The sequence below is a fragment of the Salmo trutta genome, chromosome 6 (assembly GCF_901001165.1).
Source record: "Salmo trutta chromosome 6, fSalTru1.1, whole genome shotgun sequence".
In the NCBI taxonomy this organism is placed as follows: Eukaryota; Metazoa; Chordata; class Actinopteri; order Salmoniformes; family Salmonidae; genus Salmo; species Salmo trutta.
In genome coordinates, this window is record NC_042962.1 from 52765052 (window position 1) to 52837140 (window position 72089).

Genomic DNA, 72089 nt, shown 5'->3' on the forward strand with positions numbered 1-72089 from the left:
AGGCATGATGTTTATAACTAGTTAGGTATAACAGGCATGCTGTTTATAAGTAGCTAGGTATAACAGGCATAATGTATATAACTAGTTAGGTATAAGAGGCATTATGTTTATAAGTAGCTAGGTATAACAGGCATGATGTATATAACTAGTTAGGTATAACAGGCATGATGTTTATAACTAGTTAGGTATAACAGGCATGATGTTTATAACTAGTTAGGTATAACAGGCAAGATGTATATAACTAGCTAGGTATAACAGGCATGATGTATATAACTAGCTAGGTATAACAGGCATGATGTATATAACTAGCTAGGTATAACAGGCATGATGTTTATAACTAGTTAGGTATAACAGGCATGATGTTTATAACTAGCTAGGTATAACAGGCATGATGTTTATAACTAGTTAGGTTTAACAGGCATGATGTTTATAACTAGTTAGGTATAACAGGCATGATGTTTATAACTAGCTAGGTATAACAGGCATGATGTTTATAACTAGCTAGGTATAACAGGCATGATGTATATAACTAGCTAGGTATAACTGGCATGATGTTTATAACTAGCTAGGTATAACTGGCATGATGTTTATAACTAGTTAGGTATAACAGGCATGCTGTTTATAACTAGTTAGGTATAAGAGGCATTATGTTTATAAGTAGCTAGGTATAACAGGCATTATGTATATAACTAGTTAGGTATAACAGGCATGATGTTTATAACAAATTAGGTATAACAGGCATGCTGTTTATAACTAGTTAGGTATAACAGGCATGCTGTTTATAACTAGTTAGGTATAACAGGCATGCTGTTTATAACTAGTTAGGTATAACAGGCATGCTGTTTATAACTAGTTAGGTATAACAGGCATGCTGTTTATAACTAGTTAGGTATAACAGGCATGCTGTTTATAAGTAGCTAGGTATAACAGGCATGCTGTTTATAAGTAGCTACGTATAACAGGCATGATGTTTATAACTAGTTAGGTATAACAGGCATGATGTTTATAACTAGTTAGGTATAACAGGCATGATGTACATAACTAGTTAGGTATAACAGGCATGATGTATATAACTAGCTAGGTATAACAGGCATGATGTATATAACTAGTTAGGTAGAACAGGCATGATGTATATAACTAGTTAGGTATAACAGGCATGCTGTTTATAACTAGTTAGGTAGAACAGGCATGATGTATATAACTAGTTAGGTATAACAGGCATGCTGATTATAACTAGTTAGGTATAACAGGCATGATGTATATAACTAGTTAGGTAGAACAGGCATGATGTATATAACTAGTTAGGTATAACAGGCATGCTGTTTATAACTAGTTAGGTATAACAGGCATGATGTATATAACTAGTTAGGTATAACAGGCATGCTGTTTATAACTAGTTAGGTATAACTGGCATGATGTTTATGACTAGTTAGGTTTAACAGGCATGATGTTTATAACTAGTTAGGTATAACAGGCATGCTGTTTATAAGTAGCTAGGTATAACAGGCATGCTGTTTATAAGTAGCTAGGTATAACAGGCATGATGTTTATAACTAGTTAGGTATAACAGGCATGCTGTTTATAACTAGTTAGGTATAACAGGCATGCTGTTTATAACTAGTTAGGTATAACAGGCATGCTGTTTATAACTAGTTAGGTATAACAGGCATGCTGTTTATAAGTAGCTAGGTATAACAGGCATGCTGTTTATAAGTTGCTAGGTATAACAGGCATGCTGTTTATAACTAGCTAGGTATAACAGGCATGCTGTTTATAAGTAGCTAGGTATAACAGGCATGCTGTTTATAAGTTGCTAGGTATAACAGGCATGCTGTTTATAACTAGCTAGGTATAACAGGCGTGATGTTTATAACTAGTTAGGTATAACAGACATGCTGTTTATAACTAGTTAGGTATAACAGGCATGATGTATATAACTAGTTAGGTATAACAGGCATGCTGTTTATAACTAGTTAGGTATAACTGGCATGATGTTTATAACTAGTTAGGTTTAACAGGCATGATGTTTATAACTAGTTAGGTATAACAGGCATGCTGTTTATAAGTAGCTAGGTATAACAGGCATGCTGTTTATAAGTAGCTAGGTATAACAGGCATGCTGTTTATAAGTAGCTAGGTATAACAGGCATGATGTTTATAACTAGTTAGGTATAACAGGCATGATGTTTATAACTAGCTAGGTATAACAGGCATGATGTTTATAAGTAGCTAGGTATAACATGCATGATGTATATAAGTAGCTAGGTATAACAGGCATGCTGTTTATAAGTAGCTAAGTATTGCAGACGGGTTAAGCACAAAGTGTATGAGCTGTCATTGTCATGGAGGTCTGGCCGGCCATCGCCCCTTCACTCCTCCCCACCACGCTGTGTTTGTCCCTTGTCCCTTTGTGTCCCTGTCAAAGGCCTGATCCCCTCGTCATTATTTGCTCCTTTATCTTCCTCTCTGCCCGTTCTGATTAGGGTCAGTGGAGTCTGACCAGCAGTGTACTGGGGGATGCTATCCATTACCGTGTCACTGTGGATAGGCCCAGCATGGGTGAGGTGTGGTGTCAACACAAGCCTCCCCGACAAAATCACCAACCCGTCTCCAGCTAATTATCCCAGTTCAAGATAATTAAATAGGGGTCGGAGGAAGGCAGTGCGTGCGTGTGGCTTATTAAGTAGGTCTCATAATTATTTACATTTTAATCATTTAGCAGATGTTCTTATCTAGAGTGACTTCCAGTTAGTGCATTCATCTTAAGATAGCTAGCTGGGTCAACCACACATCACAGTCATAGTAAGTACATTTTTCCAAGTCTGGGCAAAACAGTCAAGTGCGAGTGTTGGTCAATGAAAGGCATTTATCTATTATTTTCAAGAGACCAGAGATGGCAGAACGGAGTGCTCCGGTTGGGGTGTAGGGTTTGAGCATAGCCAGAAGTTAGGGAGGGGCAGTTCCTCTCCGTAAGCAAGTACCATGGTCGTGTAGTGGATGCGAGCTTCAATTGGAAGCCAGTGGAGTTTGCGGAGGAGTGGGGTGACATAGCACAACTTGGGAAGGTTGAACACCAGGTGGCTGCATCATTGTTGATAGGTTGCAGGGGTTTGATGGCACAAGCAGGAAGCCCAGCCAACAGTTAGTTGCAGTTGTCCAGACAGGAGATGATGAGTTCCTGGATTAGGACCTGTACGGTTCCTGTGTGAGGTACGGCCGTACTCTGCAGATGTTGTAGAGCATGAACCTGCAGGAGCAAGTCAATGCTTTGATGTTTGCAGAGAACGACAGGGTGTTGTCCAGGGAGGAGGGGGACACCGTGGAGTTGTCAACTGTGATGGAGAAGTCTTGGAGCAGACAAGGGAGGAAGAGCACCCCGGGAGGAAGAGCAGCTCCCTCTGGTTGAGGTTGAGCTTGAGGTGTTGGGCCGACATCCAAGCTGAGATATCCACCACCTGGGTGTCAGAAGAATTTATATTGAATTTATTATCACTTCAACTCTGTATGTATTTCTTACTTTTCTTCTGAGTGGCAGCCTACGGGTACATGTTTTATAAACTTATAATTAGTAACACCCCCCCCCCCCCACCCCCCCAACGAAAAATAACAACAACAAAATATGATCGGTCAACTAAATAAACCCCCCCCCCCCCAAAAAAAAATGAAGAAGGGGTAAGGAGAGATGTAGCTGAGTGTCATCTGCATAGCAATGACAGGACAGACCATGTGAGGATATGAGAGAGAGAGTAACTATGGGATCAAACTGTATTTCCATGCTCTAAATATGTTAAGGTAGTTCCACTGGTCACACCACGTTATTTCAACGTGGAGAATTGGGTAATAATTGGTAGATATGTTGCTCAATGAGATTCCAACCTATTTTCCCCCACTCAAAAAGACAGCCAAAAGTTTGTTCAATTTCCAACGTGTTACCACAATGCTTTCAAACATCTAAAAGCGCAACCAAATTCCAATGGAAAATCTATTTCTAATGTTAGGTTTAGTTGACACATAAATGTGGTAACACTGTGCATTCAACCATTTAAAAGCATACCCAAGTTCAAATGGAATACAATGTCAGATATTTGGTGTTAAACAATTGAATGTGTTATCACTGTGCTTGGTGTAGTAACACAACCAAATAACCTGGATTACAGTAAATTGAGATTACATTAAAGTACATGTTACAAGTGATCAATGACGTTTGAGATTCTGTGCAGATTAAATACAGAAATTGTGAATATTTCCATAGACCTGGGAACTTGAACACACACGCTTTCTATGATTACATAAGAAGACATTGTTAAAGTAACCTCAATGTGGCCATGGATGTGTTACTCATTTTAAAGTTGAATAAATACTTTGACATTCATTTGTAAGATATCTTTAACTAAAGCCCAGTAAGTGGAACTCAGTGTCCCTGGACCATGGAGCTGTAGGGACATTTACAACATGAAGCACTGCACATTTAATGATAGGAGTTAAACAAGAATGATCCTTGATGGAAAATGAAGAGTGAGGGCGAGAGAGAAATGGCGTGACAGCGGGAGAGAAAGAAATGGAGAGAGAGAAGGAGGAAATAAGTAAGAGTGATAGACAGCATGAGAGAGAGAGAGAGAGAGATGCATATCAAGAGACCAAGTCAGTACGGTTCAAAGAGAGAGTCCTGAAAAGTGAATGATCGAGAAAACCGATAGAATGAATGAGAGAGAACGAGGGTGGAGAGAGATTTTGCAGTCATACATATTCCAACTTCGGTATGCTTCTGTGCTGACCTGTTGCTGTGTGTGTGAATGCAGTGTGACTGAGCTCAGGCTATTGCTGCGGCAGCACTGACACCAGGCCTTTCTCTCTGCCTCGCTGCACTACCCATTGTCCCACCGGCTTTGGGAGAAAGAAAAAAATGCTAGCCAGAGGAAACCAATAGAGAATCGCTTGTGTTGTCGATTCTGGAAAAGAAACAGCATCCTGGTCCTCGTCTGTGGGCATTATTTGTCACCAAGTTTGACCCCCCTTTAACTCCATACTGTGTTAAGCTCTTAACCTCTGGCCCTGGCCATGAAAGAGTTAAGTAATATTTAATGTGGGGTGGCATTGTATCTAACTCAGTTAGAAAATGGTAATTGGTAATTAATGGTAATTCAATCGATTGTGAAGAGAAGTTAGCCAAGAGCAAAATATAGGGATTAAAAGATATATTTAAAGTGAATATGTTACCCTTAGATATCTATAACTTCAAAGGTCAAAATGATAGACTACAATAATTACAGAAATAGCAATAGGGATCTACATGGACTATGCAGTGTACCTGATTCAAAATCCACATTTAGATCATTGTTTAAACTTCACACAGCATGTTGACCCAATGTCTTGTAGACACCAGAACAATAAGAAGTACCTTGCATTATGTCAAGTATACTGTACATTCACTATGTCTACGCATCGTATTGCAGGAGGAACATGGATGCTCAATAACATGTTCCACAGTGTTTCATATGAAAATAACATTACATTATTCCTGGCATGATGATCTGTTCCTGAATGGAAGAGTAGGGCCTGAGCGCTCTCAGAGGACTGTGGAGAGTGGACCTGTGCCATTGTACTCTGGTAATGACCTGCTTTTCTCTGGCCGCCATGGGCTTATTTGTTTAGCCCCCCGTTCTCAAGGCTGCTGCCACAGCGGTGTGAGGATAATGGAGGAGTGTTTTTGTTCCGTCCCTGCGTTGGGGGAATATAATCTAGTGTAAACAGTAGCATGTCTCCCAGGTTGGGAGAGGATGAATGGAGCGGTGTGGTTGATAGTGACAGTGGAGAGAGGAGCGGTGTGCGGCTAGAAAGAGAGAGAAAGGCGGGGGGAGGAGAGGATGAAAGTGGAGAGAGAGAGATGCAAATAGAGAGGGAGAAGGAGAGAGAGAGAGAGAGAGAGAGGAAAAGCAGGGAGGAAAAGTGAACAAGGGGCAGGTCGTAGGTTACACCCCAAATTAAACCAGGCCAACCCTATCATTTGGAGTGGCTCTTCCCTTGTGTGTCCATGCGCTCTCAATGAAACATGATGCACATCCTCAGAGCAATGAAATCACATATTGTCCCAGTCAGCTATTACACAATGCATTATGTCACCAAAACAAATCGTTTATCTTAGCCAAAGTAGAAAACACTTTACAGATGAATTTATACTTATGTCACCCCATAGTGCGTAATAAGGCATGCTATAAGCATTCAAAACAGCCCATGACTTCTAATTACACCATACTAAATGGAAGTATTTCTACTCATTATGCAGTACCCCCAAGTGGTTGAGAGAAAATATTTCCCACCCAAAAAGAATATTGCATGCTGCTTTTCTTAAAATGAAAATTACAGAAGAATACTTTGTCGATTTATGGCGTAACATTTTTTATTAGAATTTGTAAAAAAAAAAATATGACAATGATTTTTCCCCCACCTCCCTCCTGCTTGCTGCTCTGTGTCTGGCGTGCAGCAATGCACCCTGGGAGAACAAAAAACAACAAAAGAAACAGACCCAGAGCCCCAGTGATAATGGTTCAACTGGGAGAATAAAGCTCCTCTCTGTTTCCCACATGCCATCCAGCTCCCAGCGTCCACTCTGTTGACACTGGCAGCACAATGAGCACTATAGTCCCCTCCAATACATCTTTTATAGGAGCATTCTGGCCCCTGAATGTACAACCGGGGCTGCCCTGTCTGTATAAGCCATGTGAATATTGGCCAAGACTGCCTCTGCTTTGTTCAGCATTATTCCCCATTATTCCCCACAATAGATATCAACACTTTGGAAGTCATTTTAAAAAGGGGGCGAATCAAAATAGTGGCACTTTAAGGCTTTTTGTTTCTCTTCTACACACACGCCCTTGCACTGCATTCTCTCCCCCCACCCACCCATGGATCATTCAGCTCCAGACACCTCTATTATTCAGACAAATTAAATAAACCACTCTATCAGGCTAGGAGGATCCACCGGTGGCCAGGGGCAGGCTAGTGTGGAGGAGCAGAGAGCCAGGGGCAGGCTAGTGTGGAGGAGCAGAGCAGAGAGCCAGGGGCAGACTAGTGTGGAGGAACAGAGCAGAGAGCCAGGGGCAGGCTAGTGTGGAGGAGCAGAGCAGAGAGCCAGGGGCAGGCTAGTGTGGAGGAGCAGAGAGCCAGGGGCAGGCTAGTGTGGAGGAGCAGAGAACCAGGGGCAGGCTAGTGTGGAGGAGTAGAGAGCCAGGCAGGATAGGGAGGCAGGGAAGGAGATTCAGGCAGGCAGGGAGAGGAGGCAAGCAGGCATGGAAGGCTGGGGAGGAGAGCCAGCGAGGCAGGCAAGCAGGCATGGAAAGCTGGGGAGGAGAGCCAGCGAGGCAGGCAGGCAGGCATGGAAAGCTGGGGAGGAGAGTCAGCGAGGCAGGCAGGCAGGCATGGAAGGCTGGGGAGGAGAGTCAGCGAGGCAGGCAGGCATGGAAGGCTGGGGACAAGAGCCAGCGAGGCAGGCAGGCTGAGACGGGAGAGCAGGTATGCAGGGACGAGAACCAGGGTAGCAGGGTTGGGCAGGCAAGCAAGCATGCAAAGCAGGCACTCTGAGGAGAGGGAGGCAGGTAAGGACGCAGGTAGGCAGATGGGAGAAATAAGGAAAGGCAGGCTGGCTCCCATTCCATAGCCCCCTGGCCAGCTGTCTCCAGGGTTACTGGGAAGAAGTGATGGACGACCAGAAAGTACCTGGAAGTACCTGGATGAAGACAAGGAGCGGATGTCACACTCCTCCTCTTCTCCCTCCTCTTCATCCCTCATTTCCTGGGCACCATGGAAAGGACCCCCCTCCGCCTAAAGAGCAGCAGGTATATGTTTTTTCTTTCCTCTTGGGGGGGGGGGGGGTAATTGACAGTCTTGGGGGTGAAGAGAGGGGGAGTGGTAATTTGGAGTGTGTCGGACGAGCAGGGAGAGTGTGACAAGGTCTTGGCATGTCTTGACAGGTTTGGTTAAGAGAGACTGTGTCTTCAAAGTTAATCAAGTTCTCTCTGACATTGGATTAGGTGCTGCTGTAGACCTTCTGGATTAGGAAAAGTGCATGCTTTTAACAAGGAAGAATGACTCCTTTCTATCGGTCTATGTGTCTGTGATTGTTAACGAGATTTGATTAATATCTCTGTAAATATTCCTTCTCTGTAATATTTCTATGGGTAAATCACAAACCCATAACGTACTTCATTCTTATAGCCGCTCTGTGTTAGTGCAGTCTTCATGTTCGCAGTATTTATTGTCATTTGATTTGTAATGATTCAAAGAAAGAGAACTGTTTCAATTCTGAGTGATTTATTGCATGAAGTGGCTGCTAGGAGCCAACTAGGATTTGATTGAAAATAAAACAAATTATAAAAAATGTATACAATGATTTAATCTATCTTGTATTTAATGAAAATAGGTATTGGTTAACTGAAACTAACTATATTATTATAAACATATCTAAAAGTCTCTTGTTCTTCCGTTTTGCTTCAATAATAAATAATCTACTTACTGTTACTTCAGTCTATTCTTTTCAAAAGATGCATTTTGATCATGTGGATAAAAAAAAGAACCGAAAGATGAATCAGTGCATATCTTGATTTCCAAATGAGTTTAAAGGTCACATTATGAGAATGGCAACCAGAGGGCATGCTTTCATCCTCCCCGGCTTCTGAAGGCATCTTAGAGGCAGTGAGGGCCGCTCATGAAAAAGGAAAGGAGGGCAGAGAGAAAGAAAGGGGCTGTGAGGATGGGAAGGAAAGGGCAGGTGTAAAAGAAGGAGCTTTGAAACCAGCAGGTCTTGGCTGGAAGGATGACCTCATTTAGAATGAGAGGGAGTCTGGAGTGGCGATAGCAAGAGAGCCACCCAGCTGGGCCTGCTCAGCGAGCTCCGCTCTGAGGCCCACCACAGGGAACACCATGAAAATACACACACACACACGCAAGCACACATACACCAGTCCCCTGCAGCCTCACTCCCCAGCCTCCCAGGCCCTTTATTTACCCAAAGGAAAGGGCCCACAGCGGCCGCCACACAGACGGGGGGCTGGGACTTCAGATCCACTCCAACACGAAGAGAAGAGGAATGGAGGAGGGCAAAAAGAAAGAAATAAAGAAAGATGAGTTTGGGTCCCTAATTTGGCCCAGGGGATATAGGGAGAGAGGGAGAGACACCCAGGTCCAATATTTAGGCTGGGGGACAGGGTTAGACACAGAGCTCCAGCAGCCCCCCAGGCCCCAGCCCCCCAAGCCCCAGCCCCCCAGGCACCAGGGGAAGCGGAGTAGGCTGAGTGGGCTGACGGAGGAGGAAGCGGAGGTCAGGGGGAAACGCAGCTTTTTATTTGTGTTGTTACCGTGTCAGATCCAATTTGCAGCGCTGTCAGGAGGGGGTTAAATGAGATTACCAGCTTTGGACACTGTTACCAGACTCTGCTGTCACTGCTGTTGCTAGCTGCTGGGCATGCTAAATGACTATTTAATAGTCAGCTGTTTTAGCCCTTTTGGGATAGCTAGGCTGGCAGAAGGGCTGGAAAAAGCACTATTCAGCAACAGTTTGGAACTGGTGGATTTTGTTTGTTTGAATTCTGCTACTTTTCACTTTTTTGTAACCTGTTTTATGTCTCAAATGAATAAGGACAGTTCAAATGGACAATCATTGGCCTTGGTTGAATAAACAGACATTTTCTCAATTATGTTTAATGTGTGGGTTTAAATGGCAGCAGTGTTGATACCCCTGATGTATTTACCCTTGTGGGTAGTGAGTACTATGTTCACTTTCTCCCTGTGTCCATTAAGATTCTAAATCTCATACCAATTTTGCTGTATTCTTTGACTCTGTAGTTACTGTAGGTTTGAGGTACATAGGTGGGATTGTGAAAGCATGGTTTGGGGAGGAAGTGGCTGTGGTTGGGGAGACATGGGTAGAGGGGGAAAGGGGGCAGTGGGATTGACATAAATCCTGTCGGTGGTGTATCATCGCTCATAATCCTTTCATGCTCCATTAATCCCTCTTCGCCAGGGTCGCCTTCGCCACGGCCCTCCTCCTAATAACCATCATCTCATTACACAACAAATCAAAACTTTCCTATTTATCTGCAGATTTCAAATGAAACTAATAAGGCTTTACCCATACAGTCCCCCTGTCCCCCTGTAACCCCCACCACCCCGCCACCCTCCCAAAACCCTAATCATATTTCTGCCTATCTAAAAGCAATCAGTGATTGTGTTAGCTACGGAGTACGGAGCGCTACTGACAATACCAGGGGAAAGGAAAGAGCCCAGCTGGACTAATTAAATTAAATGCTAGGCTGCCAGAGCTTCGTCGCTCCTATCGCTAGCTCTCCCTCTGTCTCTCTCTCTCTCTCTAGCTTGTAGCTCGTACCGTGCGGGCCTGGTGAGAAGGGGTGCAGAATTAATAAGCATTACGGTGCGAGGCGGGAGATGATATCATAATGGAAGCAGAGCTTTGATGTGAAGAGTCCCTCATTGAAATTCAATGTACCATAATGTACCATAGTGACAGATGCCGTGGAGATGTGTGGTAGCCGCTGGGCCAACCAGAGAGAGGCATTTTGGAGTATCTGTCTCTGGTTGGGGGTTTTGGTTTTAATGTGTGCGTGAACGGGCACAGGTGTGGTGGCACACGCAGTGTTGAGTTGTTGGTTTGGGTTTGTGTGTCTGGACATAGGTCTGGTTGGTAAGACAGGCAGTGTTGAGTTGTTGGTTTGGATTTGTGTGTCTGGACACAGGTCTGGTTGGTAAGACAGGTAGTGTTGAGTTGTTGGTTTGGGTTTGTGTGTCTGGACACAGGTCTGGTTGGTAAGACAGGTAGTGTTGACTGGCGATGAGAGCGATTCACACTCAACTTTGAGATGTGGTGTTTCTTAAGATAACTTTTTCGATTTTCAACTGAGAATGGCACAGCAGTCAGGGAGTAAACGCCACTTTCCTATAGCAGTTACAGTTGCGTTTCTCATGACAGACATATGCATACTGTGTTTTCCAAGACATATATCCATATATAATGACATAAATATATTTTCTCCGAAACTGGGACTTCTTGCAATTTATCCTGAGATGACTCTGAGAAATCTGACCGTACATTTTTCCCATTTTTCCTCTCATACTCCCGTTGAGAGCGAAACGAACCGCCGAGCAGTGGTCGGACTAATAGATGCCGCAAAAGTGCATTAGCTAATAAGCATGTAAGCAGCAAAGTGGTTAACAGGGATACTTTCTCTCTCTCCCCTCCAGACTGGCACATAGCAACCATTATGCCTTCTCTCTCTGAGTGCAAAGAGCTTTTAATATAGCCTCTGACCCAGGGTGACGAGACGTCGACAGAAAGACTCTCGGTCCTAGTTTGGGGCTTCGTTCTCTGCCCATTATGGTCGCGGCCTATTACTTGAGTAATGAGTGACATGAGGTCTAATTATAAATGTGCTTGGAGATGCTGGGTTATTAAATGTAAAGAGCTAGCTGGCAGTGCCAATAACAGGGCTCCGCTAAGTGATGTCTGTGAACTGCTAAAAAGCCCTCACATTCATTACATATCAATCAAAGAAGGTGTAGTGATTAATTGATGAATGACTGAGACAATACTTAACAGCCCCTCAAAAAGCACTTCTCTAACAACATTAGAAAATTAGTAAAAATTGGAGGAGAAAATGAATATTCTGTAGGGGAGAGTGGGGTAAAATGAGCCATTTTTTACATTCAGCATCACTCCATCAAGGGAAATATAGTATTCTTTCTAACAAATATATCTAAATATATTGCAGGATGTTGTGTCCCTGGAAATAATTAGAATTCTTGTAAAAATGACTGTTTTGAAAAGCAGGTCAAAGAAAGTGGTCTCTTGGCAAAACTTAATCCGGGTATAGGGTGAATTGAGCCGCCTTGGGGTAAGTGGTTGATGATGTCCTGTGACAGTGGGTGATGGTGATGGTAGGTCAAAGTTTAATTCATGGAATGGGGATGAGGTATATTGTATATCTTAAATGTATGCCTACATAGATCTCTCTGTTCAATATCACTTACCCTTCCATTTTGTGACCAGTTGTCTGGGACAGGGATGTTGTTTCAATTTGCCAATTCACAGGCAACTTCTCCACATCTGAGGCTACTAAGTCCATGAAACTGGTCTGCAAAATTCTTGCTATGTTTAGGCAAGCTCAGACTCCATGTCATCAGATAAGACCTTGTGTGCCTCTACTACTCTAGTGTAGCCTCTCTTTCACACAGGTAGAGGTTCATTGTCTTTTTTTGTCAACGCACCTCATCACTGTCATTCAGTCTATTTTTTCATCCCTTGCTGCTGCTCGAAATGACTTCTTCTTCCCCCTCTCAATTCCTTGGCTGCTCTCTCAAGAACCTCAAGGGGGCTAGACCCTTGCTTGTTTTACTTTTGTATACACATATGCATGACACATTGCATAAATACTATGCATATTATGCATAAAGCTGACAAAATATAATCCTGTTTTGTGGTGGTATGGTGGCCATTGGCTCAAACAATTTGACTATATTAGCCCACACAGCTACAAGGATGCACTTTCATTCTAGGTTTAGGACCTCATATCATAGCTTATAGAGACCCCAACTGATGTATAAAACAATCTTAATACTATCTACTTTGGTTTAAATACAAGCGCCATGAAACCTATAACACAAGAAATTCATTTGACTTTGTCAAAATGAGTTGTTGGACCTAACTTGCTTATGACTTTTTCCATGTAGGTACTTCCTTCATAGACCCCATGAAATGATGACCTCTTCCTAAACATGTGGTCACATGATTCATTTTGTGTATGGTTTCCTGGAAACAAGGGCTGCTCAACTAACCCTTTGGCTCAACTTACCCCACTCTCCCTAGCATATCCGTACTAAATGTATCTGTGCATTCTGAAGGTATGGTGTCAGATTATTATGGAAAGAACACCTGAAGCTCCTTTTGAAGGCTGGATCTTTCTGAACTCTCAGGGTACGTCTATGGTATTAATGGACAACTGTCAAATAACAGCTCATGAATAAATATACATTTTAAAATGACTAGTGGCCATAGTATAGTACCCTTAAACTCAACTCTGGACCTTGAAGCCAGTTCCCCTGCATTTTTTTATTATTCCACTCTAATTAGGGATTTAGACCTGGGACACCAGGTGTGTGCAATGAATTATCATGTAGAACAGAAAACCAGCAGACTCTGGACCTCGTAGGGTAAGAGTTGAGTACCCCTACAATAGTACAAAATCTATTTAGTAATTCAGTTATATTAAATGAAACTCTTATGTGAAAAATGTACAATGTATTGGTTGCAAAACAGGTTGAATTGGAAATACAGTATATATCGGTATATTCCGTGTATATACTGTATTAATATACTGGTGTACTTATACAGTATATAAGCAAGACCTTCAGTTACATAGGTGTCATGGTCTATCTATCTATCTATCTATCTATCTATCTATCTATCTACCTAAACAATTCAAAAGCCATAGAATGACATTGACCTTACTGGATATTGAGTTCAATAAACAGGGACAGAAAGCTCAATATGAAGAACGAAGCACTGGGATTTTCTTTTGATCATTAACAATGTTTTCAGATACATTACGTGCACTTTGACGGTACATGGAGAGTTGACCTTGAGTCAGGGAGAGATCTTCTGTTCTGTTTTTAGTGGACAGTACTAGGTTCAGGAGCCACCGTTGCAGTGGTTAAACCCACTTTTTGTGATGTGCTCTGTTAAACTTTTTTCTCCGATTTTTACAGCAAAATTTTTCATAAATGGACCAGATCACATTGAGTTCAATTCACACTCAGAATTTGCCACATGTCACATTCAGTTGCTACAACACTATGGAGTGACTTTTTTAAGGTCCTTGTCCAAGAACAAGTGTGGAACCAGCCAAGTATTGATCTGTTCAGATTACTATGTGCTGCAAAGTGTATGGATTCTTTGTTACCAAAGTACTACAGACAGACAGACAGACAGACAGACAGACAGACAGACAGACAGACAGACAGACAGACAGACAGACAGACAGACAGACAGACAGACAGACAGACAGACAGACAGACAGACAGACAGACAGACAGGCAGACAGGCAGGCAGACAGGCAGGCAGACAGACAGGCAGACAGACAGACAGACAGACAGACAGACAGACAGACAGACAGACAGACAGACAGACTCCATCAAGGCTGTATCTCAGTAGTAGTGTTAAGAGATCTCCTCTTCCATTGTTCTCTATCAGCACTGATCTGAAACCACGGAATGGTTCAAAAGTAACACGCTAGAAGTTTAGCTGGAGGAATTGCTTTCACTAATTCAACTGTGAACCAGAAGCATATGAGCCTTTGGCAGTATTTCAAACAAATTCCACAATATTTGTACATATAGTGCTTTCGGAAAGCTCGAAATTCGAAAGCTCAAAGCTCGAAGACTCGAAATTGAGCTCAGGTGCATCCTGTTTCCATTAAGCATCCTTTGAGATGTTTCTACAACTTGATTGGAGTCCACCTGTGGTAAATTAAATTGATTGGACATGATTTGGAAAGACACACATCTGTCTATATAAAAGGTCCCACAGTTGACAATGCATGTCAGAGCAAAAGCCAAGCCATGAGGCTGAAGGAATTGTCCGTACAGCTCCGAGACAGGATTGTGTCGAGACACAGATCTGAGGAAGGGTACCAAAGCATTTCTGCAGCATTGAAGGTCCCCAAGAACACAGTGGCCCAATCATTCTTAAATGGAAGAAATTTGGAACCACTAAGACTCTTCCTAGAGCCAAACTGAGCAATCGGGGGAGAAGGGCCTTGGTCAGGGAGGTGATTATTTGTCACTTTCATAGAGCTCGAGAGTTCCTCTGTGGAGATGGTAGAACCTTCCAGAAGGACAACCATCTTAGCAGCACTCCACCAATCAGGCCTTTATGGTAGAGTGGCCAGACGGAAGCCACTCCTCAGTAAAAGGCACATGACAGCCCGCTTGGAGTTTGCCAAAAGGCACCTAAAGGACTCAGACCATAAGAAATAAGATTCTCTGGTCTGATGAAACCAAGATTGAACTCTTTGGCCTGAATGCCAAGCATCACGTCCAGAGGAAACCTGGCACAATCCCTACGGTGAAGCATGGACTGGGAGACTAATCAGGATCAAGGGAAAGAAGAACGGAGCAAAGTACAGAGAGATCCTTGATGAAAACCTGCTCAGACTGGGGTGAAGGTTCACCTTCCAACAGGACTACGACCCTAAGCACACAGCCAAGACAACACAGGAGTGGCTTCGGGACAAGTCTCTGTGTCACGGTTGTCGTAAGACCGGGACCAAGGCGCAGCATGTGTAGAGGTCCACATCTTTATTCCAAAGTGAAACTTCAAGCAAAAACAAATAAATCAAATAAACGAACAACTAAACGTGACTACGTGGTGCACAGGCACAAACACAAAACAATATCCCACAAGCACAGGTGGGAAAAATAGCTACTTAAATATGATCCCCAATTAGAGACAATGATTACCAGCTGCCTCTAATTGGGAATCATACAAAACACCAACATAGAATATATAAACTAGAACACAACATAGAAATATAAACTAGACTACCCCTAGTCACGCCCTGACCTACTACACCATAGAGAAACAAGGGCTCTTTGGGTCACCCCCCAAAGGTGCGGACTCCGGCCGCAGAACCTGAAACCAAATGGGCGGTTAGGGGGGGTGACTAGTGTCGGTGACGGCTCCGGTGCGGGTCATAGTCCCCCCCCCCCCAGACCCCGGATCCGACCATGGCAGAGGAGGGTTCCAGCCCTGGTCCTGGGTTGGACACCGTGCCTGGACAGGGCATCGGCGCAGAAGAAGGCTCCGGCCATGGAGCTGGACCGGACGCTGTGCCTGGACTGTGCACTGGTGCAGAAGAAGGCTCCGGCCATGGAGCGGGACTGGACACCGAGCCTGGACTGAGCACCGTCGCAGAGGAAGGCTCCGGCCTTGGAGCTGGACTGGATGCCGTGCCTGGACTGGGCACCGGCGCAACGGAGGGCTCCGGCCATGGAGCAGGACTGGACGCTGTGCCTGGACTGGCCATCGGCGCAGAGGAAGGCTTCTGCCCTGGAGCTGGACTGGACACCGTGCCTGGACTGGGCATCGGCGCAGAAGAAAACTCTGGCCTTTGAGCTGGACTGGACGCCGTGCTTGGACTTGGCATCGGCGCAGGGGAAGGCTCCGGCCATGGAGCTGGAGGTTCCGGACCGTTGATCGTCGCTGGAGGTTCCGGACCGTAGACCGTCGCAGGAGGTTCCGGACCGTGGACCGTCGCAGGAGGTTCCGGACCGTGGACCGTCGCAGGAGGTCTCGGACAGTGGACCGTTGCAGGAAGTTCTGGACTGGGGACCGTTGCAGGAAGCTCTGGACTGGGGACCGTCGCCGGAAGCTCTGGACTGGGAACCGTCGCCAGATGCTCTGGACTGGGTACCGTCACCAGATGCTCTGGACTGTGAATGCGCACTGGAGGCCGAGTGCGTGGAGCCGGTACAGGTGGCACCGGACTGGTGACACGCACTTCAAGGCGAGTGCGAGGAGCAGGCACAGGACGTACCGGACTGGGGAGGAGCACTGGAGGCCTGACGCGTGGAGCCGGCACAGGTGGTACCGGACTGGTGACACACACCCCAGGGCGAGTGCGAGGAGCAGGCACAGGATGTACCGGACTGGGAAGGCGCACTGGAGGTCTAGTGCGTGGAGCCGGCACATGTGGTACCGTACTGGTGACACACACTTCAGGGCGAGTGCGAGGAGCAGGCACAGGACGTACCGGACTGGGGAGGCGCACTGGAGGCCTGATGCGTGGGGCCGGCACAGGTTGCACCGGACTGGTGACACGCTCTTCAGGGCATGTGTTGTGCAGAACACACTTGCATAACATCTCTCTCATCTCTCCCCATGTGGTCTCTGGCTCTTCCCTCTGCTCAGCCAACCAGCTCCATGTGTCCCCCCCCAAAAAAGATCTTGGGGTTTCTGTGGCCTTGGTCTGACGACACGCTCCTCCAGAGTTTGCCATTCGGGCTCTGGCACTCTCCTCGGCTTGACCGGCCACCCCTTGTGCCCCCCCCCCAAAAAAAATCTTGGGGTTGTCCTTGGGCTTTCTGTGGCCGCGAGCCTTCCTCCATCATTACCTTCCGTCTTCCGCCAAGGAAGGGTCTCGCATCCACCCATCACTTCTTCCCATGTCCAAAACTCCTTCACCTGGTGAAAACGCTGCTTGGTCCTGGTTTGATGGGATATTCTGTCACGGTTGTCGTAAGAATGGGACCAAGGCGCAGCGTGTGTAGAGTTCCACATCTTTATTCCAAAGTGAAACTTCAAATAAATCAAATAAACAAACAACTAAACGTGACTACGTGGTGCACAGGCACAAACACAAAACAATATCCCACAAACACAGGTGGGAAAAATAGCTACTTAAATATGATCCCCAATTAGAGACAACGATTACCAGCTGCCACTAATTGGGAATCATACAAAACACCAACATAGAAAATATAAACTAGAACACAACATAGAAATATAAACTAGACTACCCCCTAGTCACGCCCTGACCTACTACACCATAGAGAAACAAGGGCTCTCTATGGTCAGGGCGTGACATTCTGAATGACCTTGAGTGGCCCAGCCAGAGCCTGGACTTGAAGCCAATCAAACATCTTTGGAGAGACTTGAAAATAGCTGTGCAGCAACACTCCCCATCCAACCTGACAGAGCTTGACAGGATCTGCAGAGAAGAATGGGAGAAACTCCCCAAATACAGGTGTTCCAAGCTTGTAGTGTCATACCCAAGAAAAATCGAGTCCATAATCGCTGCCAAAGGTGCTTCAACAAAGTACTGAGTAAAGGGTCTGAATAGTTATGTAAATGTGACATTTCCTTTTTTAATTTGTTATAAATTTGCTAAAAGTATAGGTTATTGTGTGTAGATTGATGAGGGGGAAAAACAATTTAATACATTTTAGAATAAGGCCGTAACGTAACAAAATGTGGAAAAAGTTAAGGGGTCTGAATACTTTCCGAATGCACTGTATATATGTAGCGTAGCTCTATACAGTAACCGAGTACAATAACAAGGAAACTTCATATTAAGTGTTGCCAAGAATTCAATTAAACCTATAAAACACATGTTAAGATTAGAGAGCGGTGTCCATGACAACAACATGTCTTCTGGCTACGGGCCTACATGTTCTCACTCTCAGCCCTGTCAATGCTCTTAAATCCAGCAGGAGCTGACATCTGCTGCGACAGCAAGCTTACACAAACTGCTCTGCCAAAATGGCCTTTGATGCCATTAGCCCCTGCCGGGCGCTAACATGTTGTTTTAGGAGCTTCAGCTGATGCTACAACACAGGGGAGAGACAGGGGAGAGAAAGGCTGTGTAGGGCGCTGGGGCTGTGGGCTTAGAGATTCCACAGCTAACAGGGGGGTGAAGCCAGAGAGGCAGAAGAGAACTGTGAACATCCCTGTGTGCTTATCTATCCAGGGTGCTTTGATCCTCCAATGAGAGATGGGGGTGGGGGGGGGGCTGCTGCTCCCTGTTAGGGCTCAATAGGCATCACTCTCAGAACATAGAAATACACTTAATAGAATGGACCTTCACATTTTTTTAAAGTGTTGTAGACTTGGAAACTTTTGATGAATCCAAGTCTACAACAGGTCTTAGAATCAGGTGGATATCTAGGTGTTCTTCACTTGCAGTATTGGATTAACAGTGAAACATGATGTTTCTAGAGCTGTGTATTTTCTATTTGTTCCGTACTACATGTGTTGACACATATTTATAATACCACGGAAAGGAACCTTTCGCAATAGGTTCAACTGTGGCTTTTTTTCTTTGACCCTAATAGCAGGGGCTGCTCCCCTGTTTGATTTACGGTGCCCTTGAACACCATTTGTTCAATGGCTTTTAGAGGGGGCTCGTGAGGGTTGATGTGTCTAAATATGGTTGGGGACGGAACAGGCCACTCCTGCTTTTATGCGTTCGTCTCCCTCTTTTCTAGATGCCTCCAAGCCTGACCCCAAATGCCCTGCCTCTTAGCAACAAAGCAGTAGATAGGCGCTTCATGGGGGACCATTACACTGAGTACTCTGAACAGCGACAACGCAGGCCTTGATCGAGACGGGGAAGTGGAGCGACAGACATACGAGCAGAACTGTGTGCTTTAGCCTACATGGACCAGCTCTCTGATGAAAATGTATTTTCTCTCAGGGAGTCTAACCTGGCTAAATTAAGATTACATGGAAATATGAGTATTATGATCAATGCTGTTCAGCACGACATTGACGGTACTCAAAGACGTGCTCAAACTAAAGACTCATACTGGTACCTGTAAATAGGCCCGGAGGCATGAGAAAAGGCTTCGAAACCAGAGAATGCCAATGTTACCAACTGCGTTGGCGCAGTCCATCCTACAAGTTGTCTAAAAGGAATTGGCCATATTATAAAGTGATGATTCACTCGAATTTCGAATTGTGTCAAGCACAACCTCTCGTTGTGCATAGTCTGAAGTGAAACTATCCCTTCAACATGAGGCATGATGGGTAAAAGGTACTTCAGTGAGTGGACTGTAAACTCACTGAAGTACCTTGAAGGCTTGACATAAATGTCTATTGGTTATATTTCTATATCTCTGTCTCCTGTGTGAAATGGACAAATGCCACGGGCCTGTGTAGACCAAACAAGGCTAAATTAGGTGAATGAAATAGGACTCTATAAATGTCTATGGTTAACGGGATACACGTTCAGTCTGCTTCAGTTCAGAATGTGATAGAGACGTGTGAGACTTTTAGCCCCCAAGGCAATAGCATATGACTGTCATTTTCACAAAGGGCAATATTTAAAAACAGATTGCAGACATGTTAAACCTAACTGCCATCACCTGCCAGGGGTTGGAAATGGCAACAACAAGAAATAAACACTTATCAACAAAGAGGAAACCCTATAGAGGAGAAGCTGGAATTGTTGATTCATAAACCCAGTGAAGACGGTACCAAGAAAACAGTTATTGGAGCTGAAGAATGTTAAGACTAGAGGCTCCAAGACATTTGTCTCTTGATATTCTCAGAGCATGTAACAATTACATTAATATAAGGTTACTGAAATATCCGGTTTTATTTTTGCAGGCGCAAACCTGAACATTACGTTGAAATGATGGATAATCTCCTGTCACAAAATACAGAATGACTGTAACCCATATAGTCTGAGGTTATGTTATGATAATAAGATCGTACAAATTCCCAACAGGGACGGAACAGACGTATAGCCTAACAGTCGAGCTGAACAGGATGAATCGGCGGATTTCTTACGGTGAAAAGGATGGTGTATACAGTTGGTACTCCGGCTCCCTCGTCGAGCTCCCCAACTCCCAGCTGTCTTCACACCAGTGATTTGTTTTCATTCATCCTTCGGCAGGGAAGGAACCAAGAAGGAAGACACGAAAAGCTGTCAGATAGATTTGAATTCCCACGGAAATTCAATTTCGAGAGAAACAACTATTTTTAATTGTCCATTAGATATTTCAATTATTTTATTTGCTTCTCGTGTCCTGTCAGTATGTGGGTGAGTGAATTTGCGTTGGGCATGCCCATCAAGGCCACTGATGAATAGTTGAATTAGATTTCATTATTTTCTTATAAATTAATATTTAAAAAGCTGGGGATATTTTCTAAAATTCTTTAGAGTGAGACTATAGAGCTAGAATTCACATGACTTGGATCCCATTGAAAAGACACCTTTACTTCCTCCAGTCTATTATGTATAATGAGTAATGAAGTAGCCACATGACAGACAAACCGCCACAAATAATGGCATCATTAGTGTGTGTGTGGGGTGGGGGGGGCATAATGTTTCGTGTGAACGTGTACCTTGCTGCTTGGAGTAATATAGTCATAATGGGTGTATAATGTGTAACTGTAATAACATACTGTAAGTGCCCAGACAGGATAAATTCCAACAATAAAGTTCGTCATAATACCGGTTTAAAATCCATAGAAAACTCGAATAAAGAGAAACGTGATCATTTTTTAAATATGGAAATACATTTTAAAAAAATACAGATACATTTAAAGTTCTAAGAATAGCAAATGTTCTAGCTCTATCCTATATTGTGAGTGTTCATGATGCGCGCTGTGTTGGAGGAAGGAATAGAGCAACAGACAGATTTAGGCTAAAACTCGCAACATGGTAGCATGCGCCCCTGTATCCACGCCCGCCCCCACGTGCCAATTATCTTCCCAAAACTCGCTGAGAGGCGACAGAAGCACCTGACAGATGTTGACCGTTTAAAGCCGCGCATTCTCGCGAGTTCAAGAGACACTCCACGTGCACTTTAGGGACGGGATGAAACGGAGAGACGGCACTTTAGCAGCATCGGATGAAGGTTTTGGAACAAGCTCTTGTCAATGGTTAAATACTGACAGAATAAGTAAAGCATTCAGCAATATGATGAGGATTTTTCCTACTCAGTCTAATTCCAAATGTTGATGCCAAAGACATTTACTTTTTTAAAACAGACTTTGGTTTTGGAGAAATACTTGGAAAATACTTTGAAACTGATTTACCAAACTGATGTGTTTTCAGCCCGAGCAGGAACACAGACATTAATTAGCATGACCTTTTCATTTGCATTTGAATCGATAAAAAGCACAGAAATCATAAATGTAATCATTATTCAAAAGTGTTCGAAAGCCATAGTAATATGATAACAATAGCGTAATAAAAATAGCCCATTAATAACATAATAATCATAATCATAATAATAATCATTGGGCATAAAATGCATCTGTATTTTGTATACTTTATTTTAGTTTTTTTGATCGATTGTTCAATGTTTACAGTAACAATTGCAGGAAAGCACATTGAATGGGAAGCACATTTAAGGCGGCAGGTAGCCTAGCGGTTAAGCGCGTTGGACCAGTAACCGAAAGGTCGCTGGTTCGAATCCCAGAGCGATTAGGTGAAAAATCTCTAAACGTGCTCTTGAGCAAGGTACTTAACCCTAATGGCTCTGGATAAAAGCGTCTGCTTACTATAAGGTAAATGATGCGTGTAAATATTATTTTAACTATGTCTATGATAGTGTACTGACAGCAAGCATCATGTATGGTAGCAGGGTTGGGTCAAATCCATTTTCAATTCAGTCAGGTGAATTCAAATTTAATTCCTGATTCGACCTATTTTTTGTCATTGGTAGACATGGAATTGACAGTGTCAAATTGCCATAGCCGTGGCAGTTGCAAGGAGGCCTGCCTATTCATTGCAACGTATATTTTACATCTCCTTAGATAACATGTAATTTACCCAAGCTTACAATGCTGAATGTCAGCTCGACACGGGGATGGATAAGCAAATAGTCAACGAATCGCACCTGAAAAATTGTCACTTTGATAAATCATGAATTTCCCATGTAAACCTGAGCTACATCTAGAAAGTAAAAATGCAGATACTGCCACTATCAACTGCGTTACAGAATTCGTCAAATTACGAATAATGTTTTGAACGTATCGTCTTTCATTATTTAAAGACTCTGGCACTGTGTTTCAAGGGCTTTAATATAAAAATGAGTATTTCGATTTGAGTTAGTATTTCGTTATTTTTCATATAGGTCTGTATCAGTGAATAAAAAATAAAACATTCATTACTCACTAAATAGCCTGCTTTTTGGTGTGTGTTTGTTGCAGGCCTATAAGTAGCCTGCGTGTGAGAGCGAGTGCAGTGTGGTAGACTACTGTTTGCTTCAGTTCTGCGAGCGCTGTCTTTCAGCACCACGGCGCGCGTTCATGGAATGTGCGCACCCGCCGAATTGAGTCTCCAGTAGACGGCGATCAAGCTCTGCCACTATAGAACCGAGCCTTTCTCCTGAAGATGTTCTTTCATACTCGGTGTCAATTGTGACCTTCTCTGTTTGGCAACGATAATTAAAACGTATTAATACAGCAAGGTATTGGCCAATAGGACTCTATACTTGTTTTGCAATCATTCGCCCTTGTGAATTTGTGAATCATTTCTGAATAACCACTCAAGGTCTGGTTCGAAAAACCTATTTTAGATAATTAATTGTTTTAATGTTTTACGTTGAATAGGTTATACAATTCACAAGCATATTTTTTGTGTAAAATATTAGATAACTGGTTGAGTTTCTTTCTGTCATTAATGAATTGATTGGTGTGGAAATGGTTTGGTGGACTGCCAACCTTTGAATAGACTATAGACAGACTTTGCTATGGGGCTATGGAAACACAAAAACAAATGATATAGCCTTAATGAAATTAGCTGAATTTGAATCGACATAATCTACAATTACAATGTAAATTACAACGTACATTTACTTTTAATCCGCCTGTCTGCATATTTCAAGACATGTGATATGAGGATGCAGTGAGATACCGCATGGGTTGGACAACACTCTTCTCGTTAATTATCTTTTTTTTAAAGTATTCTTAAAAACTGTAAATAACCAATCCTCCATCTTTAAGGCAATGAAAAAATCATAAGCTTCATTATCTAAATATTGAAAGAGCGTGGGCGACGGAGAGGAACAAAATGGTGCAATTTGAGGACATGTGGCGGAGAGTAGCGCAGGCACAGGAAATAGGTTTGAGAACAGGTGGGTATGAGCAGGTGTGATGTCGTTGATGTTTGTGTGTATTTTGTATGTGCAGGCTTTGTATTGTAAAAATAAATAAAAAACGATTAAAAAAATCAATTAGCATAATAAAAATATATCTGACATGTAAAGTGATGGCGTTTTAAGTCTAGTTTTGTTTATTGAAGCCATATGTTAGATAAAACCATGAGGCAGGTCACTCAGAATTGCATGTTGCAATTTATCTGTATTTACCCTGCTTGGCCTATAAACGCCCAGAGATTGCAGGGGGAGAAATGTCTCCCACAGAATAGTACATCGACGAGAAATACTATATTGCTTTCTCTCATCATGGGTGACTCCCATGTGGTTCTAGCACAATGTCAATTGTAGCAATCCCCCCTCCACCGCTTTTAGACAAAAGGGGTTTGGCTGGCACGTGCTCTGGGCGTCAGTCACCTGTTTCTTAGCAACCGGCACAACAGGAAAATACCTGTGGCTCCAAATAGGCTGTTATTGAGAATGGGACTAGGCCTTTCTCTTATTTGCAGATACCCCAAGCAAATTATCACAGAGAAATAGATGTAGTGTTGATTTCTCCAAGTAGGGGTTGTGTTGATTTTTTATCTTCTCGTATTTTAGAGTGCCTTTTTCTTGTCCTGGGAATTTCTGGGCAATGGGAATTATCCTATTTTATTTCAATATTGTGCTGATTCCAAAATGATTCAAATTGCTTTAGAACAGCATCTTTCAATAGAACGAGTTCAAGATTAGTTCCATGTCATGGCTATAGATAGACAGGCTACCAATTATAATGATGTAATCACCTGGCTATGAAATGCATATGTAGACCTAGTCTACATTCATTCTTGTATAACCAATCAATGTCATTCTCGACATAAGCTTTGTTTTGGAAAGGGGGGGGTCACACTGTTGACCGCGCGCATCTGTTTGGGGGAATTTTGGTCTAAAACTGTCCCTTTCCCTATGCATTATCATCACAGCCATAATCTTTCTAAAATAACCAAACTTGTCAAAGTAGGTTATTATTATTTACGTTCCCTTATGGGAGTTGGAGGTAAGCCACTGCTTGCGGGTGAGTAGCTCTAGCCCTCCTATGTCACCTGACCGCGAGACTGCATGCAAATCACGCCTTTCCTAAAGCCCCATTGGCCACCACCACCTCATTTAGTCGCTGTCAACGCGCATCATATGGGTAAGCTCCGTAACTTTACTACTATAGGCACAGAAAGTAGCTCAAAGAGACGCTTTTCATCGAGCTGGAAGTGGAAAAAACAAGAGAAGAAAACGACTAATACAGAGAAGGAAGGAAAAGTTTATCGAGGTACCTTTTACTTTGGATTGTATTTCTTCGTTCCATTTTTGTATCTTTTTTTCCGGGAGGGTTGATTTGCGCAAGTGACGGTGTGTGCCAGCAGTGTGGAGGTGCCGTGACTGAATGTTTCCGTGTATTGGTTGAAAAAGTTAACGCCAGGTGAATGTATAGTATGATGATGGAGACTGACCTACACTCCCCAGTGCCCCAAACGAACACGAATTCGGGGCACACGGGAGGATCAAACAATGGGAACAAAGTCAACCAAGACCGCGTAAAGAGACCGATGAACGCCTTCATGGTTTGGTCCCGGGGCCAGCGGCGGAAGATGGCTCAGGAGAACCCCAAAATGCACAACTCCGAGATCAGCAAGCGACTCGGCGCCGAGTGGAAGGTGATGTCCGAGGCGGAGAAGAGACCCTTCATCGACGAGGCGAAACGGCTACGAGCTATGCACATGAAGGAGCATCCGGATTATAAATACAGACCGAGACGGAAGACCAAGACACTGTTAAAAAAGGACAAATACTCTTTGGCCGGTGGGCTGCTCACCGGGACAGGGGGTGGGGGTGTCGGTCTAGGGATGAGCCCTGGTGTCGGACAAAGGTTAGACAGTCCCGGGGGTCACGGGGGTGCGTCTGCTGCCAGCTACGCGCACATGAACGGCTGGGCGAACGGTGCGTACTCGGGGCAGGTGGCTGCAGCTGCGGCGGCCGCGGCCATGATGCAGGAGGCTCAGCTCGCCTACAGCCAGCACCCCGGCAGCGGGCACCACCACCACTCACACCACCACCACCCGCACAACCCCCAGCCCATGCACCGCTACGACATGTCAGCCCTCCAGTACAGCCCCATCTCGAACTCTCAGGGCTACATGAGCGCCTCTCCGTCCGGCTACGGCGGGATCACCTACACGCAGCACCAGAGCTCTGGTGTCGCCTCGTCCGGGTCGATGGGCACGCTGGGCTCTCTGGTGAAATCGGAACCGAGTGTGAGCCCTCCCGTCTCTACTCACTCGCGCGCCCCGTGTCCCGGGGACTTGAGGGACATGATAAGCATGTATTTACCGACGGGGGAAGCTGCAGGTGACCCGTCCGTTCAAAGTAGACTTCACGCGCTGCCGCAGCACTACCAGAGCTCCACGACAGGGGTAAACGGAACTGTTCCATTGACACATATTTAGAAAGAGAGAGAGAGAAAAAAACATGACTGTGCGATAGCGCAACAAAATCACATAACCAAATATTTACCTCTTTTAGAATGTTGCTATCTTTTTTGTACAGGCTATTGGTTATTGTACATTGAAGGCGAATATCTTAATTTAAAAAAACAATAAGAATACATTAGACAAAATGAACTTTTTCAGTGGGGTATTGTCTGTCCACGTTTATGAAACGCGAGTAGGCCTAATTGCGCATTAGGTTTACTTGCTTTCTAACTGATGGGGATGCCAAGTTTTGAGACGATTTAGGTTGTGAAGTATTTACATTTTCTGTGGAAACATAACCGTTAATAAGGACATTTAAATGAGATAACCGTGTGATTAGAATGAATGTGGAAAATGTTTTTAAAAGTTTACAAGATTTCCATTCATTTCACGTTTTCTCTTGTTTGTAAACACGTGGGTTGCTGTATCTGAACCATTTGTTTTTGTTGTTTTAAAAAGAAATCATGTAAATTGTGAATAAATACTAGATGAGATTGATAAGCAACTGTAAATAATTTACTAAATGCAATTCTGCCAGGAAATAAAACAATTTTGCGTTGAAGTATGAGTTAAATAAATTTCCCAGATGTTTCACTGGTTATGGAAAACGTGTTAGTTTCGTTACTTTGGATTATATAGGTTTTGTACTTGACACAGTATGAGTTAACAATGTTAAGGCTAATTAATATTTATATAATTGATGGCAGATTAACAAGTTATATAACAAAAAATCTATGAGATGCTGGCTCTATTGGTTGTCTGTCTAAACCAAAATCGGGTTAAAACTGACTGAAAAGTGACTGAAATCGAGTAGATTACATATGGCAAATATGCTTAAATAAGGATGAATTAGTAATGGTGGACGTAATTACTTGTCACACAACCTTGACGGTTTGGTGCTCGGTTTAAGCACGAGACAGGACATCAGACAGGGTTATAGGCCTATACATGAATTTATTTGGAAGTGCAGCAGCAATAGCTTTAATGATAATATCATGTATCATCTCAGTATTCAGCATGTTTTGGAATAAATATGCTCGGATAAGTGATAACTGGTTTGGTCTACTGAATACGATAGGCCCACTAGCGTTTTAATGCTCATAAAGTGTTTATATATATACATATAATGTAGCATAGCATTATTATTAGCATGTCATTACTAGCATTATGCTATTGTTATTAATATGACTGATTAATCAAATAGCTGTAAAATATATATCAGATGCTCTTTGAATGTAATTTAATAATATATCATATATCTTTCGTTTTAGTACCTAAAGAAAAGGACGACGTTGTGGTAGTCGCGAGGAAGGGAACAAGACAGGCTCGAGTCACAACACCTGTTGACTTGGCTAATGTCTCGTGGGAGGAACTTCGTCTCGTTCGACTCATGTTTTGATTTTCTTTTTTTTAAACGGGCTTCTTTTGATTCTCTGTCCGGTCACATCTTTCTTGACCATCAGGAAGACGCTCCCGCCATCGGTCAACACTAGTTAGGCCTACTGATGACAGAATCACCCCTTTTAAAATAAGTTACTTGACTGTCTGTTTTTGCTCTTCTAATATCCCATATAATTTGCCTAATAATGTAAACTTAATTGTGGACCAATTGTGATGATTTGACATGTGCGTTCTGGCTATTTGTTGATCATGCAATATAACTATGAATAATTTTTTCATATTCCCTTTTTCATGTTTGTCATTATACTCATAAGTTAACTCACAATATTTCAGTCATTTCCACATCTCGTAATGTGCGTAAAGATTTTGCTTTTCATGGACATAATTATTATTTTCAAGAAAGTACAAAAACACTTGTATTGGTCTAAAATAATCTCATAAACTATAATATTCAAATGAGGGAATAAACGAAATGAGGGAATATTCTCTGCTCTCATTTTATTTCATTCATTTACACTGAACTTTCAGAAAGCGTTGTTATTCAAACTTTTCCAGCACTTGTTGCAATTTTGATGTAGATGACAGACACAAACTGGAAGAATCAGTCCGCCAAGCTGGAGAAACATAGGCCCAATATCATTAACTGAAGGTGCGATCTGCAATGGCATTCTTTTTACATCTTGTTGGTAGAGAATTTTCAGACTTGCGTCATATTGACCTTTGATACTCGTTTCCCCCATGATTTTTGTTCGCGGTCCAATAAAGTAAATTCATTGAAAAGTGAGAGGATTACAAATGAGAAGTAAAGATGCTTATTTTGTCAATGATGCTTTCTTTAGACACGGGGATCTTGGACGCAAGGCTTGATCCCAAATGAATCCAAATTCAATGAAATGTGAATGGATGCAGATACAAAGAATATACAATTATTCATTGGTCATTTAATTAACATTCTCAATTTATCCTTGCTCACTGCCCTCAGCGTGTATACCAGAGACGCTGTAAAGGCGCACGTGGAAAAAATCCTTTCAGCTTCAGCTAAATCTGCCTGGAGACGTGGTTGGCATATCTTGGCCTATAGGCCTACCTCGGCAATGAAGTGTGAAGTTTTAAGGGGATAGACATAACAAGTTAACAGTCGATTAGAGCGGAGTAACTGATCAATAATCGGTGTGTATATCTTCATTTACTCCGGGCGTACTCCTTTTATTTCATTTTGCAAACACATGACTGAAGTTGATGATTGAATCAGTGTGCAGTCAAGACACCATCGCACAGTGCCTGTTTGGTCGTCATGGGGGATTAGCGTTACTGAGCGGAGTAGTGGAGAGGGTTTTGTGTAAGGTAGACAAGGATTAGACGATCAGAAGAACTAACCCCGGGGTCAGAGGCAAGTCAAAGACTCTCACAATTGCGCACCGGAAGTCCGGAACCATGACGTCAGTCCGATACCCCAAGCTTCGCCAGCCACGAAGCAAGTCGCACAGGTCCCAAACAAAATACAATATAGAAATGTGGGCAAGTTATCAAAGAAAGTATTTCAGATCGCCTTTTATCGTTTATATTATCAGATCTGGACCTTCACGCTTCAGTCCATTCACGTCAGTGCTCTATAGGCTAATAACAGTTCAATAGCCAGACATATATCCGTAACATTTGGCCTTGGCCTTACGGTCAATACCGAGCTGTTCATTCAAAATGATGGCTGAGAGTTGGAAAATCTAAAAGTGTGTATAAACTATTTTAGTGTATCCTACATCCCACTTCTTATAAAGTGATATTTTAGATTGGATTCCTATATATGGTGTACAAACTGGATTGTTACTCTGACAAAACATACTTAAGAAATATTAAACCAGCCCTAGTCTAAATTCAAATAATAGTCTATAGACCACTGTTCTATTCAATTACCAAAGGCCATCACACTATTTATCCTCAACATTTGTTTAAGAGTTGTTCTCTGGAATCCAATCTTTAACGTAATAGAGGTAAAATGCGTTTCTAAAAGCATCATCAGATACAAATGACATGTATCGATTTAAATGTTGTTCTAACCTACCCTACTACACACAATGGAATCCCCACTACATTTGATTTGAGTCTTATCGTGTATCTAAAGTAGAGACGCATAAAGACTGGAGCAAGTCCATGGACCGTTTCCAAATCCAAAATAAACGTTCTGCAAAATTTCACCCACAATAATTACCCCATTCTTTGTGAAAAGTGTGTGTGTGTGTGTGAGAGAGAGAGGCAGCGGAGGCCCCTGACCATTAAATCTCCCCACCACGAGGTATTCTTATCTTGTAGACACCGATACATTCAGCACCAGGAAGCCTCCAACGCGCGTTAGTATTTGCCATCCAGTAAACCCCCGATCTCTTGCACTCGGTGTCCTAAATGTGGATAATTAGCATCACTTTATCACGCCTCCGCATATTTTCTTTTCGCTCCTAAAAACCTCTTCGCTGCCATTGGTTGCCTTTCTGTCACAGGAGATTATGGAGACAGATTGCAAAAACCGAATGTGCTGAAACCAGATTAGCGCGGAATAGAAATAGCAACCGGGCCAATAAATTCCTCGCGAGGGCCTTATCGTGCAATTACACGTTGACATGTTTAACAATTTTTCAGCCTCTTAATCCTACGCCCCTTCCAAGAGTCGACGTTTTGTGCCGTGTGTGTATGTGTGTGTGTGTGTATGTTCGTGTGTGTGCGCGCGCGCGCTTTTTTCCACCCTAAATACAATCCTCTAAATGTGAAAGAAAACTGATAAAGACTTGGGAAACATTTGATAACAACATTTAGGTAGTTTAGATACAGACCATATCACTGATTTGAACGCTATTCACTTAATGGGCGCATTCCAAAATAATCTCGGCCAATGAGACCCAACAAGACGTATGGGCATGTATGGGCACGTATGGGCATGAATATTGGACATCAACTCGGGTTTGCATATTGTCAGTTGACAATCTATTAAATTTCATTATATAATATCACTAAAGCCCGAACATAAAGCTTCGGTCAATATTCATTTTCTTTATCGTCGGCTTGACTGACTGATATAGCCAGATACCATTATTCAAGCAACACTGACAGACAAAAGTTAAACAGAAGTATTTTAATGCGAACATTTTATGGGAACATTTTTGGATAGCTCTATGTAATGTTAGTGATTTTTTTGGTTTTCTAGTTGGCCCGCCGTCTGCAGCGGGTCTTCCGCTCTTGTGAAGCCAGGGTAGAGGTGATTGTGAGCAGCTCTGCTGGAATTTGGCTGGGCCTGGTCTTGGAGCGCTCCCCATGCATTGAACGGGGCCCTCTGTGTGTGTGTGTGTGTGTGTGTGTGTGTGTGTGTGTGTGTGTGTGTGTGTGTGTGTGTGTGTGTGTGTGTGTGTGTGTGTGTGTGTGTGTGTGTGTGGTGCTTGCGGTTGGAAAGTTTCACTCAGTCAACCGTTCTCTCATTGGCTTCACAAAGCAGATTACAGGCCTCAGCGAATTCCTGAAGGCAGCGAGATGCGACGCAGGTGCAAGGGAGACCGGGAACCCTCATTGGCATAGCGGGGCAACTATTGGGGACAATCCACGGGACCACACAAAAACCCTCACACTCTGTCCGAGCACAGCCGACAGCTTGAAATGCGATGCATGGAAAGAAATTCAACTAGAGAAAGATGGCAACACTTTGAGTATTCAGGAAATAAAAACGTTAGTTACAGTTTAAAATTGACCATTTTTATAGACGTGTCATCTTTCTTGCTTTTATTTTGATGTTAGGCTGCATCCACTGACTCATGAAATAATCATTTCGATAATTATATATTTCTGATAGGCATGTACTAAAGTTCATCACGTTGACAATAGCTGTATACACGTCTTGCAATTTCACGAAGCTATTTGCAAATTCCAAAATCATTCTTTTACACAGAACTCGACAATTCATGACTAGGTTCTAGTTTCATTCCAATAATGTTTTTTTTGAAATTGTGAATGTCAATGAAAGCATATTACCATTCATAACCTTTAAATGATTTAAATCTCTTTCTTTCTCTCTCTTTACTTCCCCCCACAAAATGCTCCAACGCAGTCAGCCAGTGACGGAAAGCAAAGAGCGCTAGACCTATGCCATCATGACTTTATATTCAATTAGAACAACTTCTAACTATCAATTACCGACGAAAGCCACAAAATCCCCCGGGGACCGGTAATCACCGTGACCGGTCTCAGTCGGTCCTCAGAGCCATTGAACAGTGCGGCAGGGGGACTGGGCATAATTAAGATTCTCAGCGCGTAGCTCTCCCTGGTGGAAGAATGACTGACTGTTGCCTTCTATTTGATTTTACAAGAGGCCTCTCTCTAAATGATCAAACTATTATAGGCCTACCACGATTTCACGGCTAATCTTTCTGAAATTGTCTTTTAAAATGTCGTGTTTATTGTCGTCGTTGTCTCTCTCTCTCTTCTGCATTTGAATTACACCTACAGTTCAGAAAAGTTCGTTTTCTTTCATTCCACAATTATCGTGGATGTGATTGAAGTAAAGCATGTCGAAACACGCTGCTGCATTAGCCTTTATTGCATTATAAGCCTTTATGGAGTCAGTAACGGTTTGAAATCAGAGGTAAGGGAGAACTCCCCACTCTAACAATCTGAAGTGTCCGGATCAAGTCTAGGAGGGGGGGTGGGGTTCTAGGAGTGTTTGAAAACGCCCCAATGGGACTCCATGGAAGCGGCGGCATTTGTGAGTTTTCCCCCCTCTAAGTTTCAATGTTCATTCCGCTAAGGGAATCTGCCGAGTCCATCACCTGAGCCCTGAGCTCCGAGCCTCAGTCACCCAGCTCAACCCCCGCCATCCTCGGGTGATTAGCGGACAAAAGAGGTTCCCCTGGACCGGTTATGGTAGTCAATCAAGCAGAACGGGCTATGCAAATGTCTAAGAAAGGCGAGAAGACGGCGAACAGTGCTCCCAATTGTTCGGCGCATTTCACAGCACCACGCAGCTGCACCTCTGCGGTTGTCCGGGATTGAAGTGTTCCTACTAGGATACCCCATCCATCCTCCATCCTCCATCCTCCCCAGTCCCCACCCCAGATTGGAAGACAGAATGAAACTAAAGAATGAAACTATTAAACGTTTGATGCAAAAATGTATTTCTATTATAGGACCTATTTATCAAAATAACTACAATCAGGCTGTATAACACGTTAATGATACTTATTAGTACTTGCAAATAAATAAATAATGGACAATATCCTCTATTGTTGCCTGCGTTTTATTAAACAATATGTTTAGGCCTACATGTAATTTCCCATTCTTCAAGCACAACAACTACATGTTTCCAGCATGCAGCACAGAAAACAAGGGGAATGTTAAGGTAGCCTAATGACCACTTAGGTGCTGTTCTATACAATTGCCACTAAGTAGATACTGTTCTCTCAGTTCATGTCACTCCAGGCGTAAATACCCCCTTTTACACCAAGCTGGGAGACCCACAGCCAGCAGGGAAAGCTCATAGAAGTAATTCTATTTCTGCTTCAATCCTTACATGGAGCTGTCCAGGTGCTGAAATTTCATATAGGCAGAGGTCCCTGCAGATGCATTGTTTTAAGCCCTTACCTTAAACAACATACTGGCGATGACATTTTCCAATTCTGATTCTGATTTTAATTCTGTGAACTAAGAGCTTTTGGGTTATTGTTTCTTTATGGAAAGGAAAACCCTTTGCATCGAAAAGTAAATTATGATAAGAAACGTATGAATCTGTCAAATAAAATAATGATACAATAAGGTGTAGGAGTGGAAGATTGAATGTTTCAATGTGGAGTTCATTCAAATCAAACCAACTGCTGCTCCAAGTGCCTATAGGCCAGGCCCAGCCAGCATGAGGCTCTCTGAGAAGCTGCTCCATGTGCCTATAGGCCAGGCCCAGCCAGCATGAGGCTCTCTGGAAGCTGCTCCATGTGCCTATAGGCCAGGCCCAGCCAGCATGAGGCTCTCTGAGAAGCTGCTCCATGTGCCTATAGGCCAGGCCCAGCCAGCATGAGGCTCTCTGAGAAGCTGCTCCATGTGCCTATAGGCCAGGCCCAGCCAGCATGAGGCTCTCTGAGAAGTTGATCCACTTTTCAAAAACTATACCTGACCAAAAAAGTAGAGCATTTATCCCAACGTGAACACAATTTGACTCACTCAGTAATCACTATTCACCCGGTCATAGGTGCTAGTGAGATGACTCGTTCTCTTTCCCTCTGCTAGCCTGCTGGAGCTATAGAGCCGGAGCTGGGTAATTTGCAGATAGCAGGTGGGTCAAACTTCACACATTTCCCTCCACGTCTTGGCCTTTTTTCTGCCATTCCCCTGTCGAGCTGCCAAAAAATAAACGGCTGCAAATTAGCGTCAATTATGACGCTGGCTGTGTAATTTAGTGGCGTTTTGACACGGAAAGCCGGCAGATGTGGGGAAGTCAGAGAGAGCTGGTTCCCCTGGGGTCCTTAATTAAATCATACTAATCCACTGACCTGAGGGTTAAGGCACAGGGCAGAACTGCCTTAGTCTGCAGGAGACTCTGGGAGAGGACAGGGTGAGAGAATGAGAGGGTGGTGGGAGGTGTTGTACGTGTGGGTGTCCGTGTGTGTCCGTGTGTGTGTGTGAGAGAGAGAGAGAGAATGTAAGCGTATTTGCCTGTGTCTGAGCTTGTACAGTGCCTTCGGAAAGTATTCAGACCCCTTGACTTTTTCACATTTTGTTACGTTACAGGCTTATTCTAAAAAGGGATTAAATTGCTTATTTTCCCCATCAATCTACACATAATGACAAAGCATAAACAGGTTTATAGAAATTTTGGCTGATTTATAAAAAAATTAATTAAAAAAATGTACATAAGTATTCAGACCCTTGACTCAGTACTTTGTTGAAGCACCTTTGGCAGCAGTTACAGAATCAAGTCTTCTTGGGTATGATGCTACAAGCTTGGCACACCTGTATTTGGGGAGTTTCTCCCATTCTTCTCTGCAGATCCTCTCAAGCCTTTGTCAGGTTGGATGGGGAGTGTTGCTGCACAGCTATTTTCAGGTCTCTCCAGAGATGTTCGATCGGGTTCAAGGCCAGGCTCTGGCTAGGCCACTCAGGGACATTCAGAGACTTGTCCCGAAGACACTTCTACGTTGTCTTGGCTGTGTGCTTAGGGTCGTTGTCCTGTTGGAAGGTCAGCGTTCTGGAGCAGGTTTTCATCAAGGATCTCTCTGTACTTTGTGCCGTTCATCTTCCCCTCAATCCTGACTAGTCTCCCAGTCCCTGCCGCTGAGAAACATCCCCACAGCATGATGCTGCCACCACCATGCTTCACCGTAAGGATGGTGCCAGGTTTCCTCCAGACGTGATGCTTGGCATTCAGGCCAAAGAGTTCAATCTTGGTTTCATCAGACCAGAGAATCTTGTTTCTCATGATCTGAGAGTCTTTAGGTGCATTTTGGCAAACTCCAAGCGGGCTGTCATGTGCCTTTTACTGAGGAGTGGCTTCCGTCTGGCCACTCTACCATAAAGGCCTGATTGGTGGAATGAGATGGTTGTCCTTCTGGAAGGTTCTCCCATCTCTACAGAGGAACTCTAGAGCTCTGTCAGAGTGACCACCTCCCTGACCAAGGACCTTCTCCCCTGATTGCTCAGTTTGGTCAGGCAGCCAGCTCTAGGAAGAGTCTTGGTGGTTCCAAACTTCTTCCATTTAAGAATGATGGAAGCCACTGTGTTCTTGGGGACCTTCAATGCTGCAGAAATATGTTGGTACCCTTCCACAGATCTGTGCCTCGACACAAACCTGTCTCAGAGCTCTACGGACAATTCCTTCAACCTAAAGCCTTCCCTGTAGCTCAGTTGGTAGAGCATGGTGTTTGCAATGCCAGGGTTGTGGGTTCGATTCCCACGGGGGGCCAGCACAGAATTTTTTTAAAATGAAATTGTATGAAATGTATGCATTCACTACTGTAAGTCGCTCTGGATAAGAGCGTCTGCTAAATGACTAAAATGTAAATGTAATGGTTTGGTTTTTGCTTTGACCTGCACTGTCAACTGTGGGACCTTATATAGACAGGTGTGTGTCTTTCCAAATCATGTCCAATCAATTGAATTTACCACAGGTGGACTCCAATCAAGTTGTAGAAACATCTCAAGGATGATCAATGGAAACAGAATGCACCTGAGCTCAATTTTGAGTCTCATAGCACAAGATCTGAATACTTATGTAAATAAAGTATTTACGTTTTTATTTTTAATACATTTGCAAACATTTCTAAAAACCTGTTTTTCTCTTTGTCATTATGGGGTATTGTGTAGAGATTGCTGAGGATTTTTTTTATTTAATCCATTTTAGAACAAGGCTGTAACATAACAAAATGTGGAAAAGTCAAGGGTTCTGAATACTTTCCGAAGGCACTGTAAGTGTATTTGTCTGTCTGTGCTAGACTGTACGTATATTTGCCTGTGTGTGTGAACCTGTGAGTGTATTTGCCTGTGTGTGTGTGAACCTGTGAGTGTATTTGCCTGTGTGTGTGTGAACCTGTGAGTGTATTTGCCTGTGTGTGTGAACCTGTGAGTGTATTTGCCTGTGTGTGTGAACCTGTGAGTGTATTTGCCTGTGTGTGTGAACCTGTGAGTGTATTTGCCTGTGTGTGTGAACCTGCGAGTGTATTTGCCTGTGTGTGAGCCTGTAAGTGTTTGCATTAGCCTGTGTGTGTGTGAACCTGTGAGTGTATTTGCCTGTGTGTGTGAACCTGCGAGTGTATTTGCCTGTGTGTGTGTGAACCTGCGAGTGTATTTGCCTGTGTGTGAGCCTGTAAGTGTTTGTATTAGCCTGTGTGTGTGTGAACCTGCGAGTGTATTTGCCTGTGTGTGTGAACCTGCGAGTGTATTTGCCTGTGTGTGTGTGAACCTGCGAGTGTATTTGCCTGTGTGTGAGCCTGTAAGTGTTTGTATTAGCCTGTGTGTGTGTGAACCTGCGAGTGTATTTGCCTGTGTGTGTGAACCTGTGAGTGTATTTGCCTGTGTGTGTGAACCTGCGAGTGTATTTGCCTGTGTGTGTGAACCTGCGAGTGTATTTGCCTGTGTGTGTGTGAACCTGCGAGTGTATTTGCCTGTGTGTGAGCCTGTAAGTGTTTGTATTAGCCTGTGTGTGTGTGAACCTGCGAGTGTATTTGCCTGTGTGTGTGTGAACCTGCGAGTGTATTTGCCTGTGTCTGTGTGAACCTGTGAGTGTATTTGCCTGTGTGTGTGTGAACCTGCGAGTGTATTTGCCTGTGTGTGTGTGAACCTGTGAGTGTATTTGCCTGTGTGTGTGTGAACCTGTGAGTGTATTTGCCTGTGTGTGAGCCTGTAAGTGTTTGTATTAGCCTGTGTGTACCCTTACATATGTTTATGTATGTGCCTACCGTGTGTTGGTGTTTGTGTGTTGAGACCGAGGCAATATGCAAATCTCAGGGAGGGGATTTGCCTAACCAGAGAACCATGCTTGTTAGTGATACCCTGGCTAAAGATTTTCACAAACACCCACCTCCTTGATCCACTTTCATAGTTATTATTACACTGTCCGCACAGCGCAGAGGGAATCTTTACTGGCAGCGCTACACCTCGGATCCATCCGGGATTAAACATGTTGGTGGGAACAGTCAGGAGGTATTTACGTTTCCTCATTATAGCTTTATAATCTGACTCCTCGCTGTATAAACAACACACACATAGGCTTAGTCAGCCCAGGCAGTACCCCGATACTGTTTTACATCCTCTTCCTCTTCCATCTAGCTCACTTCTGACTTGGAGAGGATCCAATGGGATTTTACTACTCATTCTGGATTTCTTCTTGTATGGACATAACTATAGAACAATATATTTTAGCACAAATCGTGGCTAAAAAGGAAATCCCAAATGAATGTAATATGCGATGTGTGAGTTTGTACCCACTCCTCTTTTCAGAACCTAACAAACGGCTGATCTTGAAATGTTGCTATTATGGAAGATGTGTAATCGTGCTGCTGTAGTCAGCAGCTGCAGTAACTTTACACTGTTGTGAGTGGGACAATGTTTTAAATGCCCTAAACTCAGGTTTTATAAGCCCATATAATAGAGAGTAAAGGAATCTGTTATAATTGTCTTATTCAGTATAGTTTTTATCCAAATGCAAACTAATAAATTAAACTGAATAACTAAATGAAATACATGTATTCATTCTTTGCCTGTATGTTTTTACATTTGATTGCATATATTTAATCATTGTGTGTGTGTGTGTGTGTGTGTGTGTGTGTGTGTGTGTGTGTGTGTGTGTGTGTGTGTGTGTGTGTGTGTGTGTGTGTGTGTGTGTGTGTGTGTGTGTGTGTGTGTGGGTTTGTTGGGGAATAGCCATCCAGTGTATCAGCATATACAGAGAATGTACGTAACACATGAAAAGGCTGTCTGGACCTCTTTAAAGCCACCTATCACATCATTAGGATCTTTTTGTTTACAAAGCCCTGCTCCACAAGCTTCCAACTTATCTAACTTCACTGTTAAGATTTAAAATGACAAGTTATCAAAGCCGTTCACTGGGCTGGTTTACTCTGGAGACTCTTGGTGTCTAGAGAGTTAGGTAAATCAGCCTTTCACTTCCTCGCACTCTATGTTTGGATTCATCTCCAAAAGACGTTTTGATTGGATGCTTTGGTGTCGCTAGGGCAATTCAGACAGCTGACAGAGGATTTTTAAAATGCTGAATGTGTTTGTTTTAAATGACTGTGTTTTGCATCTTAATGTGTATTTAATGTGTTTATTGTGTATATTTCTGTATCTACTGTATAGTTGCCTACTGATGTGTTCATTTTTGTATTGTGCAGGGCTTATTTGCAAAATAGACTTTAGTCTCAATACGAGTTCCCTGTTGAAATAAAGGTCAATAAATACACATTGACACTGGAATTGCCACAATTGATCCACATTCTAGTCAGCAAAACAACACTATAGCCAGCAAATGAAATCCAAGGTGAGTGTATGGTGAGAGATTCAAAGGGACATACACAACAAGGCTACCCATCCCTGTAGCTGTGGGGAGTTATCACACAACAGCAAAGTGTTAAGAAATGCCTTAAAAACCATTTGAAGATGTATTATTGGTTCCTCCATTGCTGCCAATGGAAGCCCAATGAGAAGTACATGGGTGTTTTTTTACATCTCTAAATTCCCAGCGTTGCTAAGGTGCTTTGGGGAAAGGATTAGACAGTGCTGGCAGAGGGGAGCAAGCCTTGCTGATTTCCTACCAGCAAGAGGAGACAAAGAAGGAAGGAGAGAGAGGAGGAGGAGAAGAAGTGAGGGGGAATGAAGGGAGCAAGAAGAACAGGTTGTATAAACATGAGTGTAGAAGAGAGAACAGAGCGACTCTAAACAGGAATTAACACAGAGGAAAGGAAGGTTTCACCGTCTCCCCCCCAACGGTGTGAGACCTGTCACCGTACACGCACACGCACGCACGCACACACACACACACACACACACACACACACACACACACACACACACACACACACACACACACACACACACACACACACACACGCACACACACGTGCTCTTTTTACCTCTTCAGGCACTCTTACTCAAGACAATCACACACATTATTCCCTTGCAGTGACATCACAATAATGTAAGGTCATGTAAACTGTTAGAGATGACATCACAATAAGGTAAGGTCATGTAAACTGTTAGAGATGACATCACAATAAGGTAAGGTCATGTAAACTGTTAGAGGTGACATCACAATAAGGTAAGGTCATGTAAACTGTTAGAGGTGACATCACAATAAGGTAAGGTCATGTAAACTGTTACAGAGGGGACATCACAATAAGGTAAGGTTATGTAAACTGTTACAGAGATGACATCAAAATAAGGTAAGGTCATGTAAACTGTTAGAGATGACATCACAATAAGGTAAGTTCATGTAAACTGTTAGAGGTGACATCACAATAAGGTAAGGTCATGTAAACTGTTAGAGGTGACATCACAATAAGGTAAGGTCATGTAAACTGTTAGAGGTGACATCACAATAAGGTAAGGTCATGTAAACTGTTAGAGGTGACATCACAATAAGGTAAGGTCATGTAAACTGTTAGAGGTGACATCACAATAAGGTAAGGTCATGTAAACTGTTAGAGGTGACATCACAATAAGGTCTATGTAAGATCATGTAAACTGTTAGAGGTGACATCACAATATGGTAAGGTCATGTAAACTGTTAGAGATGACATCACAATAAGGTCTATGTAAGATCATGTAAACTGTTCTACTTATCTATTTCATCATTCATCCATTTTCTCAACAGGTTAACAGACAGCACAAGTCAGAGCGCTTGTCCAGGGCCAAGGGGGTCAGACCTAGCCGGCAGGCCTCTTTGATAGGTGGAGCCCTCTCTCTCTGCAGCGTCCTATTACAGCAGGGAAGGAACTGGATATGGCCCTGTTTGTAAAACTTGACACAATGAACTTGACAGACAGACAGATTTCTCCTCTCTCCCTGCCCGTTTAGGGTTACTGTGATCTCATTATGGGGCTTGAAAGGGGACAGGTAATGCTAGCTGGGGTGGCATGGCGTGGCTCTAGCAGGGCCCCGGCCCCAAGACTTTATTCTCCAACCCAAGCCTTGATTACCTGAACCGCCCAGGCTCCATTTCAACCACTTATCTCAGCCAGAAATAATCATCTGATCAGCCACTGCCAGGGCCACAGGGGGCCACAGAGAGAGAGAGGCTGCAGGGCATCAGGTCATTTTCCAGCAGGTTAAATACTAGCCAGCCTCAGAACCATACTGTGTAGTGATAGACAACTCATCTATACATGTATGGACAATGGCAATAACAGAGTTGGTTTAAGAACATGCAGAATGAATATATAGTCTACATGCAACACCCGATCTGTTTTGGATCAAAATATTACCTTGTAATGATGTGTCAGAACATTCACACTAACTACTGCATCCTTTATGTCGTCCTTACTGGCACCATATAAATATCATTCAAATTCTGTGACAGGCACCCTTACTGAACGATAACTGTGCTTTCTTGAATAGATTTGTTATTCACTTCCCAGCCGCTGTAAGTGGTGTGTGTTCTGTAACGTTCAATTGGCCGGGATGCGAAAATATCGAACAAAAACGCTACACGGAAACCACCATAACAGACATTGAAAAAAGCATATTGCATGAAAGGAAGTAGGGAAGGAGGCTTCGGGAGGGAGCATTTGAGTGTATTTTTGACCTCCCTGAGGAAAGTGGCTGAAACTCCAACCTCTCGATCGCTACAGTCCTATTCTCCTGTACCAATTTAGCGGGGCCCCCTGCGTCCCTGCCTAGCCTCTAGCACAGAGCCAGGGACAATAGGCCCCCACTGTGCTGGTCTGCCTGGCTCTCAGCTGCCAGGAGAAGTGCATGCTGGAGCCACAGGGACGCATTATGGACATATTATTCTGCCCCACAGTCTACCAGGGCCTGGCCCAGTGGCCCCTCATGGCCTTCAACGGCCCTCCAGCCACACTAAGTGCAGAGAAGGGAATTAAGTGACATTTTCTCCGAAGTTGTGACCTTTGTTTTTGCATTGACTCGAGCGACATTAAAAACACACAGGCACACACATACATTTACAAGTACACACACTCTCTTCCACGCATACACACACATTCTGCAAGTATACTAGAACACGGAGAACAAATGAACTATCTGAAGTGCTTATGTCTCTCTCTGTACACACACACACACACACACACACACACACACACACACACACACACACACACACACACACACACACACACACAACTCCAGCACATGTTGAGCAGATTAATAAGGGGTGTATATGCAGCGTGCTGCACAGAGAGATGAAGTTAATCAACACATCTTAGTTACTCTCAGTCTGTCTGTCTGTCTTTCATGCACCAATGAGATCCCAACTCCTCCACTCAGCACCGCTTTGCTTCCGCTGCTGCAGCCCAGATTCTGTGCCTCTCCCTGGGCTTGGCTCCCATCCATCTAGGGGATACTGGAAGCTGTCAGGCTGTGAAACAATTTCTACAGGAGGCTTCCTTCCTTCACTGGGGTGGGGGAGACAATGTTCCTCTTAGTGTGGGATACAGTCACTTCCGTCACAGTTCAACAACCAACACATTCTGGACATTTGGAGGTGGGGGGGTAGAATATTATCTGAGTTGTTTCATCTACTTTTATCATAGCGCTTAGAATGGTTGTATAGAGAACATCCAGAACATTCTGGAAACTATAGCAAAGTGGCCTGATGAAGAAGAGTGATTTGTAGTGATAGTCTGTTAGACAACGTTTTGACACCGTCAGAATGTCAACTTGAAAGTCTGTTGTGACCAGACTGAGAGCCAGTCTGTGTGGTAGGATTCAGACCTTCAAAGGGCGTCTATTACCTCGGTCCATCTGGCTACTACTTGGCTAGGGTACACAGCTGTGTCCAGGGAATCCTCATCGGCTCCAGGTGGATTCAAAGGATCAAATAAATGACATATATGGTATTCTTTCATTTCACCCCAATGTCTCTTTCCCTAAGATTGCCTTCCGATCAATCTGTCCCTCACAGACAGCCAGCCAGCCAGACAGACAGGAGACTCACAGACAAGTCAGCCAAGACAAGACAAGACTTGATTCACACAGACTCGCTCTTTACAGCTATAAAAAGTCCTCCAAACTAGAGAGCAGCTCATGTACTCTTCATCGCAGGCTAAACGAGCATCATTATCATAGGGACCGTCTTCTCTTCTCTCCGCAATTGATAGATCAGCAATCAGCCCCTGAACAGTCGGCTCCCCTCTGGCTCCGGATCATTTTGTACCTTTTAACCTCGGAGCAGAGCAGCCCCAGCTTTTAGTTTGACAGGCAGTAAGAGCCAGGAGAGTCTGTGTAATGGGATGCTCACAGCAGGGTGGATCTGCCTGAGTCTGCCTGACTGTGGCAGGGGAACAGGGGAGAGGAGAGAGGACAGGAGAGAGGGGTAGGAGAGAGGGAGAAAGGGAGAGAGGGATAGAGGGCCCTGGCTGCATAATGTCATCTGACTGCAGGAGAATATGGATCAGAGGGAAGATGATAGAGTGGATAGGTCGAGAGCTTAAAACTGGCTCCTGTGGATGGTGAATAGAAGGGCTAGATGAGATGGAGGGAGGGAAGAGGGAGAGAGCGAGATAGAGTGAGGCCGTCTCACCTCAACTCAACTCTGTGGGGCCTCCAAGCCCAGAGACGACATGGCTCTTTTGTAGTGGAAAATAAAAAGTGAGAGTGTACGCTAACCTGTCTTTCTTTTATTCTCTCTTTCTTCCTGAAGGAAAGGAGACGAGCAGAGGGATCCGTTTCATACTATTGAGATGGACCGTGGGTAGAGAGAAAGCACAGTAACAGTTCCCATGTGCTGTGAAGTAACACTATCCCCTCTTGAGTGAAGAACCCATGAAATGTACCTATGGAGAACCACGACGCAGGATGTCACCTAAAGTATTGAAACAGAGCAGGGAGTTGGAGACAGTACAGATATGGAAATGTATAGATCACCCAACGTCAAGACTGATGTGTTACTCCACAATTGGCATCTTCATAGTGCAGTGACTCTGACTGGGTAAACTCCCAGCCCCTGGCTTCTCTCTCTCTCTACACAACACTGGATCTGAGAAAAAGAGAAATATCTTTGTTTTGAATCTGATGATAACTGTTTATTTTCCAAGCTGTCGAGAAAAAGTCTCCCTCCTGACTTCCTCTTGGGGTTTTTTAGACACTCCTAAAGCGGTGCAATAAAACCACGTCTCACTTTCCTCTCATCACAGTGCTACTAACACACAGCCTGACACTAATGTATGTTGGTGATAAAACATAAAGTCTCCCAGTACTCCCCTGTGACTTCCTGACTAACACAGACAGCCAGAAGAGTCCCATTCCACACTATGAATAAAATCATGTATTCTGATTCTGTTTATCTTGTTTTGTTCTACTGCGCTATTTTGTATTTTTCTACTCCAATGTGACTTCCTAAGAAGATTAAAGAAAGTTAATTTTGTACATTTACCTTCTAGATATAAATTAGGACCACAGGAGGTTGGTGGTTCCTTAATTGGGGAGGACAGGCTCGTGGTAATGACTGGAGTGGAATCAGTGGAATGGTATCAAATACATCAAACACATGGTTTCTATGTGTTTGATGTCATTCCATTCGCTCCGTTCCGGACATTATTATGAGCCGTCCTCCCCTCAGCAGCCTCCTGTGATTAAGACCTAAAAGATACTGGACGCCATGCATCCATTCTTCTTCTGAAAAACAAAAGGTTGAACCAACCGACAAAGAGGACTTAGTTAGGGACTACTTGGAATTGCAGTAGGCCTAGGTCCTACATCAATACATCAACACAAAGGAGTGGTCATTACATTAACTTTGATCAGGGCCACTTCCTAATTAGTGATAAATAAGACCTATGTGTATGTACGTTAAGTACCCATACAGCCTTCTAATCAAGCGCTCCCAGTTGACGGTGTTATTGTTCGATGGCAGGACCGCCGCTTGGCTTTACTGGGATCTGTTGTTCCACCACGACTAATTGCCTGATGGACGGCTCAGATAAACTCACGTTATCGGGACGTCGGGGGTGGCTGGGCTAACTACAGCCCACTCCATCTAATGAGCTAGAGGCCAGGTTGTAAAGAGAGTGAAGAAAGGGCTTTTATACTCCTAGACTTTATTTAGTGTGGTTATCAATTCTAATACTTAGAAAGGGACAAAGACCTCCTCACCAATGTTTAGCTGACCTTTTTATGTTAGGTTATATCGCAGTTTAATTCACTTGGATTTGTTGATTTAGTCACTCTTCAACTACAGTATTTATTTGTGTAATAAACTTGATATAAAACGTTGTGTTGTTTCAGGTGGGTTGTTTAATCTGAGGTTTACCTGCTTGACTTGCATGACATTTGATGGTGATTGGCCTCATCTGTCCAGGTATCCCAGAGTTCCTGCTGTGGCCCTGGGACCGGGGCCAAGGCCTGTTAATCAGCTGTAAGTCAATCCCGTGGGCCCGGGCTGGGCGGGGGATCGTGTTCAAGCTGGTGGGGATCTGCGCGGGGATCGGCGTGGCACCAAACCGCCGACACTATTTACAAGGCCAAACTTCAACAGGCTCATATTCACCGTGCTGCCGATGGGACTAGATAAAGCTGTTCTCCCTCCCAGCAGCCCAGCAGGTCAGCACTGAGACACACAGCCGCCCTGCAGGAAACTGACCCTCTTAGCTCCTGTTGCTCAACAACATACTCTATAACCCACTCAGTGTTTTTCTCTCTCTCACTCACACACCCTGCTTCACAGTGTATCGCTGTCTATGTCCTCCCTCTCCTTTATCTTCCACCTCTCTCTCTGTCTCTCTCCTTTATCTTCCACCTCTCTCGCTCTCTTTATCTTCCACCTCTCTCTCTTTGTCCTCTCACTCCTTTATCTTCCACCTCTCTCTCTCTGTCTCTCTCTCTCCTTTATCTTCCACCTTTCTCTCTGTCCTCTCTGTCTCTCTCTCTCCTTTATCTTCCACCTTTCTCTCTGTCCTCTCTGTCTCTCTCTCTCCTTTATCTTCCACCTCTCTCTCCTTTATCTTCCACCTCTCTCTCTGTCCTCTCTGTAACTAGCATGTAGAGGAACTAATCCTGTAACTAGCATGTAGAGGAACCAAACTGGGACTCAACATGTAGTTGATGCTAACAGGACCTGTGTTTACCCTAGTTGATGCCAACAGGACCTGTGTTTACCCTAGTTGATGCCAACAGGACCTGTGTTTACCCTAGTTGATGCCAACAGGACCTGTGTTTACCCTAGTTGATGCCAACAAGACCTGTGTTTACCCTAGTTGATGCCAACAGGACCTGTGTTTACCCTAGTTGATGCCAACAGGACCTGTGTTTACCCTAGTTGATGCCAACAGGACCTGTGTTTACCCTAGTTGATGCCAACAGGACCTGTGTTTACACTAGTTGATGCCAACATGACCTGTGTTTACCCTAGTTGATGCCAACATGACCTGTGTTTACCCTAGTTGATGCCAACAGGACCTGTGTTTACCCTAGTTGATGCCAACAGGACCTGTGTTTACCCTAGTTGATGCCAACAGGACCTGTGTTTACCCTAGTTGATGCCAACAGGACCTGTGTTTACCCTAGTTGATGCTAACAGGACCTGTGTTTACCCTAGTTGATGCTAACAGTACCTGTGTTTACCCTAGTTGATGCTAACAGTACTTGTGTTAACCCTAGTTGATGCTAACAGTACCTGTGTTAACCCTCGTTGATGCTAACATGACCTGTGTTTACCCTAGTTGATGCTAACAGGACCTGTGTTTACCCTAGTTGATGCTAACAGTACCTGTGTTTACCCTAGTTGATGCTAACAGTACTTGTGTTAACCCTCGTTGATGCTAACAGGACCTGTGTTTACCCTAGCTGATGCTAACAGGACCTGTGTTTACCCTAGTTGATGCTAACAGTACTTGTGTTAACCCTAGTTGATGCTAACAGTACTTGTGTTAACCCTAGTTGATGCGAACAGGACCTGTGTTAACCCTAGTTGATGCTAACAGTACCTGTGTTAACCCTCGTTGATGCTAACAGGACCTGTGTCTACCCTAGTTGTGTCCCAAATGACACCCTATTGCCTATGGGCCCTGGTCATCTGTAGTGCACTACATAGGGAATAAGCTCCCATTTGGGATGCAAAGCCTCAGTTTTTCTAGATGTGATTTGAGTTCATTGTTAACAAGGTGATGTCGATGATTTGGTTAAGAGGGCCATAATGGAAATAATTATTTGGATCATAAACAGGAGTTAACTGATAAAGCGGTGTGTGTAATATTTCTAAATGAAACTAAAGTGAACTAGCCAACTAACTAGACTGTCTAACCGTAGACCTGGTGTAGTTCCCAGGTCAGCCCTTAACCTCCTGCTCTGAACCACTCCAGCCTCACAGTCACCTGTGTTTAGTGTCTCAGTGATCCACCATGGCAACTTAAAGGCTCTGCTAGCGGGCGTGGGCCGTATCAATGGTCCCCGAAGTCAAAACCTTTAATTCAGCTGTATTGTTCTCCTAATCCTCTCCTGTCCATCATGGCTCAGTAAGTGTCTCTGCTGCTGGCCGCCCGCAAGAACGGGAGGAGGAGGAACTTTCATCTTGGATCGAGTGACTGGGAATGGAGGAATGCTCGGCCAAGGTACGGTGGCTGTGTGGCTGTCCCTGGGCTATAGGCACCCTTGGGACCCTCCCTCCTCCTCCTTTCCTTCTCCTCTCCTTCTCCTCCCTCCTTTATTCCTTCCTTATTCCCCAGCGCTGGCTGCCTGCTGCCCGCTGCCCAGACAGACAACACACTGAATTATCAGAGGTATCAGTGACTGCTGTCTGGACAATAGCCTGTGACCCCTCACCACCACCACACACACACACACACACACACACACACACACACACACACACACACACACACACACACACACACACACACACACACACACACACACACACACACACACACACACACACACACACACACACACAGTCTACAGGGGCATAATAAAACAAAGCAAAATATGTGTAAAAAGGGGGATTAAATATTATGCTGGAAGTGTTATTCTATCTGGTAATGTCATAGCTGATCTATCCCCTAAACCACACAATCTACAGTATAGATACATCTTTACATCATCGTAGCCATGGATATAGAGCCCTGAGATATTGTCTAAGATGGTAACAAACTAGATTTATGCTAGGATAACCTCTACTGGATCTCAGCTGAATTCAGCCATTGTGTCTCCAGACTGAACCATCTTAAGTCCTCCAGAACTCTGTAAAGTCTCTCTCTCCCTCTCTCCCTCTTCCCCCTCTCACCCCCTCTCTTCCCCACTCTTTCTCTCTCTCCCCCTCTCTTTCTCTCTCCCCCTCTCTTTCTAACCTGTTCTCTTCCCTCTCTCTGTCTCTCCCCCCTCTCTTGGCCCCCTCTCTCTCTCCACATCCTCGCTACATCACTCAAGAGAGTATTGGATCGATGAGTGGATACTGAATGCACTGTCCAAGGCTGCTAGCAGATCAATCGATAGAGACCTTCTCTGGTTTGGCATCTCCTCCAGTACAAACAGAAGTCTTTATGATATTGTGGGTGCGAAGAGAAATGTCGGCTGTGTGTGGGAGGGGTGTTGGGGAACGTTCATCCTCGACAGATGCAGAGATTCAACCTTGAGAAAGCCGAGACACGAAAGAGCGAGGGAGCGATAGAGAGAGCGAGAGAGAAAAAAGGTCCAGGCCTTTGTCTTCAATTAAAAGCGGTGGAGCGCTAGCTGAAACCTGGCATGAATAGAGGGAAATAGCTCAACATGCCTCTCCAATCACAACAACTAGATATGAATGTAAAATATGTGCAAGGTTAGTAAACAGTGTCATCATGTCTGGGCCTTGAATGTCTTGTATTATGCCGCTAAAGCCACATTTAGAAGTCTGGATTTCCTGGCTAATGAGTTCAGAACCTCTCCTCCTCCTCCACCTCTCCTCGATCCTCTCCGTCGCTCCTGTTCTTCTTCAGCCACTTCTTCTTTCAGGGCAACAGGAGAGAAAAGGTTGTGGCACCCTCAGATGCCATGGCCTTGCTCTCTGTTCCTCTCTCTTTCTAGCTGTTTCTCTTCCTGAAACGGACGGATGAGGGGCTCTTTGGGAAACAACGCTCAACATTGAATATTCAATACCGACTGACTGCTTGGAGATAGAAAATACCCATGATGATTAAAAGAAAGAAGAGATTGTATATCTTTGAGGTCCAGACAGACTGCATATACAGCAAACTAACCCCTCAACCTGGCCACTGTTCTAGCTTGTCAGTCAAAGAGGGTGCTTTCAATAAGGTCCTCCTGGATTCCACTGCAATTATGTTTTTGTCAAATTTCTGCCATCTCAAAGGTTGAATAAAGGTTAAATGAAACAGAATTGAAATAGAGCATATGCCACAAAACTGTTCTTCCTAAACACACCAATATCCACTCAGGTCAGATGTCAACTACTACAGGATGTGATGGAAAGATGAGGAAAACATTCAATAGTAGGGTGGAAGAGAGAGGTGGAAGAGAGAGGTGGAAGAGAGGGGTGGGGGTTGGGGGGTGCTGGAGGCGGGTGGGGGTTGGAGAGGGTTGTTGGGGGAAGGGGGGTTACTCTCAGCACCTGGTAATTAAAATGTCTAATCACAAGCAATTAGCGGCGCCAGAGAGACTTCCCCGTGTCCTAACTGGGCGCCCCAACACCCCTTCATTTTGGGGAGGTGAAGAAGAAGAAAAGAGAGGAGAATAATTGGGGTTATCTCCTGAGGAGGAGCGTTCAGGAGGAGAGAAGCCACCCAGCATTTAGTCCTGAAGAGGAGCAGAGCCACAAAGGATGAAGAACATCTGCTGGAGGTTTCTGGTGGAGTGTGCCAAGAGAGCACCGGGGCCAGGTGCAAATGTTTAGGAGGGGGGAAGACTCTGTACTGGGATGGAGGTCCTTTTTCTCTGTCTGTCTCTCTCATGGTTTCTGTGAGTCTCTGTCTCTCTCTCTCCCGCTCTCTCCCTCTGTCTCTGTCTTTCGCTCTCGCCTCTCTCTCTGTCTCTCTGACTCCTCTCTCTCTCTCTTACTCCTCTCTCTCTCTCTGACTCCTCTCTCTCTCTCCCTCTGTCTCTGTCTCTCTCCTCTCTCTCTCTCTCTCTCTCTCTCTCTCTGACTCCTCTCTCTCTCTCTGACTCCTCTTTCTCTCTCTGACTCATCTCTCTCTCTCTCTCTCTCTCTCTCTCCCTCTGTCTCTCTCTCCCCTCTGTCTCTCTCCTCTCTCTCTCTCTCTCTCTCTCTTACTCCTCTCTCTCTCTCTGACTCCTCTCTCTCTCTCTCTCTCTCTGTCTCTCTCTCTGACTCCTCTCTCTCTCTCTTACTCCTCTGTCTCAACACATTCTCATCATCCTCTTTTTCTTTGTTTCAGTCAGACTGAGCATGCAGGCAGCCCAGGTGGGATATGCATCCTGTCCTGGCCTCAACTGTGTGCGTGCCAAGCTCAATTGGCAAGTCATTTCTTACATTTATGAATAGTCAAAATGAATGAACTCTCAAGCGCTCAGTGTGGAACACATAGTGTAGACTACTGGTGTCTACAGACCCCTGGGGGGACATCAGTCAGGAAGACATCAGTCAGGAAGTTAAAGCTTGGTTGCAAATGGGTCTTCCAAATGAACAATGACCCCAAGCATACTTCCAAAGTTGTGGCAAAATGGCTTAAAGACAACAAAGTCAAGGTATTGGAGTGGCCATCACAAAGCCCTGACCTCAATCCTATAGAAAATTTGTGGGCAGAACTGAAAAAGCGTGTGCCAGCAAGGAGGCCTACAAACCTGACTCAGTTAGGAATGGGCCAAAATTCACCCAAATGATTGTGGGAAGCTTGTGGAAGGCTACCCGAAACATTTGACCCAAGTTAAATAATTTAAAGGCAATGCTACCAAATACTAATTGAGTGTATGTAAACTTCTGACCCACTGGGAATGTGATGAAAGCAATAAAAGCTGAAATAAATCATTCTCTCTACTATTATTCTGACATTTCACATTCTTAAAATAAAGTGGTGATCTAACTGACCTAAAACAGGGAGTTTTTACTAAGATTAAATGTCAGGAATTGTGAAAAACTGAGTTTAAATGTATTTGGTTAAGGTGTATGTAAAATTCCGACTTCATCTGTATGTTTTAAAAAATACGATTTTTTGTATACAAGTTATTACTTTTTAATGAGTATTGCAAGGACAGATTAAACATGTTTTGGACACAGGATCCGCGGTAAAAGATTAGAAGGTGCAATGTAATATTATTCATCCACAGTTTATGCTCTTATCTCTTAGATGCACAACATGGGCCTGAGATAACAAGGATATTGGTATCCAAAGTACTCCATTTCTGTATTCCCCCAAAATGTTGTTTTGAACATAAATGTACTGTAATTTAAGCTTCAAATCTGCAAATGGTACACTCTACCCCATGGCAAAATGTGTAGAATAGCAAGAAATGTGCTTTAAAACTGCAACATTTTCTCTCTGACCAAGGCTAACTGTGTAGAATTTTAGGAAATTCATTTTAAAACAGATTTCTTAATATTTTTTTTTATCTCTGATGCCAAGAGGAGGGCCTTTAAAATGTTATTTCCCAGGGCCCCAAAGTTGATTGTTCCATCCTGCAGAAGTCATAGTAAAACTGCTTGCATGCTACTTGTACTGCCCTCTAAAGTAAGTGTTGTGTTCTGACAATGAGGGGGTCCTTGATGGATTTGCTATCACAAACGGGGTCGCCGACACAAACAAGTTTGGCCCTGGGCTACTGGACCTTCAGGTTGTAGCCAAACAGACAACAAAGTAACAGAAGTAGCCTATGTAGCTTTATGCAGACATGGACAGGCAGAGTCTGGAGATGTTAGAGGAGGTTGAGTAAGGCTTGAGTAAGGTTTGAGTAAGGGTTGTGTAAGGGTTGTGTAAGGGTTGAGTAAGGTTTGTGTAAGGGTTGTGTAAGGGTTGTGTAAGGGTTGAGTAAGGTTTGTGTAAGTTGGGTTAGGGTTGTGTAAGGATTGAGTAGGGGTTGAGTAAGGGTTGTGTAAGGGTTGAGTAAGGGCTGAGTAAAGGTTGTGTAAGAGTTGAGTAAGGGTTGAGTAAGAATTGAGTAAGTAGCATTTGGGGGCGTGACGGGGCTAGACTGGGTAACAATCACTCCCGCTGTCCCTCTGAGCCCTAGCCCGTTGACCTGGCTTAATTAGCCGTGTAATGATCTCGACCCGAGGGGGCCCGTGAGAGAGAGAGAGAGAGAGAGAGCTGTCCCGGTTCCCACAGACGCGAGCGGACAGTGCCAATCTAGCCTCTCGCTGAAAGACTGGCGTAAAGAAAAGCGACACCAGGCACAATGGTATGGAGAGACGTGGGTAACATATTTCACCCACTAATTAGGCAAGACCCGTTTCCATAGCTACACATGGCCCAGCGGGCAGCCAGGACCGGAAGAGAGGGGTGGAGAGAGAGAAAGGTGGAGGTGGAGAGAGAGAAAGAGAGGGGTGTTGAGGTGGAGAGCGACTGAGGCCTGGCTGGACAAAACTGTGCATGGTGCTGATTATGGCATTGTTCCTCTATATTGTTATATAATTGTAATGGCCACCGGTCCCCGTCCTCTCTGTGTAGGATCTCTCTCTCTCTCTCTCTCTCTCTCTCTCTCTCTCTCTCTCTCTCTCTCTCTCTCTCTCTCTCTCTCTCTCTCTCTCTCTCTCTCTCTCATAATTTGTTTCCATGGCAGATATTATTTATTCATGAGTAATAAGATCCAGTTTGTGAGGGACATACTAATGAGTTGTTTGGTCCTGACTTTGGAGAGAGGTTGGTAGAACAGTGAGGGTGATGAACTGTACTGGGAGGTCAAGGCTACTTTTAGATGGGGGATTATGTTCCCATCAATCAACTGCACTTTATATTACAATTGCATAGTAAATGGTGATTTACCAATTCATTACACAATATTTGCATAGTAATAACAATCATAATTTGTTTCTTAGAAATTAATTGGAACAAGCACCACTCTGGTGTAAACCAGATTTCACTAAACTGGGTTTGCCAAAATGTTTTTTTCTGTCCTTAGTTATTTCTGGTGCTGGTTTAGCTATACCTGCCATCCAGTAAAACAACGCCCCCCACTGGCAGAGGAGAGAAGGCAACCATCCCTCCATCCCTCCTTCCCTCATCCCTCCTTCCCTCCATCCCTCCATCCCTCCATCCCTCCTTCCCTCCATCCCTCCTTCCCTCCATCCCTCCATCCCTCCATCCCTCCATCCCCCCTTCCCTCCTTCCCTCCTTCCCTCCATCCCTCCTTCCCTCCATCCCCCCTTCCCTCCATCCCTCCTTCCCTCCTTCCCTCCTTCCCTCCATCCCTCCATCCCTCCTTCCCTCCTTCCCTCCTTCCCTCCATCCCTCCATCCCTCCTTCCCTCCATCCCTCCATCCCTCCTTCCCTCCATCCCTCCTTCACTCCATCCATCATCAGGCCTTTGAGGGCTCAGGGCTTTGAACAGTGAGGCGAGGCGGACGAGGCAATTACCTGTGATCGACAGCACCAAATATGAAACCATGCAAGGCCACCCAGCCATGCACCCAGCCATGCACCCAGCCATGCACCCAGCCATGCACCCAGCCATGCACCCAGCCATGCACCCAGCCATGCACCCAGCCATGCACCCAGCCCCTTAACTACAGAGCCACCCAGTTACCCAGCCACCCAACTGCCTAACTACAGAGCCACCCAGTTACCCAGCCACCCAACCCCCTAACTACAGAGCCACCCAGTTACCCAGCCACCCAACCCCCTAACTACAGAGCCACCCAGTTACCCAGCCACCCAACCCCCTAACTACAGAGCCACCCAGTTACCCAGCCACCCAACCCCCTAACTACAGGCACCCAGCCACCCAACCTAGCCACCAAGACACCCAGCAACAGCAGGACCAGGATGGAGAGAGGAATGACATGCCAGATAACCCAGGCAAATGAGACCCATGTTAACCTATACCATGATGGTAGGAGGGATGCATATTACAGACATATTACAGACATATTACAGACATATTACAGTACCATAAAGACTCTAATGAAATGTTGAGCAAAACCATTGTGGCATGTTAACATTTTGATATAACGTGTGTGTGTGTGTGTGTGTGTGTGTGTGTGTGTGTGTGTGTGTGTGTGTGTGTGGTGGTTAGCATTGAGATATAATGTGTGTGTGCATTTGTGCATGTTTACAAATACCAATGGTCCTTCTTTGAGTTGTTGATCTGAGGAACATCATGCAGGTCTTCCCTTATTGTACCCTCCTGTCTGCTGTCTGTACACTGTCTGAACCCTGCCTGTCTGTACACTGTCTGATCCCTGCCTGTCTGTCTGATCCCTGCCTGTCTGCTGTCTGTACACGGTCTTATCTCTGCCTGTCTGTCTGTCTGATCTCTGCCTGTCTGCTGTCTGTACACGGTCTGATCCCTGCCTGTCTGTCTGTCTGATCCCTGTCTGTCTGCTGTCTGTACACTGTCTTATCTCTGCCTGTCTGTCTGTCTGATCTCTGCCTGTCTGCTGTCTGATCCCTGCCTGTCTGCTGTCTGTACACTGTCTGATCCCTGCCTGTCTCTGTCTGATCTCTGCCTGTCTGCTGTCTGATCTCTGCCTGTCTGCTGTCTGATCCCTGCCTGTCTGTCTCTCTGTCTGATCCCTGCCTGTCTGCCTGTCTGTCTGATACCTGTCTGTCTGTCTGTCTGTCTGTCTGTCTGTTTGATCCCTGCCTGTATGTCTGTCTGTCTGATCCCTGCCTGTCTGCCTGTCTGTCTGTCTGTCTGATACCTGCCTGTCTGCCTGTCTGTCTGATCCCTGCCTGTCTGTCTGTCTAATTCTTGCCTGTCTGTCTGTCTGTCTGTCTGTCTGTCTGTCTGTCTGTCTGTCTGTACACTGTCTGATCTCTGCCTGTCTGCTGTCTGATCCCTGCCTGTATGTCTGTCTGTCTGATCCCTGCCTGTATGTCTGTCTGTCTGATCCCTGCCTGTCTGTCTGTCTGTCTGTCTGATCCCTGCCTGTCTTATTCTTGCCTGTCTGCCTGTCTGTCTGATTCTTGCCTGTTTGTCTGTCTGTCTGATTCTTGTCTGTCTGTCTGTCTGTCTGTCTGTCTGTCTGTCTGTCTGTCTGTCTGTCTGTCTGTCTGTCTGTCTGTACACTGTCTGATCTCTGCCTGTCTGCTGTCTGATCCCTGCCTGTCTGTACATTGTCTGATCCCTGCCTGTCTGTCTGTCTGATCCCTGCCTGTCTGTATGTCTGATCCTTGCCTGTCTGTCTGTCTGTCTCTGTCTTTGACTGTGAGAGGGGAGGTGTAGCCCCTCAAAGACAACATTGTTATTGACGACGCCTGCTCCTCTTGATAAGAGGAGGCGTAAAATCAATCAACTTGATTGGGGCCAAGAGGGAAGAGAAGGAAGGAAGAGGAGGGAGAGGGTTGGAGACGGAGGGAAGAGAAGGAAGGAAGAGGAGGGAGAGGGTTGGAGACGGAGGGAAGAGAAGGAAGGAAGAGGAGGGAGAGGGTTGGAGACGGAGGGAAGAGAAGGAAGGAAGAGGAGGGAGAGGGTTGGAGACGGAGGGAAGAGAAGGAAGGAAGAGGAGGGAGAGGGTTGGAGACGGAGGGAAGAGAAGGAAGGAAGAGGAGGGAGAGGGTTGGAGACGGAGGGAAGAGAAGGAAGGAAGAGGAGGGAGAGGGTTGGAGACGGAGGGAAGAGAAGGAAGGAAGAGGAGGGAGAGGGTTGGATACGGAGGGAAGAGAAGGAAGGAAGAGGAGGGAGAGGGTTGGAGACGGAGGGAAGAGAAGGAAGGAAGAGGAGGGAGAGGGTTGGAGACGGAGGGAAGAGAAGGAAGGAAGAGGAGGGAGAGGGTTGGAGACGGAGGGAAGAGAAGGAAGGAAGAGGAGGGAGAGGGTTGGAGAAGGAGGGAAGAGAAGGAAGGAAGAGGAGGGAGAGGGTTGGAGACGGAGGGAAGAGAAGGAAGGAAGAGGAGGGAGAGGGTTGGAGACGGAGGGAAGAGAAGGAAGGAAGAGGAGGGAGAGGGTTGGATACGGAGGGAAGAGAAGGAAGGAAGAGGAGGGAGAGGGTTGGAGACGGAGGGAAGAGAAGGAAGGAAGAGGAGGGAGAGGGTTGGAGACGGAGGGAAGAGAAGGAAGGAAGAGGAGGGAGAGGGTTGGAGACGGAGGGAAGAGAAGGAAGGAAGAGGAGGGAGAGGGTTGGAGACGGAGGGAAGAGAAGGAAGGAAGAGGAGGGAGAGGGTTGGAGACGGAGGGAAGAGAAGGAAGGCTGTCCTTGTTCCAGGCAGACAGCCTCATTCTAATCTGGGGAGAGGGAGAGAGCAGAGAGGAGAAAGAAGAGAGCAGAGAGGAGAAAGAAGAGAGCAGAGAGGAGAAAGAAGAGAGCAGAGAGGAGAAAGAAGAGAGCAGAGAGGAGAAAGAAGAGAGCAGAGAGGAGAAAGAAGCGAGCAGAGAGGAGAAAGAAGCGAGCAGAGAGGAGAAAGAAGAGAGCAGAGAGGAGAAAGAAGAGAGCAGAGAGGAGAAAGAAGAGAGCAGAGAGGAAAAAGAAGAGAGCAGAGAGGAGAAAGAAGCGAGCAGAGAGGAGAAAGAAGCGAGCAGAGAGGAGAAAGAAGCGAGCAGAGAGGAGAAAGAAGAGAGCAGAGAGGAGAAAGAAGAGAGCAGAGAGGAGAAAGAAGAGAGCAGAGAGGAGAAAGAAGAGAGCAGAGAGGAGAAAGAAGAGAGCAGAAAAGTGACAGTGATGTAAAAAAAAGATATACACTACCGTTCAAAAGTTTGGGGTCACTTAGAAATGTCTTGTTTTTGAAAGAAAAGCAATTTTTTTGTCCCTTAAAATAACATAAAATTGATCAGAAATACAGTGTAGACATTGTTAATGTTGTAAATTATTATTGTAGCTGGAAATGGCTGATTTTTAATGGAATATCTACATGGGTGTACAGAGGCCCATTGTCAGCAACCATCACTCCTGTGTTCCAATGGCACGTTGTGTTAACTAATCCAAGTTTATCATTTCAAAAGGCTAACTGATCATTAGAAAGCCCTTTTGCAATTATTTTAGCACAGCTGAAAACTGTTGTTCTGATTAAAGAAGCAATGAAACTGGCCTTCTTTAGACTAGTTGAGTATCTGGAGCATCAGCATTTGTGGGTTTGATTACAGGCTCAAAATTGCTGTGGCAAGAATGTTTGCTGTGTCTGTCAGCGTAGTGTCCAGAGCATGGAGGCGCTACCAGGAGACAGGCCAGTACATCAGGAGACGTGGAGGAGGCCGTAGGAGGGCAACAACCCAGCAGCAGGACCGCTACCTCCGCCTTTATGCAAGGAGGAGCAGGAGGAGCACTGCCAGAGCCCTGCAAAATGACCTCCAGCAGGCCACAAATGTGCATGTGTCTGCTCAAACGGTCAGAAACAGACTCCATGAGGGTGGTATGAGGGCCCGACGTCCACAGGTGGGGGTTGTGTTTACAGCCCAACACCATGCAGGATGTTTGGCATTTGCCAGAGAACACCAAGATTGGCAAATTCGCCACTGGCGCCCTGTGCTCTTCACAGATGAAAGCAGGTTCACACTGAGCACATGTGACAGACGTGACAGAGTCTGGAGACGCCATGGAGAACGTTCTGCTGCCTGCAACATCCTCCAGCATGACCGGTTTGGCAGTGGGTCAGTCATGGTGTGGGGTGGCATTTCTTTGGGGGGCCACACAGCCCTCCATGTGCTCGCCAGAGGTAGCCTGACTGCCATTAGGTACCGAGATGAGATCCTCAGACCCCTTGTGAGACCATATGCCATATGCTCCAGCACTCATGTGGCTGGAGTGTGTCAGCAGTTCCTGCAAGAGGAAGGCATTGATGCTATGGACTGGCCCGCCCGTTCCCCAGACCTGAATCCAATTGAGCACATCTGGGACATCATGTCTCGCTCTATCCACCAATGCCACGTTGCACCACAGACTGTCCAGGAGTTGGCGGATGCTTTAGTCCAGGTCTGGGAGGAGATCCCTCAGGAGACCATCCGCCACCTCATCAGGAGCATGCCCAGGCATTGTAGGGAGGTCATACAGGCACGTGGAGGCCACACACACTACTGGGCCTCATTTTGACTTGTTTTAAGGACATTACATCAAAGTTGGATCAGCCTGTAGTGTGGTTTTCCACTTTAATTTTGAGTGTGACTCCAAATCCAGACCTCCATGGGTTGATAAATTGGATTTCCATTGATTATTTTTGTGTGATTTTGTTGTCAGCACATTCAACTATGTAAAGAAAAAAGTATTTAATAAGATTATTTCTTTCATTCAGATCTAGGATGTATTATTTTAGTGTTCCCTTTATTTTTTGAGCAGTGTATAATTGAGATAAAGGCTAAGTGAATATAAATGCATGGGTCTCCGATACGCAGAACTCTGTCATCGTTTATTTAATATTCAGGTCTGGCTCTTCTGATTTCAAAGTGTCCTTTCTGATCGGTGTGATTAGAACTGAATTGGCATATTATATTTTAAACGTGGTCTCATAACTGAAGAGCTTCTGAAAATAATGCTTCCAAATCGCGTAGGCTTTCATCTTGATCCTCCCTGTCTTCTTACATTACAGTAAAATAGTCCCCTAACATGATTAACAATAGAAATTCCATGTCTTATTCTCCTTATTAGAATGGGAATAAATAGCAATGCGCTGCCACAGGCACTTGGAAGCCATTCAACATTCTGGAATGGAACTGAATCCAAAGAGGATTTAGGGAGTTGTGATTCTAATAGAACACTTAGAAGTGATGAACAAACTCCTCGTTGGGTAGAGTTGAGGGAATATTGTCATCCTCCGTTTGTCATGAATACCCCCCGTGGTTCTTACCATTCAATCAACCCACTGATCTAACTTTGAACAGAGCCACAGTGCGCAGTCTCCTGTCTTCTTTCCCCTGAGGAATATATCAGCCTTATTGAAATACAGCTGATTTCATTCTGGTCATAATATCTTTCAGATTGTGTAATAATGATGGCACAGTGATATACAAAACGATAGGGCTGTGGTTTGTAGAAACGTGTTTTGTCCAGCAATGTAAAACTGATGCGGCTAAATCCCGTGTCAAATGAGAAAGCTCTGTATGGTTATTGTTAGTCAAATTTTATTAGTCCTTATAGTCCTCTCACATTCGTAGTGAGACAAAGGCGGTGTTATTGTATAATATACCATAATAGAATGAATGAACAGTATGGACGTATCTATAGGCTTACATAGAGTGAGATGCATGCACAGTACATTGAGGATGTATGGACTGTAATTGTGCTATTTTGCTCTCAACGAGTCCCTCTTAAATTGCTCCTTATAGGGGAATAATAAAGTTGTATTGTGTTGTATTGTGTTGTGTAGTCACATCGAGATGAGCTCCCAAAGGCTATGGAATGGAATTTCTGCACAATTGACTCCATCAAGGCGGGAGGTTAGAGGTGTTGTGAAGCTTTCTGCTCCTGCTCCCATTCTAGTCACTTCCTGATTTGAGTAAGCGTTCAGGGGCCATCGTGCCGGGCCCTCAGAGTCACAGGTGTCATAGTAACTGTCACAGGCTCCGCCTTAATGGCTCCTGGGGTGAGACGGGTCATACAGCTTCATCTGGAGTCAACACACCCAGGCCGCATTAGATCACCCTCGTTTGGGTGCAGCTACAGACTTGGAATTTGGATTGGAGTGACTTTATTCAAATGCAAATGATTACTGCGATATACTACTGTGTTGCTTGTCAGGTGTTGTGGAAGTGTGTGTACTGGATATCTGGTTTTATATAGAGCGTCATTTAACCTTATCTCAATGATTTGGGTTTGTTTTATTTACTGAATGGTGTGTTGTGCTCGCTTCACAGAGACTCAATCAGTCAATCATGTTTGCATTGAATAAACCCCCCCCCCCCTCCTACAAAATAGAAAAGAAAAATAGTTTCTCTCGTAGCTGAAGGTCCTATAACAACTGCCCCTAGATGTATAACTCCCTAACTAAAAGTTCTGGTAAAGCCCACCGCACCACGTCTACTCGACTGGGTGTGAACTGATCCGTTATTGAAACACCATTAGAAGACAGTAATGAACAGGCAATTCCACAGACAAAGAAAAAAAAGTGTAATGATTCATAAACAATCTTAGCAAATAACAGCAATTTCAGACCTAATTCTGAGATTTCACGTCTGAATGCCTCGGCAGTACACACTCCATTAAACATTGTGAATAGCAGCCTTGCTTTAAGATCACTACCTCAGCAAGCCTCTAGAAGAGAGATAGCACTGTAGATGGTCCTTCAGTGCTTATTAGGATTAATTACTTTAATCCAGTATGTTAGAGAATAATCAAGTCTACCCGGGTGACTGCTGTGCTTTTACAACAGGTGACAAAATGTTTGTCAAAAACAGCTGAGAATTCATTAATCAAATGCCTGGCTTGTCAAGTCAGTTTGACTCTGTTATTAGCATGGATACACACAGGCTGACAACTCTGAGGGCAGAACATGTGCTGTATTGTAATGTACCCATGAAACCTCAACAGGCTATAAAAGAGCCATTAGTGATATTCCAAGATGGGTATTTGGGTAGATGCTAAAAGATGCCATGGTTTTGTACTAACAAGCATCAGACAAAAAGTAGAGACTTCTATAGATGCAAGTCACCAATTGTTCATTACTGCCTTCATTTTGCTGGACTCCAGGAAGAGTAGCTGTTGCCTTGGCAGGAACTAATGGGGATCCATAATAAATACAAATATATGACATGCTAGATCTCTATGTTGCAATTTATCTGGGTTTATTCTCATGTACTGCAGCAGGTCTCTCCCTTCTACCTGAAGATCTCCTAAGGCTCAAGTTGTTCTATACCCCTCGACACACACACACACGTTATCAAGTATTCACACACACGTGTGCAAACACACAAACACACGTGCATACACACACACACACACTTCTCTAATCAGAGGTATTATGCCATGTATACTGGGACGTGAGAGCCACTCCAAACACACCCTGATCACATGTCATATTACCACATACATCTAATGCCATTTCAATAATTACATAACATGGTCTACAGATTGAATAATACACATGGAAGTTTTTACAGGCCTACTGGGAGTCCAGCTTTCTTCTCTCTACTCTTTCCATCGCTCCTCTATTTATCCATCTCTCCTCTATTTATCCATCGCTCCTCTATTTATCCATCGCTCCTCTATTTATCCATCGCTCCTCTATTTATCCATCTCTCCTCTATTTATCCATCGCTCCTCTATTTATCCATCTCTCCTCTATTTATCCATCTCTCCTCTATTTATCCATCTCTCCTCTATTTATCCATCTCTCCTCTATCTTTCCGTCTCCTTCTCCCTTACTCTGGCTTCCTCTCCCTCCACATCCCTCCATCTCCATCTCTCAGTTCTGGGTAAATCCTATTTTCCACTGCCAGACATCCATCCTCAGGGAAGTGAGGAGCTGAGAGCGTTTTTAAGTGTACGTTAAAACCTTCTCCTGGGGCCCAGCGGCGCAGGGACCGCTCTAAAGAGGACAACCCCTCTGCCTGCACATAGCCGTGTTCACGTTCAGCACATTCAAAAACACCAGAAGTGTTTCCCCCAATACTACTTACAAGGGACGAAATATGATGGTCCTAGGACTAATGTGCTGGATAATTCATGTTTGAAGTGTGAAAATAAATGTAAGGATTTAGACTTAGTTCAGTATTTTTCCTCTTTAAATTAATATGAGCCTAACAACTTATTTTCAACAGCATAAAAGCATCACAAATACAGGATTCTGGAAGTGTTAAATTCTGCCATAAAGCACGCTGGCCTAGATACTGTTTATCCGTGACAGACAGATTGACAGATCTCAGATCCAGAAGCCTGAGGACGATAGAGGATACAAAATTGACGGAAAATGAAAAGGATGTCCAAATCAAATCAAATCTCACACAGTCGTTCTAATCATTATGACATCTTGAACATTAATGAGTTATCACAGTCTCTGTTCAACACTAAGGGTGGTCTTGGGCATACAGCCCATAATAAGGCATACTGCAGCACCACCATCTGGCTGTTGGGTAAAGTGTAACTATCGTGCATTATGGGAAAATATCTGAAAGTGGAATATAATATGACAAAATATTATCATAGTAAGGCTAATAACACTGGAAGATTAATGGTTCTTTCATAATCTTCTTTCAAAAACAACAAAGTCATGTTTTATTTTTGGTTTTATTACAAGCAGATGTACCGTTAGTTGTTTGCCATTAATAGCTACAGAAAGGCTGGCAAAAATCCACATGTATCTACAGATATCAATCTGTTAAAAACTGTATAGAAAAAGACCCCAAAACTGTACATGAATTACCTTTACTACATACAGTAATATATATATACACACATTAAAGAGTGTACAGAAGTATACATAGATTTAGATATAGTCAAAGTTATGAGTGATGTCATAACGCTATGTGCCGATACATTGTAAAAGAGAAATACACATTCTGTTAAACTGTAAAGGCTGGCTGTAAAGTTCAAGCCCTACTAAGTCAGTAAAGTTATATATTAGAACAATAAAACATCTACTATAGTTATTCATTTGGTCACACCTTAACCCATAGTCAATGGCTTTCAAAGTATCTTTAAAAACAAACCCATATTTCATGCGAGAAACATGTATTATTTCAGTGCAGGAACACAGAAGAGACAATTGTACTTGGATTTCTTAGTATATTAATTGACAGAAAGCAGAATTGTAAAGCTATATCGTTTCATTTGCGTGATGTCTCTCTTCCCCGTGACAGTTGCGAAGATGGTGGCTAAATTAAGATAGTTCACTCAGGCTGTTTACCGTTGAAGAAAATGGTACGTTACGGTCTACTTAACTGGGTGTGTCTCCCATAGACACCAACGCAACAGCAACTCGGTCTGGTCTACTTAGTTAATTGACATTCATTGAACCAGGAAAAAAAATGGGTGGAAAAAAAGCTGCGAGTGGGGTGTCTCGCTTCCTCTTGCGCCTTTGACAGTTCCTCTTTAGCTGTTTTGGTTGTTAGAAAACGTAATATTAATTATCTAAATAAATACAAGTCAGTGAACAGGTCTCCTCTTCTGAATACAAAAGTAACAAAACAGGATTTTTCTAAGATATACAAAAATACCTAAATGAGAGAATTCTGATCAGAACAGAGTCGCTGCCTGAAAAACACTACATTCTTACTACGCGTCAGTATTTGGTGATCGTTTCCGTTCTGGATCATGGAAACGTTCTGATGTACTGCAGTGGTTTGTCCAACATAGTTCTAACAGCAGCAAACCAGCTCACAGTTGAACACGTGGGAGTTTTGTTCAATAGCGTCCATCCTTGTTTGCTGATATTACTAAGATCCTAAAACACAGATAAATGTCATAATGACAGGCTTAAAGGAGTAGTCTTCATATACATTCAATATTCTGAAGCATAGCCAGCAACACCTACAGGACTTAAACAGTCAAATGCACATACTCTCTCTTTCTCCATCTTTCTGAGGGTTTGTCGCTCACAAAACCAACATTTTCCTCCAAACCAACTGAGTATTGAGTTGAGCTCTAGGCCTTTTCATACAGGAAACCTAACAGAGACTAAACGCTACACAGAATATCAAACACAGAATCTCAATACAATCAATTCTAGACAATACAGTCAACTTATAATAGCATAGTTTACTTCAAGTTTTCAAGCTTTTATGGAATAGGTTTCGACTGGACTAGACATCAAAGCAATTAAGAGAGGCATCATATTTCAGTTTGGAGAGTGTTGAACTGTCAGAGAAAGAGATGTTATGCTTGTTTGATTCATAAACACACAGCGAAGCTCATTATGTCCAGTGGTATGACAGAGGCAGAGCATGCAAACAAGTCGGTCAACATTATCAACACCCTAAACGACTGTGTAAGTACCAGTCGCATTCATCCTCTAACGAACAGATGACCACAGAAGTGCTGATAAAAACACTAGTTCTCACCCTTTCTGGAGTCATCCACTTCCTTACAGCCGGTCGCTCATCATTTAGTCATCCACTGCAATCATTCATTCATGAATCATTCACTAATTCATTCATTATTTGTAAACCTTGTCATAGCAATGTCCAGTGTTATAGTTGTGATTGTGGTGTAATGTTCAGTGTCTTTACATTTCAGTGAAGATTCGTAATACCACCTAATAACAGACGACCATCTTAAATATCATTGCTGCTTTCAATGAAACAGACATCCGCACGCACGCACGCGCACAGACACACACACACAAATACTGTGTATAACAACATCAATTTCTATAGATGGGACATCCATATACTTTTGTTCCTCTTGGTTTGAACAGATCCCACAATGCACCACAAGACATCTAGTGTCAGGCAGCTAAATGTGTGTAGAAAAACCTTGGTTTTGGTACAGTCCCCCCTCCCATCTCCCTTTCTCATTCTCTCTCTCCTTACACCCACCACACAGACTGTGTTCTTATGAGACGGATGGAGGGATGCATGACCAGATGAAGGAGTGAATGGAGGCGGCAGTGAGGAGGAGGAGATGTAGTGAGGCTCGAGAGGACAGATCCACACGAGCATCACTTCAAAAGGAACAAGAGGAGAAACGGTAGAGGTAAAAAAACACATGAAGAAAGAGGAGAAAATTAAACATAAAAGCATCAGAGAAGATCTGAGGGAGGGAGAGAGCACACAGTGACAGACTCTTGTGAGAGAATTATAACAGTCTTATAACACCTTCATGAGGCTCTCACGCATCGTGTGAAACTTCTATGGGTATGTTCTATATTATTTATGCCAAGGGACAGAGCAAAGCAGCTAAGCATAATGTCTACATTCTACATGTTGTATTTCTGTAACAGAGATCCACTGCTCTTTAAGGCTTCAGATCTGAGTGTGAGAGATGTTAGATATCTACATGGACAACGTTAAAGCCCAGAAACAAAGTAGGTTCTCTGTCCTATTTAATACTGTCCACCAATCCTGGTGTGGTGTAAGGCAGAATTTCTCTTCCTCTGTCCCACCCAGTCTCAGTGTAAGGCAATAACCAGCAAGGCAAGCCATTGAAAAAGTATTTTCTGAGCCTTTGGTTCCAGACTACTGTGCATTTCAAAGGAAACACTGTGTAGATGTTAAGGCGGAAAAGGATTCACATGCATACTGGTTTACCACTGTAGTTCCTCAGCACTAAGTGAGGCAGGATGCCTCAGCTTCCATGTCAGGAAATGGGACGGTTACAAGGAGGAATGGAGGTATAATCACATCACTCTACAGTAGACACAAGGACAGTCTATGACACGGGATACTACACACACAGAACTGTCTCTAGTCCAGTAGAGATAAACCACTATCACGGCCTCGCCACTTACAACTCAACTGGAAAAGACTAGTGTCTTATGGCGTGTTCCTGGATAAGAGATACGCACAGAGGCAACACCAGTTTGTTCTATAAAAAGCAGGACAGAAAGAGAGAGGAAGAGAGGAAAAGACAAGACAAAAGAGAAACAGGAAAGTGTGGTCAGTTAAAGCACATGCAATACCTCTGAACATCTTCCATTCATACTGGACATCCCTGCTTTATGACACTTCAAATTACATCATCACTGACAGACAGTTGACAGACAGATACGGGGGAGTGACACACACACACACACACACACACTGCAGTATGGGTCTGAGGGGTCGGACCCACAGTAGACATTATTGGGTGGAGCCAAGGCCCTTTCCACCAATCTACAGCCACTGCTTGCCTGGAGCCAAGTCTGTTCAGTTCACTCAGCTCCTTGTGCTAACACAACACAGCCCTAGGACTGTGGATCATCATTCTGTGTGGATTTGGAGTTCGTTTGCTTTTTCACAATGACATTGGTAACGGTACGCGTCTAGATTAGGTATCTATTGTCTAGAGGACAGATTGTTCCAGTGGTCAATTGCTCAACACTGAAATCTTGGTCTAGACTTCCAGTCTAAATCAGACTAAACTCTACTCTAGACTACACCGAGGTCTCAGGCCCTGCCCCATTGTGGGCGTAGCCAGCCCCAGAGTGACGGGAGTTGCCGGCGAATCGGAGGAGTGGGGTGAAAGTGCAGTAGTCGGGCCCGCCCCTCCAGTGGGTGAACATGAGTTTTTTGGTGAAGGGTTCAGACCTTCTGGGAATGGGGTTCTGGTGGTCGGCCCTCCTGCGCGTGGGCGCGTGGAGAGATGCCAGCGGGGTGAACTCCGATAGCTGGCCATTATACAGCTTGTCTGCGTTCTGTAAGGGAGGGATGGAGAGATGGGAGGAGAGAGAGGAAAGAGCGAGAGAACAGAGGAGTTATTATCTGGATCAAGGTAAGTGGTAGCCAATTCAGGTCCTCAACGGTGTGGTGTGTAGAAGGTTTTGTTCCAGCCCAGCATTAACCTGATTCAAACATTTCAACTATTTCAACTTATCGTGGTCTTTAATTAAAAAACATTTTATTTAGTCCAGTGAGTCTAAACTGGGTGGGAACAAAAGCCTGCATACGACACTCTGCTGTCTGCCAGAACCAGGATTGACCACATGGTGGACCCAGAAGACTACAAACCCCACCACAACCCCTACCCCAAAACCACATCAACACAAACACACCAGACCCTGGTAGCAAAAGATGTTAGGGAGCAAAACATAAGCAAACTGAACAAGTGAACGGTCAAAGCATGCAGCATGTCCTCAGAAAACATCAAGGTGAATACGGCTGTTCAGTCTCAGACAAACATGTCACTCTGCCGAACTGGATTCACTAAACATCAATCAAACCTATTCTGGATTGGTGAAAGCTAGATTCTAAACCTTGATTTGACCTATCCAACCATAAACAATTCAGTGCTGACTACCTCTAGGTGGAGGAACGAATTCAGGATGTATTCTAAATGTATAGGAACAGGGCCCAAGCCAGACCGGAGCCAGACCATATGGTGTTAGGCAGGGGAGGGAGATCCTAGCAGTATGAGCCTTCTGCTTAACTCAGTTGGGACTTTGGGATAGATGGAGAATTTGTCAGGATAGGAGTGTAGCCTCACAGGCTAAACGGACAGACTACATTGTTTAATTAAGGAGAGGCCCAGAGACTTAGTACACTACAGGGCAGCCACACATCTCCTACATCCTACTCGTTTAGCTGATGCCGATTGTGTTACCTTGAGCTCGTTATTAAACACAGGCTGCAGTACCTTCTGTAAACACCGGAGGGGGTAAGTGCTCTACTTTTTCGCTGTCACAAAACAATTGCTATGGCACTGATGATAAACGTACTCAGCATTCAAAAAGAGAATGACACATATTTGATATGTTTAACTAGTTGTGATAGCTTTACCAGGAAACATATTTAATTAATTTGGGTAATGAACAACTCTTAGACTGATGGCATAATGCTTAAAACTTCATCTGGGACTGGACAGCCTGTCAGTGTTACACACACACACACACACACACCCTGTGTTAGTGCACCAGTTCATCTAAGGAAACCCAAACGGGAGGACAACCTGTAAAAATGAGTGATATATATATATATATACACACACACATATATATACATATATATATATACACATACATACACACATATATATATACAGTGGGGGGAAAAAAATATTTGATCCCCTGCTGATTTTGTACGTTTGCCCACTTACAAAGAAATGATCAGTCTATAATTTTAATAGTAGGTTTATTTGAACAGTGAGAGACAGAATAACAACAAAAAAATCCAGAAAAACGCATGTCAAAAATGTTATAAAATGATTTGCATTTTAATGAGGGAAATAAGTATTTGACCCCTCTGCAAAATATGACTTAGTACTTGGTGGCAAAACCCTGTACTTGGTGGCAATCACAGAGGTCAGACGTTTCTTGTAGTTGGCCACAGGTTTGCACACATCTCAGGAGGGATTTTGTCCCACTCCTCTTTGCAGATCTTCTCCAAGTCATTAAGATTTCGAGGCTGACGTTTGGCAACTCGAACCTTCAGCTCCCTCCACAGATTTTCTATGGGATAAGGTCTGGAGACTGGCTAGGCCACTCCAGGACCTTAATGTGCTTCTTCTTGAGCCACTCCTTTGTTGCCTTGGCCGTGTGTTTTGGGTCATTGTCATGCTGGAATACCCATCCACGACCCATTTTCAATGCCCTGGCTGAGGGAAGGAGGTTCTCACTCAAGATTTGACGGTACATGGCCCCGTCCATCGTCCCTTTGATGCGGTGAAGTTGTGCTGTCCCCTTAGCAGAAAAACACCCCCAAAGCATAATGTTTCCACCTCTATGTTTGACGGTGGAGATGGTGTTCTTGGGGTCATAGGCAGCATTCCTCCTCCTCCAAACACAGCGAGTTGAGTTGATGTCAAAGAGCTCCATTTTGGTCTCATCTGACCACAACACTTTCACCAGTTGTCCTCTGAGTCATTCAGATGTTCATTGGCAGACTTCAGACGGGCCTGTATATGTATTCTTGAGCAGGGGGACCTTGCGGGCGCTGCAGGATTTCAGTCCCTCACGGCTTAGTGTGTTACCAATTGTTTTCTTGGTGACTATGGTCCCAGCTGCCTTGAGATCATTGACAAGATCCTCCCGTGTAGTTCTGGGCTGATTCCTCACCGTTCTCATGATCATTGCAACTCCACGAGGTGAGATCTTGCATGGAGCCCCAGGCCGAGGGATATTGACAGTTCTTTTGTGTTTCTTCCATTTGCGAATAATCACACCAAATGTTGTCACCTTCTCACCAAGCTGCTTGGCGATGGTCTTGTAGCCCATTCCAGCCTTGTGTAGGTCTACAATCTTGTCCCTGACATCCTTGGAGAGCTCTTTGGTCTTGGCCATGGTGGAGAGTTTGGAATCTGATTGATTGATTGCTTCTGTGGACAGGTGTCTTTTTTACAGGTAACAAGCTGCGGTTAGGAGCACTTCCTTTAAGAGTGTGCTCCTAATCTCAGCTCATTACCTGTATAAAAGACACCTGGGAGCCAGAAATCTTTTTGATTGAGAGGGGGTCAAATACTTATTTCCCTCATTAAAATGCAAATCAATTTATAACATTTTTGACATGCGTTTTTCTGGATTTATTTGTTGTTATTCTGTCTCTCACTGTTGAAATAAACCTACTATTAAAATTATAGACTGATCCTTTCTTTGTCAGTGGGCAAACGTACAAAATCAGCAGGGGATCAAATACTTTTTTCCCCCCACTGTGTGAATGAATATTTATTTATATATATATATATATATATATATATATATGTGTGTGTGTATGTGTCCATACCACAGTGTTCTGGTGAAGACAAAACAAAGCAAATCCAACTGTCAGAGACCAACCAACCCTTCACCCCACTCTTCACCCCACTCTTCACCCCACTCAGAGTCGGTCCCGCCTGTCTTTTACCATGGTGAGGCTAGGCCTCTGAGGTGGACAGGGCAACCCCCCCATCTAGCAGGGAGTCCCGGCTGTAGGTCATAACTCCATCAAAGTTTCTATCAGCCCTCATTCGCTGTGGACAGCAAGATACACACGCTCAACACACATAGATCTAAACACACACTCAACATAGATACAGCTGTACAAACACACACACACTCAACATAGATAGATCTGCACAAACACACACACACACACACACACACACACACACACACACACACACACACACACACACACACCAAGACTGACATTTTCAATTTTGAAAGGGCTTCAAATATCTGTTTCATGTCAGATACGTTGTTTCTGTATTTATGAATGAGGATTCTAACCAACGCTCTTTCAAGGTACACTTAATGCACGGCATGGACATGCAAGTCAACAGGCACCTGTAAGCATTCACCACCACATGCCCATGCAGAGACACAGAGGGAGGAGAGGGCATGCGGATAGGTTGAGAGAGGGTCACCTGACCTCCTAGTCAGGTGGTTGGGTTAGAAACTGATTCTGCTTGAAGTCTGGGAGAGCATAAAGATGGTGGACTGCTCAGAAGTAAGACATGGCCGCTTTGTCTGCCGTTCCCAAGGAGACAGAGCCAGGTCAGAGGGGTCAGAGGGTAGAGGTTAAAGGTCACACAGGCCAGTAGAGAGAGCAGGCAGGGACAGAGGAGAGGAGAGAAGGGTTAAAAGGAACACTTTGTATCTTAAAAAACACTTGATGTTCACCATCAATCACTATTTCAGGAAGAGGAAAGAGGAGGGTGTTGGAAGCTCTTCCGGGTCATGGCGAGGTGAACCGAGGTCAGTAGGGAGAGGTCAGAGGAATCACTGCACACAGTAGAGACACATGGCTCATTCAGTAGTGAGAGAAATGCCAGCCAGACAGACAACTCTCAGCCTTTCAGAATGGGTAACAGGTTATATGGTGTTCCCCTCCAGATGAGTTGTTTAAAAAGCAGTGAACACCGCACACTGATTCAACTGCTCACTTACCTGAAGAAGACCTGGAATATATCCACAGGCAGCATCCAGCTAAAGTCACGGTGATACATGTCTATATGATATACCGTATATACACAATGCACTTTTAATCCTCGGATTTTAAACATACAACCAAGAGTGTGTATCCAAATGTAAGCATGTGTGCATGTACTTCTGTGCATAGTGTGTGTGTGTGTGTGTGTGTGTGTGTGTGTGTGTGTGTGTGTGTGTGTGTGTGTCTGCTCGCCCACCTGGATGCGTTCTGTGGTGGTGGGCCACAGGGCCCTGCAGACGACCTTCTTGACCACGTCAGGCAGCAAACTGATGACGATGAGCAGGATGATGCTGAGCCAGGCCGGACCGCTGGACAACATCTGAATAAACACGTAGTACATCCTCTGGTAGTTCAGGAAGGGCCTGGGGAGAGGAGAGAGGATCTAGTTATTATACATCTAGAACCTCTCAATGAACACATAGTACAACCTCTGATAGGGACACAGAGAGGACAGGATCTATTTAGTCTATATCTATGTTTATAACATCTGCATAAACACATAATACAATCTCTGGTAGGGAGACAGAGAAGACAATATCTATTTCACCTATATCTATGTTTATAACATCTGCATAAACACATAGTACTTCCCCTGGTAACATGGAGAACAGAAAACAATAGGATATACTAACACATACCAAATGATGCCTCCCCATAGCAGAGAGAAGATGACAAAGAAAAGCAGCGAGCCCCAGATGACAAAGTGGTTGATCCACGTCCAGTAGTGTGTGTCCAGGGCGAGCTGTGAGATGGAGAGAGACAGAGAGAGACACCGAGACAGAGAGACACAGAGACAGAGAGAGACAGAAAGAGAGAGAGAGAGACAGAAAGAGAGACAGACATAGAGAAGGACCATCGACAGGTAATTAAATCAAAGCAGTAGAATTCACTCTAATATCGAGTCCCTTTAACATCTAGCATAAAGTAGTGCCTTAAAGGTGGTGATGGTAGGATGTTACTGTAAAGTAGTGCCTTAAAGGTGGTGATGGGTAGGATGTTACTGTACCTTTAACGTGACTGTGAACACCAGCACAGTGAAGACCAGAGTCCCAAACGTCCAGTTACCAAACATCTGTGGAGAGGAAGGTATTACAGAGAGAAATCACGCATACTATTAGACAGGCAGCCTTTTCAGAGGACAGTATGCTACTGGAATTACAGTCAGCCTGGACTAACTCATTTCCTTTGCATTACTACATATGTTTGTGGCTTTGTTTAGCTTTTTAAATGAGCAATTATCCAGGATTAATCAATACAAAAATCACACAGTTTAGTTGTATTTTCCAGAGATGTTTTTTTCATTCAGTTATATGAAGTCAAACCAGTGCAGAAATGGAAAATGGATATTAAACTATTTTCAAGCTGCTTTTATTAAAACAACAACAATATGTGCACTATTTCTCTTAATTCTGTATTTAAAAGTACAGAATAACCTGAAATGACCTAAATGTGTCTATAAAATAAATATTATTACAAATAAATCATGTTCTGTATGTTCAAATAGCTTGTGATGTTGATGGAATGCTAATACCCAAACCACCGGTGATGAGGCTCAGCAACATGAAGATGCCTACCAACACATTAACCCACCTGCTTTCCTCAAGGGGGCCTAAAGGGACAATTCACCCCAATGTATCAATACATCTGACAAACCTCGACTGAGGGAGAACTATCCTTTTATTAACAGTCAAAATGAGCTGCTTCTTTAAAACTCCTGCAAGGGCCAATGAAATGCAGTGATAGAAGAGAACCTTGAAAAACAGACTCCTTCTGTCTGTGTTGTTTTAACTTCCTCTTTTCTTTCTTTCCGTTTTTCTGCCAGATATACCACCAAGACAATAAGTTAGAGATACCAGATATACCACCAAGACAATAAGTTAGAGATAGAAGTCTAGTCAGCGCCACAGACGGTCATTCTGTTTAAAATTGCAGAACTATGACATATCCAACCTGACATGTCCTATACAACAATATCTGTCAAATGTACTTGGCCATTCATTTCCTTTGTCACATACTGTAGTCTATAGTGTATGGGTGGAACAGTGTGAAGCTCCAATATACTGCAGCCTGAGCCAGTCTTACAGTCTCAGCCTTGCGTTCTGACAGGAGATGACATCTTAGAGTAGGGGTAGCCAATCCTGGTCCTGGAGGGTCGCGGCGTTTACAGGCTTTTGTTCCAGCCCAGCTCTAACACACCAGATCAATTGTGTTGTAGATCGATACCGTTAGTTGATTATCTACAACAGGTGTGTTAAAGCTGGGCGGAAACAAAACCCTGACCTAAAGACTCAATATGAGCCGTTCTCTACCACCATCCATGGTAGATGTCTACTAGCAGAAACCGCTGTTGTACTGGACACACAAACAACATGAGGAGGTCTGACTACGGCAA

The 72089-nt window shown here is 44.1% G+C and overlaps 2 protein-coding genes and 1 long non-coding RNA gene across 7 annotated transcripts in view; 2 read left to right on the forward strand and 1 right to left on the reverse strand.

Annotated features, from left to right (window-relative positions):
- The first annotated feature begins 6833 nt into the window (after positions 1-6833).
- Positions 6834-43539, forward strand: LOC115196257 (uncharacterized). Its single transcript, XR_003878825.1, has 2 exons — positions 6834-7832; positions 42907-43539. It is a non-coding gene; the product is annotated as an uncharacterized LOC115196257 (long non-coding RNA).
- Positions 24657-28745, forward strand: sox1b (SRY-box transcription factor 1b). The gene is made up of 2 exons (XM_029756899.1): positions 24657-26117; positions 27446-28745. The coding sequence occupies exons 1-2, from the start codon at positions 25131-25133 to the stop codon at positions 27473-27475; spliced, it is 1017 nt and encodes a 338-aa protein (XP_029612759.1). The 5' UTR covers positions 24657-25130; the 3' UTR covers positions 27476-28745.
- A 17890-nt stretch (positions 43540-61429) lies between the features above and the next one.
- Positions 61430-72089, reverse strand: part of atp11a (ATPase phospholipid transporting 11A) — a 66163-nt gene continuing 55503 nt past the window's right edge. For 2 of the 5 annotated variants that reach the window (XM_029756901.1, XM_029756900.1), the window contains 4 exons: positions 70704-70769; positions 70336-70439; positions 69894-70059; positions 61430-65490 (listed from right to left, as the gene is read on the reverse strand). In XM_029756901.1, coding sequence (XP_029612761.1) covers positions 65230-65490; positions 69894-70059; positions 70336-70439; positions 70704-70769 — 597 coding nt within the window. In that variant the 3' untranslated portion in view covers positions 61430-65229. Of the gene's footprint in view, positions 65491-68629; positions 68736-69136; positions 69235-69654; positions 69694-69893; positions 70060-70335; positions 70440-70703; positions 70770-72089 lie in introns of those variants that run through there. The other 3 variants (XM_029756903.1, XM_029756904.1, XM_029756905.1) reach the window with 3 other exon arrangements.

Bases quoted from the DNA above. Each gene is read 5' to 3' on its own strand.
- sox1b (XM_029756899.1), top strand. From the start codon at position 25,131: ATGTATAGTATGATGATGGAGACTGACCTACACTCCCCAGTGCCCCAA. The intron at 26,118-27,445 runs GTAAACGGAACT...CTTTCGTTTTAG, and splicing joins ACCAGAGCTCCACGACAGGG to TACCTAAAGAAAAGGACGAC.